Raw genomic sequence first — 72,089 nt, 5'->3', positions numbered from 1 at the left:
CTGGCCTGGAATGACCCAGCAGCTGGGCAAAGTCAAAACAAAGGGGTATGGAGCTTCAGTGCTGAGAAGCCAGAGATGGTGATAAGTCCAGCCTGAGGTCCCTGGGAAAGAAGCCAGGAGTATGAGACAGTGCCAGCTTGACTAGACCACTCTGGGATATGGGAAGAGTGAGGAGAGGTCCTCAGCCTGATACCACTTTAATGAGGTGGGCACATTGCTGTGTCTCCAATGTCTGAGAATGAGGAGACCTTATTGTCTGCACTTTACAGGCAAGGGACAGACCAGATAGTCTACAGGAGTCTGATGGGATCAAAAAGCAGAAAGGGGGGCAAACTATTCCAAAACCCTAGCACCATCCTCCACCCTTAGAGACAAAATGGGGCCCTGTCAATGGAAGGGACAAGGGCTGGGGTGGGGGAGCTGGGGATTCAAGGCAGGCCCAGACCTCCACCACTACCCCTCCTAAATTCCCTTTCTCTGTCCCTCACCCCATCCCCTGCTGCCCTCCATCTATCTCCCATCCTCCAGCTGGAATTTGTGTAAGAAAACTGACATTTATTGACCACCTAGTATATGCCAGGCACTGTGCCATGTTTTTTAGCTACTACTAAATGACAGATTTAGTTGTTCCCAGCATATAAGTTGTTCAATAATTATCTATTGAGTAAATAGATGAACCACAATCTTTATTTTACAGGTGAGGAAGCAGATGAGCTAACAAGGAATTTGTTCAAAGTTGCACAGTCAGAAATCGGTGGAGCTGGAGATTTGGGATTGTTATTATTTGTACTACATAAGAGTTGCTATTTCTGGAAAATGTGCAATTTGATGCATTAGGCATTTTACATAAATTATCTTACCTGCTTTACAACAACCCTTCAAATAACTGAGATGATTACCATTTTACACATGAGAAAACAGAGACTCAGCAAGGTGTAGTGTCCTGCCCCAGAAAACCAGCACCTGTGCAGAAACGACCTGAATCTAGACTTCATTCTGCTTATCACACTCCTAGCTTCTGGGGACCTAGAACCCAGAAGCAGAGACATTGGCAGAGCCTGGATTTACCCTTGCCCAACTGAGTGGTACTCACCAGGGTTCAGGCCCTACTTTCCTAAACTTCATGCTCAGCACTTAGGAGCTTAGCCCAGGTTCCTAGAACCCACCCCCAGTTCCCTGTGGGTCTGGAGCACTGACTAGGCAACCAGCCCTTCTCATATCTGTGCAGAGCCTGGAAGACTAGGCTGCCCTCAGCCCCTTTCTGGTCTGGGCTGAACTGGCTTTAGTTTGGGGCTACAGTAACTAGGAAAGGCTTCTGGGAGAAGGAGGGAGCTGAAGTAGAATTCATTTGTGATGGAGTAAGATTTGGGCACCTGGAAGTGGGAACTAAGGGCATTTCGGCCAAAAATTGCTAGGGTGGCCACACAAAGCCTAGAGAGAGGCCTTGCTAAAGCAGAGAGTACAAGATGGGAAAGATGTGAGTGCTGCATAAGGGACTTGAGAGTCCCATAGCACCTTCAGAGCCACTCCATCCTTTTGACTGTGGGAGAAGGAGTGGGGTTTCCTGTACAGTCTGAGGCTGGGAGAATAGATTTAAGAGAGCTCAGTAAATAGGGACCCACTGTAACGAACAGACAAGAGCAGCATACAATTACACATTGGTAAGTAAAATAGATATGCTAAAGCTCTTACAAGTCATTGTATCTCACAAGTAGGTCAAATATTTCTCCTGCATTGTATTCTCACTGCATCTCTTTTCCCAGAGAGGGTGAGGACACTGGGGCCACACTGTCCTGTTCCAGGTAAGCTAGCTGAGACCCTGATGCGACCTGACTGTGACCACCTGCCTGCCTGAATCTTTACTACAGACCCAGCCACTGTCACCACCTGCCTCTCCCACTGTACCTGTCCCCAGCCATACTAGCCAATGGAGCTTGACTCCCTGGCAGAAACACTCAAGCTCACATACCTACCTGTGGCTCTCAGTTACCTGTTTAGGCTGCTTACCCTCCTGTCCCTGTTGGGTCTGTATCATATATTGTTGCCCAGTAGGGCATCCTCCTGCAGCCTTCTTAAAAACACCATAGAAACCCAGTCTCCAGGTGCCAGCTCACCTGCCAAGTCACTCTACCCTTCCTGTGCCCTACTTCTAAGAAGACAGTACAGAGTGGAGGTCACTAAAGGGGACAGCCTGAGCAGAAACTATGGAAAAAGGCCTGGAGGCCTGATTTTTGTGGGGTTTCCCTGTGGCCAGTGGTAGAGCCTTTCCCAGGAGACCTCTGTAAGAAAGGAAAATTTTTCCCAGAGCCAAGTAGTAGACTATTTGTGGAAGGGGTCCCAAAGGACGTAGTGATGGCTATGTCCACTTTGGTTAGGTGGGGAAGGGAAGAAGCTCACTGCTGACCCAGGTGTGAATGTGTGGAAGGACAGGTCAGGGAAGTCCAGTGGGCACTCTGAGAACTTCTCTTGCCCAGAGACACTTACCTAAGCCACACTGACCCTACTCACTCCCCAATTCTCTGAGCATTTCTCTTCTCATCCATAGGTTGCAAATTGGTGGCCTGCACACCTGTTTTGCCTCCCACACATAGTGTTGTTTTATTTTACAGAGACTTCTGGTCAATATTTCAGAGTAGGCATAAATACTGTGCTTACCTCTTCCATGACCACATCAAAATTGCAAATAAATTATAGAATAACCACCTGGAGAACCACCTAGTTGAACAGAACTCCTATAACTAAGGATATAAAGAAGAAACCACATCCAGACTGGTAGAAGGAATAGAGAAGCAGAATGGGCTGGTGTCACACCCAGGAGTGGTCATTAAGAATCAGGAGGAATATCTTGGCTGTGGAAGTCCCCCCTTGGGAGCACGCAGTTCCAGCCCCACCACCAGCTCCGCAGCCTGGACCACCCGTGCCGGAAGAGGAATCCCCACAACAGCTGGCTGTGAAAAACAGTGAGGATTCCATCTGGGTAAGATAAAGGGCTGCTGTAGATGCAGGTGTCCTCTTAAAGGGTTCAAGCATAGACACACTCTCTCACAAACACTCACCCTAAGTGCCAGCAAAGGGACAGCAGCTCAAAAAGCACCAGACACATGCAGGAGGAAATGAATTGCCTGGCTTCAGGGCAAGGACTGGATGGGCAGCTCTCTCCCAGAGAGAAATGTTAGCAGAAGACATTGTTCCTTTGCTGAGCTCTCCCTCTACCCAGCCAGCAGGCTCAGGTGGGTGCCAAATCTGAATCACCATCAACCTTATTAACCCTGCTCACCCCACCCTGGTGATTCCCTGAGACCCTGCCCCACCCAACTAAGCACTGACCCCAACCTCTTTCACAACTGTCCCTCATAAGCAGCCAGCCTAGGCTCATGCTATGGACTTTTCTAAAATCCCTCAAAGGTCCACAAACCCAAAACAATCAGTAGCTGTCCTCTGCATGCCCTGTACCTCTTGCTAAGTAGCCCCAAGCCTGGCACTAGTAACAGCCTCAGTTCACAGCACAGCCTCTCCCAGGTGCCTCCAAGACTAGCTAGCATAGGAACCTACAAACTGCAGATCACTTTGTAGCTCCTACCAGGTTGCCCTGGCCCGGGCAAGGCAGCGGCTGACCTTAGCCTGCACTGGAGCCCCTCAAAAGAGGTCTTAGAACCAAAACATTCAGTGTTTTGCTTCAGATCACACCAGAGTACCACACAATTAGCTCCACAAATGACACATCCAAAGCTTCATTAAAGTGAATCCTGCTCTTTGGGGTCAGCCCTCCTCCACACAACAGCTCCTCTGATATAGACACAGTCAGTCCTCACAGTCAGTCAGCCTCAAGGTCAATCCCTCCCACTGATATGCTAACAACAATCAAGGCTCAACTACAACCAACACAAGGCACACCCCTGGAGCACACAGCTCAGATGACCTGTGCCATTGGGCCCCACAGGACAACTACTATATAAGACCACCCTGCCAAGACTGGAAGATGTAGCATATCTACATAATACATAGAAGCGAACACAGAAAAGCAGCCAAAATTTGGAGACAAAGAAACATGTCCCAAATGAAAGAACAGAATAAAACTCCAGAAAAAGAACTAAACAAAATGGAAGCAAACAATCTACCACATACAGAGTTCAAAACACTGGTTATAAGAATGCTCAATACACTTAAGAGAATAAATAAACTCAATGAGAACTTAAACAAAGAGAGAGAAAATATTTTTAAGTCAGAAATGAAGAATACAATAACTGAAATGAAGAATACATAAAAGGGAATTAAGAGCAGATTAGATGAAGCAGAAGATAAAATCAGTGGTTTGGAAGATAAGGAAGCAGAAAACACCTAATCAGGACAGCAAAAAGAAAAAAATAATCCAAAAAAATGAGGACAGTTTAAGGGATCTCTGGAACAACATCAAGCATAACAACATCCTCATCATAGGGGTCAGAAGGAGAGGAGAGAGAGCAAGAGATTGAGAACCTAATTGAAGAAATAACAACTGACCAAAAGAAAAAAAAGAAAGAAAGACTGAAACTTCCCTAATCTGCTAAAGGAAATAGACATACAGGTCCAGCAAGTGAAGAGACTCCCAAACAAGACAAACCCAAAGATCTCCACACCAAGACACACCATAATTAAAATTTGAAAGGTTAAAGACAAAGAGAGAACCTTAAAAGTAGCAAGAAAGTCAGTTAGTTACCTACAAGGGAGTTCCATAAGATTGTCAGCTGATTTCTCAACAGAAGCACTGTAGGCCAGAAAGAAATGTCATGAAACACTTAAAGTGATGAAAATATTAAACAGACTTCTTTAAGAAGAAGGAGTAGAGAAAAAAGATCAAAATATAAAAAATAACTACATACCTATCAATAATTACTTTATATGTAAATGGAGTAAATGTTCCAATGAAAAGACATAAGGTGGCTGAAAGGAAAAAAAAATTTTTTTAAACCCACCAGAACCCATACATATGCTACCTACAAGATTCCCACTTCAGATCAAAAGGCACATAAAGACTGAAAGGCTATAAAAAGAAACAAAAAAGGACATTTCATAATGATAAAGGAATAATCTAACAAGAAGATATAACCCTTATAAACATTTATGCACCCAATGTAGGAGAGCATAAATATATAAAGCAAATATCAATAGACATAAAGGGAGAGATCAATAGTAATACAGTAATAGTAGGGGAATTCAACATCCCATTGACATCAATGGATAGATCATTGGGAAAAAATCAACAAGGAAACAGTGACCCTAAATTACACATTAAACCAGATATAGTTAGTTGAGATTTTTAGAACATTTTACCCAAAGCAGCAGAATTGTTTTTTCAAGGGCACATGCAAGATTTTCCACGATAGACCACATAATGAATTAGGCCACAAATCTCAATAAGCTAAAGAAGATTGAAATCATAGCAAGTATCTTCTCTGGTCACAATACTCTGAAACTAGAAATCAATTATAAGAAGAAAAACATATAAACACATGGAGGCTAAATAACATGCTACTGAACAGTGAATGGATTAATAATGAGATCAAGAAAGAAATCAAAAGATACCTTGAGACAAATGGAAATGAAAACACAACTGAAATAAATCTATGGGACACAGACAAATCAGTCCTAAAAGGGAAACTCATAGCAATACAGGCCTACCTCAAGAAACAAGAAAAATCTGAAATAAACAATCTAACCTTACAACGAAATGAACTGAAAAAGAACAACAAACAAAGCTCAGAGGAGTAGAAAAAAGGATATTATAAAAATCAGAATGGAAATAAACAAAATGGAGTTTAAAAACAGTACAAAATAATAATAAAACTGAGAGATGGTCCTTTGAAAAGACAAACAAGATTGATAAACCTTTAACCAGACTCATAAAAAAAGGGAGAGAGAACCCAAATAAATAAAATAAGAAATAAAAGAGAAGTAACAATGATACCACAGAAATACAAAGGATTATAAGAAAATATGACAAACAACTACGTGTCAATAAATTGCACAATCTGAACAAAATGGATAAATTCCCAGAAACATATAATCTTCTAAAACTGAATTATGAAGAAACAGAAAATCTGAACAGACCAATTACAATTAATAAAACTGAAGCACTAATCAAAAATCTTCCAACAAACCAAAGTCCTGCACCGGACGGCTTCACAAGTGAATTTTATCAAACACTTAAAAAAATTAACACCTATCCTTTTCAAACTATCCCAAAAAATTTAAGAGGAGAGAAAATTCCCAAGCTCATTTTACGAGGTCAGCATTATCCAGATTCCAAAACCAGACAAAAACACAACAAAAATTAAGAAAGCAAAAGAAAAATATAGGCCAATATCTCTGATGAACATAGATGCTAAAATCCTCAGCAAAATATTAGCAAACCAAATTCATCAATACATTAAAAAGATCATACACCATGATCAAGTGGGAATTATTCTTGGGATGCAAGGTTGGCTTAATTTCTGCAAGTCAATTAATTTTACACACCACATAAAAAATAAAGAATAAAAATCATATAATCATATCAATACATTCAGGAAAAGCATTAGACAAAATCCAGCATACACTTATGAAACAGACTTTCAGCAAAGTGGGAATAGAGGGATCATACCTCAACATAATAAAGGCCATATATGACAAACCCACAGCCAACATCATACTCAATGTTGAAAAGCTAAAAGTGTTTTCCTTAACATCAGGCACAAGACAAGGATATCCATTTTCACCACCCTTATTCAACATAGTGTTGGAAGTCCTATTAATATCAATCAGACAAGAAAAAGAAATAAAAGGCATCCAAATTGGAAAGAAAAAAGCAAAACTGTCAATATTTGCAGATGACATCATACTATATAGAGAGAACCCTAAAGATTCCACCACAAAACCATTCAAACAGATAAATGAATTCAGTAAAGTAGCAGGATACAATAATAATATTTAGAAATCAACTGTATTTTTATGCACAAATAAAAAACTATCAGAAGTGAAATTTTTAAAACATCCCATTTACAATTACATCAAAAAACATAAAATACTTAAGAATAAGTTTACCCAGTGTTGATCCAAGATGGTCACAGATTAGTTGGAAGCCACAATCACCTCCTCCCAGGACCAAACTGGAATTACAACTAAAATATAGAAAAATCATCCTGAATAACCAGACTAGCTGGAGAGCAGCCTTATAATCAAGAATTTACAGGGGAGGCCACATCAACACTGATGGTAGGAGGTGCAGAGGCACGAGAGTGCTGGCTAGGCATTCATGAGCAATAGCTGAAGTTCTGGAAGGATATATCAGCTGTGGGGGATCTCCGGGAGAAGTCTGGGGTCTAAACTCCAAGCTGGGCTCCCCCGCCCAGAACACCAGAACAGGAAGGGCACCCACATACAACTGACTGTGAAAAACAACAGAGTTTCTGTCTACCAGGGAGAGATGGCTAGAAATGCAGGCACCCTCTTAGAGAGCCAATGCATAAATTTTATTCGCAGACACTCACCCTGGGCTCCAGTGGAGGGAAAGCAGAGAGGACTAGAGCTGCATGAGAACCGTCTGGGGTTGGTGGCTCTGGGGGAGTCATCCCCCCTTACTGCAGAAGCCATCTTTCTCAGGCAGAGCACTCCCCTCCATGCAGTATCAGCTTGGGTGGAAGCAATAGACCCACCTGATCAAATCCCTCTCATCCCACCTGATAGAGCTACACCCTGCTACAGACTACAACTAGAGGCTCATTAAGTGAGTGAGACTAACAGACAGCCTGCAGGTGAGGCAGATCTCTGGGTGCTTTGAGACATTTGCTGACCTGCCCCCAGACCTGATACTGGTAAAAGCTGGCCTTGGTGCACAGCTTGGTGCTTTCCACACACACCCAGGCCCAGCAGAGGGAGCCACAAGCTGTGGATCACTGATAGCTCAAAACAGGTTGTCCAGGACTAGTCACAGACAGGTCTGACATTAGCCCCCACCAGAATTTTTCTGAAGAGGCCCAGAACTAATACACCCAGTGGCCAGCTTCAGACAACAACAGAGCATGGTTCCATAAGCTTCACAAACAGCATATTCACAGAGAGTTCTTGTCATGCACCAAACCCTGCTGAGGCAAATTCTGCCTCATGTGATCAGCACCTGCACAGCAGGTTATATGCTGTGGGTCAATCCCACACATGAATGGGCCAATAGCAGTCAACACTTAGTGACAACAGGAGGGCCCACGTAATATGCACAAGTGACATTCTTAGAGCACCCAGCTCAGGTGATCAGGGAGACTGTCCCACGGGGTCCCATAGGTCACCTACTACATAAGACCACCCTACTAAGACTGAGAGTCATAGCAGATCTACAGAATACATAAAAACAAATACAAAGAGGCAGCCAAAATGGAGAGACAAAGAAACAGGCCCCAAATTAAAGAACAAGAGAATTCTCCAGAAGAAGAGCTAAATGAATTGGAGGTAAGCAATTTATCAGATATAGAGTTCAGAGTAATGATTATAAGGATGCTCAATAGCATGAAAAAGGACATAGAAACCATTAAAAAAAAAAAAAAAAAAAGACGAGTCAGAAATAAAGAATGTCATATCTGAAATAGATAAAAAGGAATAAACAGCAAGCTTGATGAAGCAGCAAATCAAGTCAGCAACTTGAAAGACAGGGTAGGAAAAAACACCCAATCAGAGCAACAAAAAGAAAAAGAATTTTTAAAAATGAGGATAGTTTCAGTTACATGAAGTGTAACAATATCTGTGTCATAGGAGTACCAGAAGGAGAAGAGAGATAGCAAAGGATCCAGAAAAAGAGCTGGGGTAGCAATACTTACATCTCACAAAACAGACTTTAAAACCAAAACTATAGTAAGAGACAAAGAAGGACACTACATAACAATAGAGAGAGCAATCAAACAAGACGCTATAACCCTTGTAAACATTTATGCACCCTATTATGCATAGGAGCACCTAAATATGTAAAGCAAATCTTGATGGACATAAAGGGAGAAATTGACAGTAACACAGTTATAATAGGGGATTTTCACAACCCATTGACATCAATGGATAGGTCTTCCAGACAGAAAATCAATGAGATAGCAGCCATAAGTGACACACTAGAGCAAATGGATTTAATTGACATCTTCAGAGCATTTCACCCCAAAGTAGCAGAATATATATTGTTTTCAAGTGCCCATGGAACATTTTCTAAGACAGATGACATGTTAGGACACAAAACAAGTCTCTATAAATTTAAGAGGATTGAAATCATATCAAGCGCCTTCTCTCACCATAATGTTATGAAACTTGAAATCAGTCACAAGAAGAAACCTGAAAAAAAAACCCACAAAGACATTGAGGCTAAATAATATGTTACTAAACAATGACTGGGTTAACAATAAGATCACAGAAGAAATCAAAGGATACCTTGAAACAAATGAAAATGGGAACACCACAACCCAAAATCTATTGCACTCAGATAAAGCAGTCCTGAGAGAAATTCAGAGCATTACAGGCCTATCTCAAGAAATAAGTAAAAGCTCAAATAAGCAAACTTTACACTTAAAGGAACTGTAAAAACAACAACAAACAAAGCCCAGAAGAAGTAGAAAGAAGGAAATAATATAGATCAGAGAAGAAATAAATGAAATAGAGTCTTAAAAAAAATACAAAATATCAATGAAACCAAGAGCTGGTTCTTTGAATAGATAAACAAGATTGACAAACCTTTAACCAGACTCATCAAGAAAAAGGAGAGGACCCAAATACATAAAATAAGAAATGAAAGACAGGAAGTAACAATTGACACCACAGAAATACAAAGGATTGTAAGAAAATATTACAAATAACAATATACCAACAAACTGGACAACCTGAACAAAATGGATAAATTCCTAGAAACATACAATCTTTCAAAACTAAATCAGGAAAAAATCAGAGAATCTGAATAGATCAATTACAACCAGTGAAACTGAAGCAGTAATAAAAAAACACACCCTACAAACAAAAGTCCTGGACCAGATGGCTTCACAGGTGAATTTTACCAAACATTCAAAGAAAAACTAATACCTATCCTTCTCAAACTATTCCAAAATATTCAAGAGGAGGGAAGACTCCCAAGCTCATTTTATGAGCCAAACATTATCTTAATTTCAAAACCAGATAAGACACAACAAAGAAAGAAAATTACAGGCCAATATCCCCAATAAACAAAGATGCTAAAATCCTGAACAAAATATCAGCAAACCAGATCCCGCAATACATTAAAAAGATCCTAAACATGATCAAATGGTATTTATTCCAGGAATGCAAGGTTGGTACAATATTTGCAAAACAATAAACATGATACACCACACAAACAAAATGAAAGATAAAAACCATATGATCATTGGACAACCATATGGTCATATGGTTTTTAAATGCAGAAACAGCATTTGACAAAACCCAACACTCATTTGTGATAAAAACTCTCAACAAAGTGGGAATAGAGAGAACATACATCAATGTAATAAAGGCAATATATGACAAACCCAGAGCCAACATCATACTCAATGGAGAAAAACTACAAGTGTTCCCATTAAGATCAGGAAGAAGACAGGGGTGTCTGCTTTCACCACTCTTATTCAACATAGTACTGGAAGTCCTAGCCACAGCCATCAGACAAGAAGAAGAAATAAAAGGCATCCAAATTGAAAAGAAATAAGTAAAACTGTCATTACTTGCAGATGACTGTATATAGAGAACCCTAAAGATTCCACCAAAAAACTACTAGAACTGATCAATGAATTCAGTAAAATAGCAGGATACAAAATAAATATCCAACAATCAGTTGCATTTTTATACACCAATAATGAACTATCAGAAAGGGAAACTAAGAAAGCAACCCCATTCACAATTGCTTTAAAAAGATAAAATACCTAGGAATAAATTTAACCAAGGATGTAAAAGACCCGTACTCGGAAAATTATAACACACTGAAGAAAGAAATAAAAGAAGATACACATAAGTGGAAGCATATACCATGTTCATGGACAGGAAGAATTAACATCATTAAAATGTCTATACAACCCAAAGCAATCTCTAAATTGAACACAATTCCTATCAAGATGCCAATAGCATATTTCACAGAACTAGAACAAATATTCAAAAAATTTATATGGAACCACAAAAGACCCCAAATAGCCACTGCAATCTTTAGTTAGAAGAACACAGTTGGATAAATCATGCTCCCTGATATCAAACTATATTTCAAGGCCAAAGTAATCAAAACAGCATGGTACTGGCATATAGGTCAATGGAACAGAATACAGAGCTTAGAAATAAACCCACGCCTTTAAAGTCAATTAATATTTGACAAAGGAGGCAAAAACATTCAATGGGATAAAGATAGTCTATTCAATAAATGGTTTTGGACAGATACATGCAAAAATGATACTAGACCACCTTCTTACAGCACACATAAGAATAAACTCAAAATGGATTAAAGACTTAAGTGTTAAACTCAAAACCATAAAAATTCTGGAAGAAAAAATAGGCAGTAAAATCGACATTTCTCATAATGATATTTTTTCTGATATATCTCCTTGGGCAAGAGAAACAAAAGAAAAAGTAAACAAATGGGACTACATCGAACTAAAAGTTTTTGCACAGCAAGGGAAACCATCAACAAAATGAAAGACAACCCACATCTGATAAGGGGTTAACATCCAAAATTTATAAGGAACTTATAAAACTCAACACCAAAAATCCAATCCAATTAAGAAATGGGCAAAGGACCTGAATAGACACTTCTCCAAAAAGGATATACAGATGACCAATAGGCATATGAAAAGATGCTTAATGTCACTAATAATCATAGAAATGCAAATTAAAACCACAATGAGATGTCTCCTCATACCTATCAGGATGGCTATCATCAATAAAGCAACAAGCAAGTGTTGGTGATGATGTGGAGAAAAGGGAACCCTAGTGTACTGTTGGTGGGAATGCAGACTGGTGCAGTCACTGTGGAAAGCAGTATGGAGTTACCTCAAAAAATCAAAAATGGAACTGCCTTATAACCCAGCAATTCCACTTCTGGGAATTTATCCAAAGAAACCTGAAACACTAATTTGAAAGAATATATGCCCCCTATGTTCATTGCTGAGTTATTAACAATAGCTGAGATTTGGAAGCAGCCCAAGTGCCCATCAGTAGGTGAGTGGATAAAAAAGCTGTGGTATATTTCCACCATGGAATACTATTCAGCTGTTAAAAAGAAGGAAATCTTACCCTTAGCAACAGCATGAATGGACCTGAAGAGCATGATGCTAAGTGAAATAAGCCAGGCAGAGAAAGACAAATACCATATGATTTCACTCATATGTGGAACCTAGTGAACAAAATGACCTAACAAGCAAAATAGTGACAGCTTCATAGATAGAGAGCAGGCTGACAGCTGTCTGGGGGGGGTGGTCGCTGGATGGGATTTTGGGGGAAATGAGCAAAAAAGAAAAAATAGAGAAAAAACTCATGGACAAGGACAACAATGTGGTGGCTGCTAGGGCGAGGGGCAGGGTGGGGGGAGGTATAGGGACAGGACAGAAGCCTGCTAGACTGGAATCAAAACAGGAAACCTGCACTGTTGAGGGGGGCAGGGAGGTATGGCTCAAGTGGTCCCTGGAGCTAGAAGGGAAAAGTGGGAAAGGTGGGGTGCAGAGGCAGGCAGATTTACCTCATCTCTGAAGACCTTGGGACACTCCCGTGTTGAAAGACCTCATACCAGACAAATGGACTGTTGTCCCAGGGTCTAGTCCACAGTTGGATCTGCCTGCTGCCTCCGCTGACTTGCAGCCTCCTGCTGCCTCCATCCAGTGTTGCCTGTGCCTCACAATGGGTCCCAGTGAGGGACAGGCCAGGCCTGCCCTGCTGACCAGGGCTCCTCAGCTCTCTTCTCACTAAGTAAGACCCCTGGGGGTGTGGCTGTGGGAGGGCCCTGAGTCTGATCTTTCCTGGAGGCCCAGAGAGCACACCTAGCCCCAGGTTGTGAACCCCCACTGCCATCTGGTTGTCAGGGATCTCCAGGTATGTAATGAGAGGCCCTTTTATTAAGGAATAAGGAGCTTCAAGTTCCAGGAAATTACCTTCCTCTTCTCTCTCATCTCTTCCTCCTATTCCCCCTCAATTCATCAGATGCAAAGCAAGCATTGGCCAGTCATCCTTCCCCAAGGAGCTGACACCGCTCTGCTTTTTTAAGATGTGTGCTCTGGACTATGGACAGCGCTATAGAGAACTGCTATGTTGAGTGAATCATTCTTTCACTGATTGCTCAGTGATCAGTGGAATTCCTAGGATGGCTGGATGAGATAAAGGCTCAATCTCCATTCAGAGTTAGAGCTCAGGGAGAGGCCAAGGACAGGCAGGACTCAGTCTGTAACCTGGGTCAAAGTTCAGTCTGCTCTCCCTGACTCAGCCCTCCCCCCCCATCTCTAGTGTAAACCATTCTTCACATACAAAATGCAAAACAACTTGCCACTTTCCTGCCATAAAACCTTCTATGAAACAAAACATCAATGGTTCGTCATGACCTTTAGGATTCAAAACAGGACATAGCCTGGTCTCCGCTGCTTTCTGCCAACTTGGCCACTCCCATCCGCACAGCTTTAGTTCAAGGCAGACAGCTGCTCAGTCCCTGAAGCTTCTGGTTCCTCATGCCCCTGTGTTCTTCAAGGCTGTTTCTCCACATGGGACTGACCCTGCTTCTCCTCAGTGTTGTGTAGTGTTTAGAAGCTGGAGCTCTAAAGTTGAGCAAAGATGAGTTCAAACCCTTGTTACCAAACAGAAAGTTTGTCTACCTGGCACTGGCAGAGCCAAACACTAAACACCAAGAATTGCAGTGGTATTATGAATGGTACTGAAGCAGGATAGTAAGAAGCTAGGAAAATTCCTTAGCAAGTGGAATGGGGAAATTGAGACAGACAGCTTAACTGGCTGAGCAATTTAGAGCAGATATGGAAGGTCACCTCCCTAGAGATAACATGTAGGCCTCAGTTGTATTTCAGCTCCAGCCCAGAAAAGCAGCAAAAGCAGGTAGGCAATGCCAGGACCAGCTGCAATGACTAATGACCCCCTGCCCTGACACTGACACTGGCCAATCAGTAGAGACAATGACCCTGAAAGGGCACACATGGAAAGCTGATGAATATTCTATTGAGAATGGCCCTAAACTCCCAGCTTTTTAAAACCCTCAAAACAAAGAACTTAGCATAGTCTCTCCTTCCTGGGAGCATGCCCTCGACTTTCCCTTCCCCTTCATCTTCCCCCACAGGCCTGCATCTCCTAAACTCTAAGGGTCCCCAAGATACTTGCAGCCAGGGTGCAATGAGCAGCAGCAGCTCCTCCAGGGCTAACCCCCAAACCTGTCTCCAAGGCCCCCTTTTCCCCAGCCGGGGCTCTCATGCTGCTTCTTCTAAGCTAAGCCCTTCCTTGTTTCACTGTCCCCAGCTTTAATAAACGTATACCCTCAAAGTCACCTGGACTCGTGTTATGAAGTCTCTCAAAGTCAAGAACCCACCCACTACTGGCTGGCCCTCTGCAGAGCTGCTCAGGGCCAGGTCCCCTGTCCAGTAACAGTGCCACCCAGGAGAATGGGAAGCTAATACTCAAGTCTGAACTCCCCAATGGTTTATAGACAAGGAGTTTTATGGAGTAAAATCACAAGTCATCATGAGTAAGGGGTTTGGGATCATGGGTCTTGCTGATTGGTCAACAGTGAGGTAGGGGAAGTAATTCATAATTTCAGGTCTGGAGGTCAGCTTAGGTTTCCCACAGTCAGGTTTCATGGGGATGTGGCCAGGAGTTATTATGCTTCAGGGCTCAGGAGCTGAAACACAACTTAGGCTAGGATGTTATCTTTAGCTTAACAGAAATCAAAAACTTGTGACCCTTAGTCAAGGTCTGGCCATTGTTTCTGGCTGTCTCAGGGTGTAAATGACTAGTAAGGGCAAGGGCTGAGGCTTACAGGGCATGCTGTGAAGAAACTGAATAGAGGGCTGAGGATATGTGTTAAATCAAAATCATACATTAAGTCAGGGCCCTTGGTTTCACCCTGCCACTCGCTTGCTGTGGGACTTAGCAAATAGCTCAGCCTCATCTCAACATAGGGCACAGTTACGACACCCAAGCATGGGCCAGGGTGAAGCCCCCAGGGTTAGCCCACAGGCAGGTTTTAACGCATGTCACTCATTGGAATCATTCCTTGTTTCCCATTGCGTTTGACGCATCTGATTAGCACTCAGCATCCCATTCCTACCTCCTCCTAGTGGTCTTGCTGTGGACAATGACTGTGGCCAGAAAGCTAAAAGCAACAATTCCCGGCCCCCTTGCAGCTGAGGCTCTGTGTGTGAGCCAGGTTCTAGCAATTGGAGGCACTTTGGCAAGACTCAGACAACATTTGGGAGGCTATCTAACTGCTTTTGACTGTTTTTGGCCAGCAACGCTGGTTGTGGGAATGCAGCCATACTTCAGTGTGGAGCCTCCAGACTCCCAGGTATGGAGAGGCAGTGACGGCAGGGAGTCTTTGAACCCAGTGGTTCCAATGATTTCTCCCCTATACCCCAGACTCTTTTTGCTACTATAGGGGATTGCCACAAACTTTGAAGCTTAAGACAACTCAAATGTATTCTCTTAAAACTCTGGAGGTCAGAAGTCCAACATCAGTCTCACTGAGTTAAAATCAAGGTCAGCAGGCCTGCATTTCTTCTGGAGGCTCTGGGGAAAATCCACTTCCTTGCCATGGCTCCTTCCTCCATCTTCAAGCCAGCTCTTACTCCTATCACCTCAGATTTATCCCCCCCCCCCCCCACCCCTCTCTGCTCTTTGGCCTCCCTCTTATAAGAACCCTTGTGGTTATATTGGGCTCACCTGGATAAAAATGGGGTAATCTCCCCATCTTAAAATTCTTGATAATCACTTCTGCCAAGTCCCCTTTACCGTATGAGATAACATTCGCAAGCTCCATGAGCATTCAGTCTACCACAGTGCCTTTCTGATCATAGCCACAGTACCAGCCCCCTGGCTCATCAGTTCTGTGGTTTCTGGGAAGTCACTCGTCAGACCCAGTTTCAAGCCTGCTCTTCAGCCATTCCAAAGATTTTGTAAACCCCTAGTACCCTGTATTCAATCTCTTTCTAAAGTACAGTGGCTTCTGTTTCCTCCACCCAACAATGACTAAAATACCCAGTATCCTTCAGGACTCAGTTCAAATGTCATCATCTTTGGGAAGACATCTCCACTTCCACCAGGGTTCCTGCTGCCTCCTCTGGAGCCCACAGCAACTCCAAATCAAATTTATATCAGTGTTCATCTCCCTGGTGGGTCATGACCTCTCCACCCAACTATAGCACAATCTAGCATAAAAAAAGGCTGTATAAAGAAATGAACCAGAGGCCATCAGCTGAGAGCAGCTTCCTGAGCACCAAGTCTTGGATGCAAGTAGAGGCAGGCATGCCCTGGGAGGATGGGGATCAGCGAGGGTGGAGGCGGGAGAGGGCAGCAAGCAACACAAGGGGGGGGGGGGGGGTGGAGCCTGGGATAGGATGTCATTTCAACCTCACAAACCACCCAGGCTCAGAGGAAAAGCAAAATGTGAAATAGTACATTCTTTAGCTACATGGCTGCTGCCCAACCTGGGGCTTAGTGGCCCTGAATCCAGAATGCAGAAACTAACGTGTGACAGAAGGGACAGACAGGCCCCATATACAAGAGACTGTGAAGAGTCAAATCTAGAAAATAACCAATGAGCAGAGTGTAAGTCTCCCTTGACTGGAGGCTGAAGAGGCAACAAGCTAAATGGTGTCCCATTCACGGTAGGCCCTGACTCAGTTCACCAATGGTCTAGCCTCAGAAACCAGAGGAGCATACCCATGTCTGGTTGTAAATAGAGAAATAGAGCAAGGGAACTGTTCCTTAAAAGTGTCAGATGCATGCAACAAATCAAAGAAAACTTTGAGAGCTGCATTAGATGACATGTATATGAAGAGGGGATGCAATAGGGAAAAACAGCCCTGCAGAAGGCCACCTCTGCTGTCAGGCAAGAATGAAAGAGCCCTGAGCTGGAAAACCTGAAGGTTCTGCCCTGCCTGTGACTGTTGCATGCTGTGACACTGTCAGACCTTCTGCCCCACCTGGGCCTCAGTCTTCTCCACCTGTATAGAGGGAACAGTAGACTGTTGCACCAAAGGGGCTCATGGAAAGATGGAAAACAAGTAAGAACCGTGCAATCTGAGGGGTCAGCAAGGGCAGAGGAGTGAGAGGCAGGTTCTGGGCCATGGCAAGAGAGGGGCTGGTGAAAGAGGCCTGGGAGGCCTAAGGAGTCACTGATGAGGTTTTAACAGACAGGATTGGGCATGAGTGAACTGAACGGGCTGCCCTCCTTTATCTCAATTCTCAGCACACTTCAAATTAATAATTAAAACGGTTCCTGTCAGATCCAGCCCAACATGTAGAGCAGCTCCAGGCTTTAAGCAATGGCGATGAAAACAGCTCTTGCTAGAAAGATACTTTTCTAGGGGTGAGTGGGATGGGGATAGAACCTTCCTCCCCAATGTTTCCATCAGATGCTCCCCTCCATCTCCTCTCCAGAGAGATAGGACAGGGGTTCTCCTCTAGCCTGGGGAGGGGTGGGGGTGTAGGCAGGGGCATCCACTTCCCCACCTGCACAGAAGGAGGTGGGACAAGGTGCCATTCTAGCTGATGGGAGCAGGCTGCACAGGGATTTGTGCAAGAAGGGAAGGCAGGGCTCCTTGGAATTTCAAAGACCATACAGGGGGCCAGCTGCAGATCCTGAATCCTACCCCCAACATGTGCACACAAGGCGTTGCTATCATAGCCTTTCCTCTTAGGGCTGCTGGGGAGGCGATAAGCTCAGCCACCAACTGTTTAGTGGTCAAGGGACCCAGGCCCCTCCACACCAGCCCATGATGTCCACCACTTCTTCAGAGCACAGCCCTTCCCCATTCCCATCAAGGAGATGGGGCACTCACCCAGGAGTCCTGGCTCCCAGCTCCTGGGCTTCTCAGTTGCCTAAGGGCAGAGCTTGGAAGTACTGTCCACGGTTCTAGAGAAACCTGCAGTTTTCAGGCTCCTCCCTTGTAAGATATTCCAGAACCTCACTGGTCTCCTCACTCCCTTGACCCCTTCCCTGGGAATCCAGTCATTGAGCCCTGCTCAGTTGTCACATCTCCTCACCTGCCACCAAGCCTGCCCTCTCCTGCAGAGATGAAAAGGATCCCCACTGCTTAGATCATTAAGGGAGAGCCCTGAGTGCCCAACTTGGGGCTTCACTTTGTGAGCTTGCCCTGAGGAGCTTGGGAATCAGAGCTCATGCCAAAGTTGCCTATCAGAAGAAGAAAATCATTTTAAAGTAATGTTGTGCTGCTTCACTGAAGTTGCTTCATAAATATTTTAAAGGTGTTTATTAGGAAGACCACAGGAACAGAGAAGTGGCTGCTGAGGCTGGGAGGAGAGGCCTCCGCTGCTGCCATAAAACCTTTACTCCTTCAGAGGTGGGCTGTGGGGGCTGCAAAAAGGAGGAGCCCACTTTGTTGGGCTGTCCCACTCCTCGCAGGGAGAGGCTGAGCAGATACACATTTCTCTCCTTGCACTGAACCCAACAGAGCGATATAACAGAGTCCTATGGACGTGGCACTGAGTCAGAGCAAGGGCTTTCTGGGTCCTCCTCTGACTTTGCTCCCAACTGTTGGGCAGTTTCTCCCCTTCTCTGAGCTCAATGATTCAGTGGAGAAGAGGCCGGCGTTTCTAAAGTTGTGGGTGCTGTTCTTTGCCCTCCTCTCCCACTCCCTCATCTACTTACTACCTGTCCCCCACTCAGAACCATCTGGGGCTATGTCGGACCAGGAACAGCAGAGTCAGAGCAGGTACACAGAGCCAGACAAACGTTTCCAGGAGCATCTTGGCCACAGGGAGAGCCGGGCTAGGGGCCTGGGGAGGGGTAAGAAAGGCATCTGCCTGCTGCCTCATCTTCCCTCTGATGGGGATGGGGCCGGGAGGGTGGCACTGTGGCTGTCTCTGACGCATATCCTCTCCTTGGAAAGAGCCTCTTTCTCTTCCCCAAGCCAAAGCCAACAAGCCAATTAAACCCTGAGAAAGCAGAATGAATCTGCAGGCTATGGGATGACATTGATCTGTTCTGCTGGTACTCAGGGGCCACGGTACCCAGGGGCCATGCCTGCTTCCGTGTGTGCCTGGAGCTCCTCTATTGCCATCACCTTCTGAGCAATGAACCACCCTCCCACCCCCATCTCTATCCTACTCACCTACCCCAAACAACCTGTCTCACTGCTTATCCCCTCTCTGTCTCAGGGGAAATCTCTCTACTTTGTCTGGGTTGAGCTTGATGCCATCTGCTCAGACCTATCCCTATCCATTCACCCTGCGACACAAGTGCAGGTGGGGTGGCCCCGCTGAGCCTCCATCCCCTGGGTAATCTCTTTCCATCTCAGTCAACCAGGGAAGGGGGTATGACTCTTGACCCCATTTTACGGATGCTGCCTGTAAGGTCTCAGAGCATTCAGCTCCCCAAGGGTTAGCAGGTAGTGTCTCTCACACAGAGCGCAGGGTAGTGGGCAAACAGAGCTTAGGGAACCTTCTCTGGTAAATATAAATTGAGAATAACTTGCAATTACCATATCAATTGTTTATGGGCAAATGAGCACTTCTGAGAGATTTAAAATAGTGTATTGCTTTAAACAGGCTAAGCACCCTTTGGCAGCCTCATTTCCGTTATTCCCTTGCTGGGAAATCATGTTTTCAAGGGGTAGTGCAGCTATAAACTTCAGACTGGTCCTTTCCACTCAGAGCCTGGATGAAGGTGGTTTGGATATTCCCTGCTTGCACTGGGCTGGCAGGGGGCAAATGCAGACCTGCTCTGGGGAAGAGACGAACTCCCAGAGGACAGCGAAGGAGCCAGTGCCTTGTCGTGGCTGTGAAACACCAGGTGCAGTCAGAGACCAGAGTGATTCACGGAGGGCACGTGTAGGATTTGCATTGGCAGAGGAGGCAGGGCAGATCCATGCGCGGAAGAGCTTGAGCAAAGGCTTATGACCAAGACTGAGTATGGTCCATGCAACTTCTGCCCTCCACTGGTCACCTCTGTTCCCTTCTCCCTTATCACCCATCCTCTGACAGAGCAGAATGCACTCCTCTCCCAGCAATGCAGAGCCCATTCCACAAACACCTGGGGTCCAGAATCCCTGGTGCTAGCGTATTCTCTTTTGGGGCTGACCCAGATCCTCCTGGTTGTAGTGGGCAGGGGGACACTCAGAAGGACAGCATGGAGAGAGACACCAAGGCAATCAGCACCCCTGCCAGGCCTCCTGGGTCACCAAGGCCCTTGGCATGATCACACAAGGAGGCTGAGCTCCCTCTGCAACCTGGCCAGCTTTGGGTGCCCAGAATATGTGCTCAAGCTGCCATCATGAGCACACAGACTTCAAAGCAATTACGGAAGCTGGACGATCAAGAAGCAGTGCGCCCATTTACTAAAAGCAAATTACACTAAGATATCTTAGCAAATGAGGCAGAATGTCAGTTCAGTGGCTGGCAGAGATGCATGTCGGTGCTTCCTGCCAGCACCCTAAGGCTAGGGATCACATTCTGCAGAAACTGTTTAGGAGGGAATATTGAAGCACAAGAGGCAGGATGGCAGCCTGACGGCCTGTGAATTACGAGACTAAGTAGGTAAACCCTGGCTAGATACATTTTGAGACCTGAGGAAAGACTAGAGGCCAGAAACCTGCAGGAGGGCAGTGGGTGCAGCGGTGGAGGAGAGAGGCTCCACTCTGGTACTCTGGATATGGCAGGTCTGCAGAACAGTAGAGGCCCCAGGATATCCTGGAGCAGAAGCAAATTTGAGACAGGGAGGGAAGAAAGCAGGAAGACTGTGCAGGCTGCTTTCTTGAGCCTGGTGCACACACACAGACTGACAGCTGCAGGGAGCAAGACAGGTGGTCCTCGCCTCATGGAAAACACGGTGCTAGAGGGAGGGAGGGAACCAGAACCAGCCACATAACTGTGCACATCTGGAGGCCTGGGGATGACATGGGAGAGAGACAGGGAGAAAGGGATGGGGGAGGGCCCCTCATTTCCTATACTGAACTGAAAGGGACTGAGCAATCATCTATGCCACCCTTCCTCACTCCGCCAGAGCCTGGGTACCTGGTCTGACCAAGGGCAGGGACTCAGGGTTTCTGCTCTCCCCTGCACCCCACAACACAAGGAACAGCCCCCTTCTTCTCTGCACCAACTATGATTGTGTCCCTCAAACTTCCTTGCACCTATATTTTCCGTGCATCCTTTAGTGAGAAAACAAACACCTCTTGGACTAGTCAGTGATCATTGAGAAGAGCTGGCTTATCTCAGGTGCCTGGTCTCAATCAGGGTTGTCCTCTGAATCTTATTTTGCATTAACTTTTAAAGCTGGCTAGAGCCCTTGGGGTATGGACATGAAATACTTAGCAAGGATCTCAACCAACTGCACCAGAACTTCTAGGTAAGGAGCCCAGGTACCTCTATTATTAAAAATCTCCTAAGTGATTCTAATGTGCAGCCAGGGTTAAGAACCACTGGATTAATGGGATCCAGAGCTGTATGACTAGGAGCAGGGCACACAAGATCAAGGAGGTGAGAGGCTGAAATATTACAATCCATGCAGGGCCTCAATCTAAAAGGGCAATGATGAAACAAACATGTCCAGAAGATGGCAGGGGTGGGGTGGAGGTGGAGAAATCATGTCAGCTGAGTGAGGTTGAGGGGAGGGAGCTATTTTGCTGCTCAGATGCTGGGGAAAGGCTGAGGACCAAGGCCACAGGCACTCTGTTTGCCCCATGAGACCCAGGGTTTCCTGTGCTGTAACAAGTACCACCTCATTAGTGATGAAATAGTGTCACCATTGATTACCTGGAGCTGGTGGAGCCAAATGGCAGGTTAGGAACATCCTCAGACACAAGTGCAAGAGATTTAACTTGCTCTGAGGCACCTGTACCCAGGGAGGTGCTGATGAATCGCCCCCATCCATTATGGTCAGGTATTCCAGGTGTAGGATGCAGGGCTTAGCCCAGCCCCGGCACACACTCAGACCACCCCATCCAGCAGGGGGCATAACACTCACCTCCAGGACTGGCATCCCAGAAACGTGAACATAGCTTCCCGGAACTGAGGCAGCCACCGCCACAAGGCAGATGCTGAAGGGAAAGGAAGCATGTGGGAGAGGAAGAGATGACCACAGGCCCATCCACTGCTGAGTTAGGCTCCACCCCCCAGGTCCCTGACCCGCTGGGGTGGGAATTCCCAGCACCCTTCCTGCCCTGTCTAGAATCAGTTTTGCTAGTGGTCTAAATGTTCTTTTTTTACACATTCTTGCTGCCACAGGGACTGGCTATAAAGGCAGCCCAAACAAATGGTAACTCTACCAACATTTAAAATATATTCTAGAACAGTAGTACATGAGATACTATGTAACTATTTAAATAGAATGAGGGAGGTCTTTGCAAGAAGCTAGACACAAAATAGTATATACTAGAGGATTCCACTTATATGAAGTTAAAGAACAAGCAAAAAGAATCTATGGTGAGAACAGCCAGAATAGTATCTCTGGTGGAGCTATTGACTCGGAAGGGTGTGTGGTATGTGAAAACATGGGCCCCTTCCCAAGCTCCAACTCCCCCTCTGACCCTATGGGAATATGATGAAGGCCATCTGTAAGTGGACTGGGACCAACCTTGGGAGCCTGGCCAGCTCCTCAGTCAAGAAACTGCCAAAGAGAAACTGCTTCTAGATGTGAGCCGGGACTATAAACTGCAAAGAAACAGCTAGCATTTTGATCTCACACAGCTTATGTGCGAGCACGTGCCCCCGTATGCCCAGTTTGCTTTGTTTTCTATACTCTATATAACCGTGTGCTGAGAAAGCCTATGTCTCAGAGACTTCACTGGCTGGCTGCCAACTGTGCACACATAATAAACCCATGTCTTTCACAGCCAGTCCTCTGTGTTATTTCTTTGGAATCCACAAGCAATAACAAAGTGGCTCTGGGGAACTTTCTGGATTCTAAGCGTTTTATATCTTGACCTGGATGATGGTTACATGGGTAGAGATACTTGTGTGAAAATTCATGGAGCTATACACTGAGAACTAGTGTCTTTTAAACACTAGATAGATGTTACACCTCATTTAAAAAGTAAAAAAACAGAACTGACTTGGGAGGATGATAAAGAAAAAACCAAAGAAGTTGCAGAATACGTATGACTTCATTTTTGTAAATACACAACCTGGAGAAAAGTCTGGAAGGACAGCAAACCTTTAATAGTGCTTCCCTCTGAGTAGGGGGACTGGAGGTGAGGACAAACACTTTACACATTTCTCTATTGTTTGCATTTGTGGCATTTGAATCTGCTGCCCCCCACTGCCATCCATTCTGGCTCCTCACTTCATGTCAGCCTCCAGCTTCTCTGTGGGTTCCCTGCCCTTGAAGGCTTGAGGTATGGGTACTTGGGGCAAACTTTGGCTCCATATCTCAGTTTAAGACTTGGGCTTTGCAACAGGATATGTGGACATGGCCCAGCTCAGGTCAGCCATGGTCTCTGCTCACTGGCCCACAGGACCAGCATCCCACTCAACTGCCTCCTGGGATGAGCAAGGTCAGGTGCTTCCCCCTGAACTGACCCCCTTGGAAGGCACCATTCACGTCTGTGAGCAGAAGTAGAGCACGCTGAAGAAGGAATAAGCAGGTTGAAAGGTAGGACTCAGGGCCCCTGGCCATGCTGTTTTCACTCCCACCCAGTGTCCTCCCTCTGAGTGGTCAGATACACTAATTAGTCTTCACAGCCTTGGCTACAATTGATCCTGGAGGTGAATTCCGGTCACACCTCAAGCTAGGCAAATGAACCCTTGCTCTGTTCCCCCTTTTTAATATGGATGTGACACCTGCAGGCTACAGCTTGTCGCACTGTGAGAATTATTTCTCCATTAAAATGCAGGAGTTGGAGCTTTGCCCAGAAAGGGAAGCTAAAAATACTGCTCTCTGGGGTACTTGTCACTGGGGACTTAGTGGCCACCTTCCTCACCCCCCACCCCCACCCCAGGCAAGTCTCTTACCTGCTGGGTTGCTCCCAGAAGCACTTAATACAGTGTCACCTCTAAGCCTTAACACAGCCCTGTCAGAAAGAAAAGGCACTGGTAATTGTACCTGTTTTACAGATGGGCAAACTGGTTCACACAGCTTGTTCTGGGCCATGGCACTTTACCTACAAAATCACATAGGGAGCATGAATGTGCAGCCTCATCTGCAGGGGAGGAAAGATAAGGCCGCCTGTGTGCCCAGCACTTTATAGTTTGCAGGGTATTCTTACCCACTGCCTGTCCCGCCCTCACAACAGTCCTATGAAATGAACTACCATCATCCCACCTTATAGACGGGGTTGAAGCCCAGTGAAGTGAGCAGACTCGAAGTTGGGGATGGGGGAAGCAAGGCAGAGACTCTCATGGACCTTTTGATTCTAAAACCAGTGGTGGAACTTCAATCAAGGTGACCGTCTTACTCCCAGGACCACCTACTTTATAACAAGTGCTCCAGTTAGTAAAGAATGTCACGTTCTTTTCAGAAGAGGACTTGTCACCCCTACTTAATAGATAAGAAAATTAAGGTTCAGAAGTATGAAGGACTTGGTCACAAGTTAGTAGCAGAGCCAGGAACAAAAGTCAAGTGTCCTGACCCCCAGCCCTGGCTCCTCCGGCCACCCCGGGGCCTGCGGAGCTCTGGGGCCAAATGGCTGGTGCTGAGATTCAATGCCCCAGGGGCAAATGAGCACAGTGTCCCACAGCCCGAACGTGGTTCTCTGGATGCCTGTTTGCCTGCCACGTTCACCGCCCCCTTCTCAGTCTTTGGAAGTGCAAAGTGGTGGAAACCTCAGGCCCACTTTTCATATAACAAAAGTAAGGCCCAGGGAAGCCAAATGCCTTGCTCAAGGCAGAACGAGGTCCTGGAACTCTGACTCAGGCCTGGTGCCCATTCCACTGGGTCAGCCAAGAACAGCATGCAGAACTCCTTTCCTGGTGTCTACTTCTCACTGGGTCTTAGCTTCTCCATCTGCAAAATGGGGCATTAGCAGAGGCCCTAAACAACCTAGGGCTGGAATCTTCTGAGACAAAAAATTAGGGGGTGTTTTAGGAGTGGATGGAGCCCTACACAGTAACCAAAGGGACTGGTTTTCTGTATGGCAAACTTCACTTTACCAAGAGGGAAACTGAGGCCAGGGAAGGAGCCACATGGCTCCGGAGACCCAGTGCTGTAAGGATGGTGTGAGAAAGGAGATCCAATCCAGCTGCGATGGCCAAGAAGAAATCCTTCCTGCTGAGTCCTGTTGCCCGCTCTGTTTCCATACACTTCACAGAGAAGAAGCTTTCTACAAAGGCATTTATTTTTACCCAAATACACCCCCAGTTAACAAAATTCCTCTGAGTCCCACATTTAAATGATAAATCCCCACATCTTCCATTTCTGGTGAAGGGATATGTCAGTGGGTGGACATTAGAATATCAGAAGTTTATTCTAGCAGAGGCTAGGGGCTGGCCAGAGACAGGCCAGGAGATGTCTGCCCAGCCCCAGAATAGCACCATGGTGGGGGGGCTATATCCGGCCCCAGAGGCCCCAGGTTTCCTCTTTGTTGGGCTCTTGGGGTCTGTTGGGCCTTGCTTGAGTGCCCACCTGCTCATCCTGGAAAGACACCTTGGGGACCATCAGCTTCTCACCAGCTGTAGCGAGAGGCTCCATCCCTTTCTCCAGGTTTCTACCCACCCCCCTGCCACTCTGGGTAAGACCTAGGGATGGCATGGGGGGTGAGGTACCTAGGTAGCTGGGGCATAGAAGAGGAGTACAGTAGGGAGCAAGGCAGAAGGCCCTCTCATGAACCGCTATTTCCTCACAGGTTTCTAGCTGAAGGGCAAGCTCCTTGTCTTTTCAAGGAGGGTTCACCACACCTAACACATTGCCCACACCCCATGGGTGCTCACTGAACATTACTTGAATGGGTAAACAAAAGGCAGAAAAAGCAGAGGGACAGAACCTGGCCCCCCTGAGACCCAGTGTGACCAGCACATGTTTCCCGTGGGGACAGTGGGCAGAGGAGGACTCACAGGGTACAGACCAGGGCATCATGGAAAGAGATTGGACCAGGGGAAGTCTGTACATGTTCCAGCACGTGCACCTGTGTGTCTATGCATGCCTGGGGAGGGGACCTGTCTTCACTTAGTAGGGGAAGGAAAGGCCAACCTTGGGGGCCAGCATGGGAGAAAGCAAGAGGAACACCACTAGACTCAAGGAGATGCTGAGGCTGCAGTGCCCTAGTCTGAGGACATGGGATTACAGACAGGTCAGAGGAAGGCTGGGAAGTGATAACTAGTGTATCAGGGCCACTGGAGAAACAAGGCAAGGGGTGACTATATGTCATGTCTTTGGAGAAACAAGGGAGGGGCTCAGTCTGAATATTGTGTGCTCTAGAGAAAAAAGACAGCCAGACGGTCCATGTAGCATATCCACTGGAGAAACAAGGTGGTTGGGTGGTCTGTGTATTGTGTCCATAAGAAATAAGGCAGCAGGATGACTTGGGAGTCATGTCCATTGGAGAAATGAGGCTATGAGTGGTCTATGTATCGCATCCTTTGCAGAATGAGTAGACCCGCCAGGGTGGGAGCCATCTGTTGGGGGCAGGGAAGCCCCAGCCCAGGGATCACACTGAGGCCCCAGTGCAGCCAGAGCGGGAAGCCCAGGACAGGGACAGCAGCTCCCTGGTCCTTCTGGTCAGGCTATTTCTTGTCCATCACCTGAATTTCATTATGGGAAGAAAGAAAAGGGGGAAAAGCATTAAGTGCAAGAGTTCCACTCTTGAGACAATGCCAGAACCCCAGGCACATGGTCCTATGCTTCAGGATGGGGAGTGTGTGTGAGAGTGGCCACAGAAGTCCAGCTCGCAACCCCCTGTGCTAAGCACTGCCCTGAGGCCCAGAAAGACATAAACACAGGAGCTGGGCATCAGACAGACCACAGGGCACCTGAGGGAGACTGCCCAGTCCTCGCCAGCCTTGCTCAATCCCCACGGGTCCACTCATCCCAAACACTTCCCTCCCACGGGTGCCTTTGCCTGGCACACTTTTCCCTTCCCATCTCTCCCTGCCTGGTTCACTTCCATCCACTAGCAGGAAACCCTTTCCAACTTCTCTTTCCCACACCGATTTCCCTAACAGCCATGCTTTGGTGAACCTCCTTCCCCCTGGCTTCTTGTCTCCATGTAGAGGGCACCTCATGGATTCACAGCCCTGGCCTCACCCCACTCCATGGCCTGAATGGAGAGTTTAGAAGGAGGGCAGGGGCATGTGTGACCCCACCCTTCCCTCTTCCATTCTTTTAAGGTCTGTCTATCTGGGAAAATAGCTCTCCCTCCTGGGGACTGCCCCTGTGCTTACCCAGCAAGTCCAGAGCCCGGGGCCCAGAGGAAAGCTAAACACAGGGATGAGCATCCAGGAATTTCTAACGGACACCAACATGACTTGAAAAAAATCTAAGGCTCCATAACCTTTGGCAACCAACCTTGATTTTCTAGGTGGAAGTCACTCAGATTTAGTGGCAAGATTTTGCATCAAGAAATATTTTGCTCAAAATACACACAGAAACACACACAGAGATGCACATATTTATACACAAACATACATACATACATAGATGTGGCTGTTGGTTACTCAAGAAGAAAGAATCTCAAACTAACCTCCAACCAACCATTTCCTAATGTAACTTCTTGTTATAATAACGTGAATACCAATGATTGTTAACATTTACTAACCACCTATGTACCAGGTGGCTGCCCAGCTGAAAACCACATTTCCTAGTCTCACCTGAGTTAGGGATCATGTGATAGATTCTGACCAATGTGATGTAGACAGAAGTGCCATGAGCTATGTCTCAAGCCCTAGAAAAAGCCGTACTCCCTTTCTTCTTCCCCCTCTGCTTTGGGGCCTTGGGGCAGGTGTGTGGGAGCTGGAACAGCCATGTGGACTTGGGGACAGAAGCATCAAGTTGAAGAGGGCAGAAACCAGGTAAGTGGAAGCTGGCTCCAGGACATTGGTGGCCTTAAAATCACCTATGCTTAGACTGTTACAGGAGAGAGAAATAAGCTCTTGTCCTAGTTAAGCCTGTCATATCTGTGTCCTAATAGAGCAGCTGGGACCTTGGTTACTCCACCCTCTGCCACTTTACTTGGGTGAGGGGAGCAGGTCACTAGTAAGGGGTGATAATCTCTTCCCCATGACCCTCTCTGCCTCCTACGCACAGGTGCGCACACACACACACAATCTCAAGCACCACATGTCATACCTTCTTTGTTCTCAGAGTGTTTCAGAGGCCTCAGGACTGCAAAAAAGGAAGGAGCACATGGTGAGGGGGGCACTGTGGAAAGCGGTGGGGTAGAGGGTGGGGTAGAGAGATAGGAGCTTAGGAAGCGAGGGTCAGAGGGACTGGGAGGAGGAGGCAGGAGAGTGGGGGGAACATCATAGCACCAGGGAAGGGGCCCCAGGCTGCTGTCCCAAGTTCCAGCTCCACTCTGTGGCTTATCACTCCCCTCTCTGGGCCTCAGTTTTCTGCATCTATAGAATGCGAACAACTACTCTGCCCTCCAGTGAACTAGAGATGTATCTGCTCCACAAATACAGTGAAGTAAGGAGCTAGAGGGGGCTGCAGCTGTCCCCAGGACCATGTGGAACAGACACTGACCAAATCTCTAAGCCACCAGTTTCTCTCCTCCCTTCTGTCAACTACATCTGCCTCTGAGTGTGAAAAAAGGAGGCTTGATCCCAGAGCTGTGTCCACACCCAGACACCAAAGGCAGAGAATTAACTGGCATAATTTATAGCAGTCCCAGGTGTCAAATTCTTGCCCTTCCTTCTATGGGTGTGGGGAGGGAACTGGTGTCAACTGGCATCATCCTAAACGGCTCAGCAGGAACATGCCTCTCCCAGCCCAGGAGCCAGAAGGGAAGGCAATGAAGCCACCATGGCCACAGGACACTAGCACCTTTGGCACCCAACCCTTGCTGGGCTCCCAGTTTGTGTCCCCACAGCACCATGACCTTTGCAAACCGCTTTCCTATCCAGTCACTCCGGAGAGATTCAAAACAAGCTTCTGGTGTCATCAGGTTACAGATAGGAAATTGAAGCCCGGAGGAGCAAAGCACTTTGACCAGAGTTACCTAACCTCTGGCCAGAATGGGACTATCTTACACTATGTGCCTAGTAACAGGATTCCAAGGTACTGAGCACTTACTTACTAGGCACCAGGTATGATACTAGGCCATTTATAAACATCATCTCATCTAATCAAACCCACACAACCAATGAAGGGAGGCAGCTATTATGAGGAAACTGAGAGAGATGAGGAAGCTGAGGCCCAGAGAAGCATAGCTCAAGGCCACTCAGCTTATATGAGCAGGAGCTGAAACTGAAACTCAGGCTGCCCTATCCTCTGAGCCCTTCCCCCTCCCCTAGGAATCCACCAGACCCCACAGTCCAGGGTCTCTAGGGGTGGAGCTGGCTGGCAGATGGATAGAAGTAGGCAGGGGAAGTGAAACAGCACCTGGGAAGGAATCAGGGGAGATCCATCTCCAGGCCTAATGCTGGGCAGAGACTAGACTCACCTGGGTGGGGAGGCCTCAGTTCACAGGACACACTTCATTCAACCTCAGGCAAATGTGGCTCCTTCATGTCCTGAAGTCCTCTCCCCTGTCCCCATGTCCTTTCCTCAGCCAATAAGGCCAGCTACAAGCTTAGACTTACCAGTCTTAGATCCTTCTCCATCCCCATCCTGGTCTTCGGCTCCTGGAAGAGCAAACAAAAACTTTCTCAGCCCCATTTCCATAACTGCACTTCCCTACCCGGGGTGCAGGAGAGGGGGTAAATGGGAAGCAGGGATGACCTCTGATAAAGTGTTGGATACAGAGTCAGAGCTTGAGGGCAAGTAGAGCAGAGCAGGGCCCTGGGGCAGGATAAAAGAGCTCCCAGCGTGGAGCCCATCACTCACCTAGCCAAGGACCACCGACTCGCCTGCAGCAGTCTGCGACCCATCATCTCACCTATCCCCTCACCCCCCAAGCCAGTCAACCACCACCCTCCAACATGTACCCCCACCCATCTACCGTCCACTCGTCAACTGGCCAGCCTCTTCCCTAGTCACATGCTCACTGTCCTCCTGACAGCGTCGTCTTTACCTCTCACCATCAACTCTCATGTTTACCCAAAAAAACCTCTGTTAACCTGTGTACCACCCATCAGGGTCAACTCACCCACTCACCAACGTCCACTCCCTCACCTGCCACTCAACAGCGTCAACTTACTCACCTACCAAGGTCAAGCCACCCATCCACTGATATACCAACCCCAGCCCAGCTCTGCTCCCTTGAGGCAGACACACCCTCACATAGTGACCCCAAACCCATGAACATTCACACTTGTGCTAAATTTCCATGTTCTAAACCTGTGCTCTCACTCACAGACACACCAGTGGGAGTTATACTCTCACAGTCACACTTGTTAGCACAGACATATCTATCACCTCCTTACCCTTCTGCCTTACACATCCACCACTCACTTCCAGTCACACTCATATACACACTCAACTTGCTATACTTGCACACTCACAGGCAGACTCACTTGTTTACACACACAGGACATATTCAGCCTCAAGGTCATACACACACAATCTAGCCCCACTGGTGCACCCACATTCATTCTGTCACTGGAAAGTAACACTCATATTGATGTCACAGGCACACCGGCATACCCAAGGACATGTGCACGCACATTTGCATACCCCCTCTCACCTGCATTCTCCTCTTCACAACTCTGCTTGATCTTTCTCCAGCACACAAAGGCCAGGGCCACCAACAGTGCAACAAGACAGATGGAGAGTCCCACCGTCACCCACAGGGCCTCAGGGGGGAATGTCATGAGCTGTCCTGGGAGGGGCAGTAGAGAGAATGGGGAGAAATCATCATGTTTGGCCCCACAGCCATGAGGACAGTACCCTCTGGCTCCAAGGTGTAAATGGGGGAGCTCCCGCCCTCTCTGGACCCCAACACTTATGCACAGAGCTCACTTAAGTTCGCATGCCTCTCCCCTGCTCATCCATACACCCTCCAAACCCTAACACAGCCATAGCTGGTGTGAACATGCCTCAACCTGGCAGGGTTAAAGAGTCTGCCACTGGTGATGCTTAAGAACTTTCTATGGCTCCCTCCTGACCTGAGAATAATGCTTTGATCTTTTTCAGATGATCCAAGGACCTTGATAATCTAGCTGCTGCTTACCCTCCCCAGCCTTTGTACCTAATTCCACTAAAGGAACCTCTGCTCCAGCCAAACAGGTGTCTGACCATTCTTTGCAGAGACAACCGGCTCCCTACAGCCCCCATACATTGCTGTCAGTTTCCCTGACCTAAAAAGTGCTCACAAGCTCTCCACCTAGCTTAAGTCCACCTCCTCAGGAGGCCCTCCCTGACTGCTCAGGAGTCGGCAAACTAAGGCCTGTCAGCTAAATCTGGCCTATGGCCTGTGTTTGTATAGCCTGTGAGCTAATTTTTGTAAAGGGTCACCAAAAAATGGAAAGGGCGGAACAGAAGAAGATGGAAAAGGAACAGCAGCAAGAGATGGTGCATGGCCCGCAAAGCCTAAAGTATTTACTATCCAGCCCTTTACAGAAAGTGTCTGCAGGCCCTGCATGTCGCTGAGGATGGGCACTGATGGCGCCAGAGTGAGGAGCCTGCCATGGTGTGAAATGCTGAGGGCCTTCTGTTAACGCTCTCAAGGCAGACGGAAGGAGCTGGAGTGCCCACACCTGGGCGAGGCCAGCCGCTGCTCTGAGCGTGCCATCCTCCAGCCCAGGCCCTGGGCCCCTGCTGCGTCCTGGGAAGGTACGACAAATCTAACCAGACACAGTGCTGCTTTCCTGTGCTCTCTGGCGAACAGAAGCACCCCAGGCATTAGCAGCCTGGGGGCCAGTGGCTCCTGTGAAAGGTGACAGCTGTACCGAGAGCAGTGCCCTGAGCAGTGGAGGTCCTGGCATAGACACGGGCATTTGCAGTAGATGGGCATTTGCAGTAGATGTCACTTTCAGCTGGCATCGCTGGCAAAGTTGCCGCTCTGGGCATTGGAAGCAAAGGAACTCATCACCCGATAAGCAGGAGGTGGGGACAGCAGCTGATATGAGGGGTCAGGAGGGCCAGTCTATGAAACCCCTGGGGAGCCCAGGGAGGGGCTCCTGTAGCAATGACAGAGTAGAGCCAGAGAAATACCCAGGGGGACAGAGACACTCTTTCTGTGTTCACCCTAGGCTGGCGCCTGGAATACAGGTCAGAGTTGCCCTCATTCAATCAATAAAAGAGCAGGGCTCAGATCTGTGTCTTCAGGCTCCACATACAGTGCCTGCTCCATAAAGGCCCTGCACACAGCACACTCAACTTCACTAACCTTCAGGAGGTGTGGAGAGACTAGGCTACAAGACTGAAAGTCTGAATCCCAGAATGTTTTACAAGGCACAAAGCTGCCCAAAGCAAAATACAGGCCAACGATCCAAAGTAGGCCAGACCTGCTCTAACAAAAACAGGAGGCTGGGTGGAGCAGAGGAGAGAAAATTAGACTGAGAGGCTAGGAGCTGAATTCTGGTCCTGGTTCATCTGCTCGCTGCAGGGTCCTGGAGCCAAGGTTGACAGACCCCCAATGCATGAGTTTAGAGGGGCCATACACCCTCAAAATTTAAATGCAAACTACTTCATTTATCATTTATCCAATTTTCAAAGAGATGCTTAACCCCCAGAAGAGCCAGAGCCACTGTGCTAGTCTGTGGCTTGGGGAAAGTCCTCTCTTCTCCCAGAGCTTCAGTTTCCTCATCTGTGAATGAAAGCACTTTGAATGTTAGTTACTAAAGTTTTAAGTAAAGATTTTTGTCTTTAGTGGGATAAACATTCTCCCTGCAATTACATTTATACTGACAAGGCCTTTCTGCACAGTGTGACAAATACCCAATTCACCCGTGTGCAAATTACCAGGAAGCCCACCAATCCTTCAAGGTCCTCTCAACTCCCACCTGTCCCTGGAGAATTCTCTTGACCAGTCCAGTCAATCTCACTATCTGATAGTTCTGATTCTCTCCTGCAAACACACCAGACAATATGCTGCTCTTTAAAAGGTCAAGGAGACCCCTCAGAACATCCAAAAGCTTGGGGCAGTGACTGCCACACAAAGAGCAGCAACCCAGGGGGTCTCCAGGAATAGGGTGGGGTCAATCTTGGGGAGGGGCTGGGCACAGGAAACACAGCCTTGAAGGAAGGAAACACCTGAAAGAGAAGGATTGAGTCTGAATGCCTAGAAGATAAGTGAAGGCCTTGCAAAGCCCAGGTTCGCTAGGGAGGAGAAGACAGACAGGAATAAGTCAGCGAATCCTGAGGCTTGTGCAGAAACTGGGGACCAGGTGCAAATCAGGACTTGGGTGGGCTGGGTGGGAGAAAACAGGACAGAACCTGCTGTGCTGACCCCAGAATATGTGGGGAGGCCCCTGGGAAAGGTCAACTGGCCCATGGGGAGGAAGTGAGGAGCCAGACTGAGATTCAAACACAGATGGAAGACTGCCCCTTTGGCCTGCGTGCAGGCCTGAGCCCACTTCACATCTCCAGGCACAAGGGATGCCCACTGAGGTGGGTGCTCAAGGAAGGGGAATGGTGTCTGTGCTAGGACCTCCAAACCAGAGATTGTGGCATCAAGCTAGTATTTGACCACATGGGAGCAGCAGAGAGAGCCCCAGCCATTCCAACGGCTGCCTGGGTTGAGAGCTCAATTATAGAGGAGATGACATTGATGGGTTGCTGGGGACTGACCACCTGTAGAAGCCCACCTCTCTCAGGGCTTCAGAATCAGATGGCGCCCATGGATGCAGCAAAGCCTTCCCATCACCCAGAGAAGTTCCCATAGGAAAACACTCCCTTACCAGGTCCCTGGACCATGCCTTGGGGCCGTCCCAGAACTCCCATCCACACCTTGGATTCCAGGCAGGTACTTGGTTCCCTGTATAAGAAGCATAAGTGCCACTAAGGTGCTCCTAGGAGAGCAAATGACAAATGCTTCTTATCAGCTCATTAAGACAAGTCCCTTAAGGACTTCTTGGGGGAGAGTTTGGGACACCTAAAATGTATGAAAATGATCTTTCAAGTCTTCTGAGCATCCGTACTATCTATATTCCAGTCCAGGGTCTAGAAAAGAAGGGGTGGGTCCCTCCATCCTCCCCAGCTGTTCATCAGTCCCCTACCTGTGACAGTGACGGAGCCGTGAGAGTCCTGCTGCAGCACAGGGTTGCGCACCAGGCAGCTGTAGGTGCCATTAGCACCCAGCACCACTCTCAGAACACTGCGCACATCAAACAATCCCTGCTCATTGGCCATCTGCGATGTGGTCACATTGCCTGTCACAGGTACACCCTGCCCGTCCTGCCAGAACACCTCGGCCTCAGGGTAGCCCCGGTAGCTGGAGCACGTGATGGTCACTGTATCCCCAGGCCGCAGATCCTTGTTTGGCTCCAGGGTCATGCTGGGCTTCGAGTAGGGGGCTTGAGGGAGGCAAAGAGCAGAGGTCAAGAAAAGGCAAGGGCAGAGGGGCACAGTGGAGGAACAGGGCACCTGGGGCTATAACAGGGTTCAGCACTGGGCAGTAGGTAAGAGGTCAGGGAAATAAGAGAAGTGTGTCAAGGGGAGGGCACCCCCTTCTGGTGCTCACCTGCCACCTGCAGGCTGACAGCAGCACTGCCAAAGTCTTGGATGCTCACGAAGCAAGTGAAGCTGCCCTCATCAGCCACGCGCACGTGCTGAAGCCTCAGGGATGCATTACCCTGCGCCAGTAGGTCAGGGAAGAGCGCAGTGCGGTTGGCATAGGCGCTGCCCTGGTCCCGGCCTTGCGTGAAGCTGTGCACCAGCTGTTTGGTGTCTGTCAGCTGCCAGATGAGGCTGAGCTGCGCCAGGCTGAAGCCGGGCTCAGGTGAGAAAGAGCAGCGCAAGGTAGCATCGGTGCCCACCAGTGCCACCACAGGGTCTTCAGGGACCTGGACATCCACCGCGCCTGAGGGCAAGGTTGGAGGAGCAGGGTAGTGAGGAAGGGTGGCAACACTCTAGGTTACCACCCTGTAGCCTCCCAGATCTCCTCCCCAATCAACCCCAGGCCCCCTTCATTTTCCCATCTTCTCCCCACACCCAAAAGCAGATTGAGTCTCAGGACTCCCAGACATGGAGTCTTCCTAATCTGACAAAATTCACATCAGGTTGGCCTTGGCCTGACAAGGTCCATTCCGGGGGGCAGACTTGGACCGCCTCTGGTCCTAGCAAACCCTTCCTCCCAGCTAGGACTCATTTCCCTCGCCTTTCCTTCATCCCTGCTGAGATCTGAATGCTTCTCCATCCTTCCAGAAGTCTCCAGAGCCCTGAGTCGGGAGACCCAGAGAGCCAAGAAGGCCTGTCACCATCGCCCTCACCACCTACCACCATGATAAGGTCTCCACTACCCACTCTATTTCCCTTTCCTGTTATTACTAGGTATGGCACTGTTCTGGGAGACTGAAAGTGGGGAACTAGATTCAGATCCTTTGGCCCCTAATAGGGCCAAGACCTCCCTCCCTCAGGGGGACATTAAAGCAAAAAAACCTGCAGGACTTCTGTGGGACGTGATGGTGACGGAGCCGTGAGAGTCCTGCTGCATCACAGGGTTGTGCACCAGGCAGCTGTAGGTGCCATTAGCACCCAGCACCACTCTCAGAACACTGCGCACATCAAACAATCCCTGCTCATTGGCCATCTGCGATGTGGTCACATTGCCTGCCACAGGTACACCCTGCCCATCCTGCCAGAACACCTCGGCCTCAGGGTAGCCCCGGTAGCTGGAGCACGTGATGGTCACTGTATCCCCAGGACTCAAGTCCTTGTTTGGCTCCAGGGTCATGCTGGGCTTCGAGTAGGGGGCTTGAGGGAGGCAAAGGGCAGAGGTCAAGGTAAGGCAAGGGCAGAGGGAGCACAGTGGAGGAACAGGGTGTCTAGGGCTGTGAATAACATGGGTTGGCGCTGGGCAGCAGGTAAGGGGCTAGGGAAGTGAGAGGTGTGTGCTAATGGAGGGCACCCCCTTCTGGTGCTCACCTGCCACCTGCAGGTTGACCACAGCACTGCCAATGTCCTGGATGCTCACCAAGCAAGTGAAGCTACCCTTGTCTTCCACTCGTACATGTTGAAGTCTCAGGGACACGTTGCCTTGTCCCAGTAGGTCAGGCAAGAGCGCAGTGCGGTTGGCATAGGCACTGCCCTGGTCCTGGCCCTGTGTGAAGCTGTGCACCAGCAGTTTAGTGTGTCTCAGCTGCCAGATGAGGCTGAGCTGTGCCAGGCTGAAGCTGGGCTTGGGCGAGAAGGAGCAGCATAGGGTAGTGTCGGTGCCCACCAGGGCCACTATGGGGTTTTCAGGGACCTGGACCTCCAAGGCGATGCCTGGGGGCAGAGTCGGTGGGGTGGGGTGGGGAGGTCAGGATGGGTGGGAACACTCTGGGCCTCTCTAGTCCCCTTCTCCTTCTGAGTTAACTCCAAGCCCCATCCACCTATCCTTTGAGGCCTGAGACCTAAAGTAAGTTTATTAATTGTGGTCCTCAGTCAATCAACACAAACACAGTAAGCACCTACTGTTTGCCAAGTGTAAGAATTAGGAATGCAAGAGAATAGGACCAAAGTCACACCGATACAGAGCTGACATTTTAATGGAAGAGAAGGACACACTAGCCACAAATTCTTAATAGCGTATGATTAGAGATAGGAAGGAAGAAAACATGCCAATGAATTAGAAAGTATGGTGGTAGCTTTTCAAACACCTGGTAGGTACTCAACACCTGCCTGTGCTGGTTTCATTTTCCCATAATTATATATTATCTCTATAAATTTGAAATGGGAGTCTAAAAAAGTATACACTGAAATGTTAATAGTGGTTTTCTCTTGATGAGAAAGGATCACAAGTGCTTTTTCTTTTTTAAATGGACATGATTAGTTTTTACACAAGAAAGAAAAAATACCCATACTTTTAAATATGGTTGTAAGGTACATTCTTAGAGCTATTAAGCTGAGATTTAAAGGGAATGAAAAAGAGCCTGACGCACCAGAGCCCCACTAAAGCAATCCTGTTCCATAGGGTGGGCCCCTGCATAACAGTTCCTTCATTGTAGTCATAGCCAGTCCTCACAGCAAGTCAGCCTGAGTGTCAGTCCCTCCCACTGACATGCCAACAGCAATCAAGGCTCAACTACAACAGGAGGGCACACACAATCCACACAATGGACACATCTGGAGTACCTGGCTCAGGTGACCACAGAGAATATGCCACTGGGCCCCACAGGACACTTACAACATAGGCCACTCTATCAAGACCGGGAGGCATAGCAGCTCTACCTAATACACAGAAACCAATACAGGGAGCAAGCCAAAATAAGGAAACAAAGAAACATGTCCCAAATGAAATAAAAGAACAAAACTCCAGAAAAAGAACTAAACACAATGGAGACAAGCAACCTACCAGATGCAGAGTTCAAAGCACTGGTTATAGGATGCTCAATGACCTCAGTGAAAACTTCAACAAAGAGATAGGGAACATAAAAATGGAAATAGAAAACATGAAAAAGAACCAGTTAGAAATGAAGAATGCAGTAAGGGAATCAACAGTAGAATAGATGAAGCAAAGGATCAAATCAGTGATTTGGAAGATAAAGCAGAAAACACCCAATCTGAACAGCAAAAAGAAAAAGGAATCCAAAAAATGAGGATAGTTTAAGGAACCTCTGGGACAACATCAACTGTATCAACATCTGTAGCATAGAGGTACCAGAAGGAAAAGAGAGCAAGCAAGGAAGTGAAACCTATTTGAAGAAACAATGACAGAAAAATTTCCTAACTGGAGAAGGAAATAGACATACAAGACGAGGAAGCACAGAGACTCCAAAACAAGATAAACACAAGGAGGCTCACACCAAGGCCCATCATAATTAAAATGCCAAAGGTTAAAGACAAGGTGAGAATCTTAAGAGCAGCAAGAGAAAAGCAATTAGTTACGTACATAGGAGCTCCCATAAGACTGTCAGATGATTTCTCAACGGAAACTTTGCAGGCCTATAGGAATTGGAACAAAATATTCAAAGTGATGAAAACCAAGAACCTACAACCAAGATTATTCTACCCAGTAAAGACATCATTTAGAATCAAAGGATAGATAAAGAGCTTCCCAGACAAGAAAAGCTAAAGGAGCTCATCACACCAAACCAGTATTACATGAAATGTTAAAGGATCTTCTTGAAGAAAAAGAAGAAAAAAAGATAAAAATTGTGAATAATAATATGGCAATAATTACATATCTATCAACAATTACTTTAAATATAAATGGATTAAATGCTTCAATGAAAAGACATAGGATGGCTAAATGGATAAAAAAACAAGACCTGGCTGGTGGTGTTCAGTGGTTAGAGCATCGGCCCACATCCCAAAGGATTGAGGGTTTGATTCCCAGCCAAGGGCATGTACCTGGGTTCCAGGTTTGAACCCTGCCCCAATCAGGGCACATGTGGGCAACCAATAGATGTGTCTCTTTCACATCAATGTTTGTCTCTCTCTCTCCTCCCCCCGGCTCGCCCTCCCTTCCACTCTCTCTAAAAATCAATGGAAAATATATCCTTGAGTGAGGATTAACAAAAAATAATAATAAAAGAAAGGAAAACAAGACCCTTACATATGGTGCCTTAAGAGATTCACTTCAGATAGAAAGACACACACAGATTGAAAGTAAAGAGATGGAAAAGGATATTTTGTGAAAATAGAATTGAAATAAAAAGTCTGGGGTAGCAATACTTATGCCAGACAAAACAGACCTTAAAACAAAGGCTATAACAAGAGACAAAGAATGACCCAGCAATTCCACTCTTTGGTGGGTATTTATCCAAAGAAACCCAAAACACTAATTCAAAAAGACGTATGCACTCCTATGTTCATTCTAGTATTATTAACAATAGCTAAGATATGGAAGCAACCTAAGTGTCCATCAATAGATGAATGGATATAGAAGTGGTACATATATACAATGGAATATGACTCAGCCATAAAAATGAATGAAATTTTACCATTTGCGACAACATGGATGGACCTAGAGTATCATTCTGAGTGAAATAACTCAGAGGAAGACAAATACCACATGATTTCACTTTTATGTGGAATCTAAAAAACAAAATCAATGAACAAGCAAAACACAAACAGACTCACAGATAGACACAGACAACATTCTGATGGTTGCCAGATGGTAGGGGGTTTGGGAGGCTGGGTGTAAAAGGGAAAGGGATAAAGAAGTACAAATTGGTAGTCACAAAATAGTCATGGGGATATAAAATACAGAATAGGGAATACAGTCAATAATATTGTAATAACTTTATAGTGTTAAAAGTGTACTAGATTTATGGGGTGATCACCTCATAAGTTATATTATATGTCTAATCACTATGTTGTACACTTGAAACTAATATAATATTGTATGTCAACAGTAATTGAAAAACAAAAATTATTTTAAAAAATAAAATTTAAGAAAAAGGAAAAGAGCCTGACATACAAAGAGCCACATAGAGGCAACAGCAAGTGAGAAGGGCCTTAGTCAAGATTCAGCTTACTATGTGACAATATCAGGAAGCAGTCAGTGTGCATCAGGATGGGACAGCTTTGTGGACCTGTAAGTAATTTAGAGTTTTTGACGTGCAATGGGAAGTGATCCAGGAGGCTTTAATCAGATATAATCTGGGTAACAATGCTTAAAACTCACTCTGGCTCCTCTGTGGAGGGTGGACTAGAAGGCTATTTCAGTGGTCCCTGTAAGAAGTGATGATGCTTTAGCTTTAGAGGGTGGTAGTGGTGATGGAGAGAATGAGACAGATTCAAGGTTTATTTAGGAGGGAGAATGAACAGGGCTTACTGATGGAGTCTGGGTGAGGGGAACACAGGAGCAGGGATCTCAGCAGCCAACTCCATCCCCAGGGGCAGGACCCAGGCACAGCCGGAGACAAACCTCCTGCTCCACCCCTGCCCTCCATCCTGTGGATCTACCCTGTAGCCTCTCCACCTCCTCACCTCTGTCTCCATTCCAGCTCTTCTTTTAGAGCCCTGGAAAGTTAGGAAGGGATCCCCAATAGACTTTTTGGGGGGAGGTGTGCCCATACCTCAAATTATTTTAAAATGCCATTCTTGGGTCATAGTTAGATTGTGTGCTTTGGGTCCTAGCCAAACAGGCACACTCAAAAAGTATAAGAATCAAACAGTCTTACAAAATTTACTGAATACAGCACTCATAAAGGTTTCTTGAACTTAGAAAAAGGACATTTTTGTAAGAAAATATTACAAACAACTATATGCCAACAAATTGGACAATCTGGAAGAAATGGAAAAATACCTAGAAGTATACAATCTTCAAAAGCTGAATCATGAAGAATCAGAGAATCTGAATAGGTAGATTACAACTAGTGAAATTGAAGCAGTAATAAAAAAAATTTAAAAAAACACTGCCCAACAAACAAAAGTCCTGAACCAGATGGCTTCACAGGTGAATTTTACCAAACATTCAAAGAAAAACTAACACCTATCCTTCTCAAACTATTTCAAAACAAAACTATTCCAAGACAAAAGGAGGGAAGACTCCCAAGTTTATTTTATGAGCCAAACATTATCCTAATTTCAAAACCAAATAAGACACAACAAAGAAAGAAAATTACAGGCCAATATCCCCAATAAACAAAGATGCTAAAATCCTGAACAAAGTATTAGCAAACCAGAAACATTAAAAAGGTCCTACACCATGATCAAGTGGGATTTATTCCAGGAATGCAAGGTTGGTGCAATATCTGCAAAACAATAAACGTGATACACCATACAAACAAAATGAAGGATAAAAACCATATAATCATATGGTTTTTAAATGCAGAAAAAGCACTTGACAAAACCCAACACTCATTTGTGATAAAAACTCTCAGAAAAGTGGGAATAGGGGGAACATACATCAACATAATAAAGGCCATATATGACAAACCCAGAGCCAACATCATACTCAATGGGCAAAAACTACAAGTGTTCCCACTAAGATCAGGAAGAAGACAGGGGTGTCTGCTTTCACCACTCTTATTCAACATAGTACTGGAAGTCCTAGCCACAGCCATCAGACAAGAAGAAGAAATAAAAGGCATCCAAATTGAAAAGAAATAAGTAAAACTGTCATTACTTGCAGATGACTGTATATAGAGAACCCTAAAGATTCCACCAAAAAACTACTAGAACTGATCAATGAATTCAGTAAAGTAGCAGGATACAAAATAAATACCCAGCAATCAGTTGCATTTTTATACACTAATAATAAACTATCAGAAAGGGAAACTAAGAAAGTAATCCCATTCACAATTGCTTTAAAAAGATAAAATACCTAGGAATAAATTTAACCAAGGATGTAAAAGACCCGTACTCGGAAAACTATAACACACTGAAGAAAGAAAGAAAAGAAGATACACATAAGTGAAAGCATATACCATGTTCATGGACAGGAAGAATTAACATCATTAAAATATCCATACAACCCAAAGCAATCTCTAGATTCAAAGCAATTCCTATCAAGATGCCTATAGCGTATTTCACAGAACTAGAACAAACATTTGAAAAATTTATATGGAACCACAAAAGACCCCAAATAGCCACTGCAATCTTTAGATAGAAGAACACAGTTGGATAAATCATGCTCCCTGATATCAAACTATATTTCAAGGCCAAAGTAATCAAAACAGCATGGTACTGGCATATAGGTCAATGGAACAGAATACAGAGCTTAGAAATAAACCCACGCCTTTAAAGTCAATTAATATTTGACAAAGGTGCCCGACCGGGTGTGGCTCAGCGGTTGAGCGTCGACCTAGGATCCAGGCGATTGGGGTTCGATTCCTGGTCAGGGCACATGCCCAGGTTGTGGGCTTGATCAATGACTCTCTCATCATTGATGTTTCTATCTCTCTCTCCCTCTCCTTTCCTCTCTCTGAAATCAATAAAGATATATTAAAAAAAAAAGAAAATTTGACAAAGGAGGCAAAAACATACAATGGGGTAAAGATAGTCTATTCAGTAAATGGTTTTGGACAGATACATGCAAAAAATTATATTAGACCACCTTCTTACAGCACACATAAGAATAAACTCAAAATGGATTAAAGACTTAAGTGTTAAACTCAAAACCATAAATATCCTGGAAGAAAAAATAGGCAGTAAAATCTCAGACATTTCTCATAACAATATTTGTTCTGATATATCTTCTTGGGCAAGGGAAACAAAAGAAAAAGTATACAAATGGGACCATATTGAACTAAAAGTTTTTGCACAGCAAAGGAAACCATCAACAAAATGAAAAGACAATCCACTGAATGGGAGAAGATATTCATCAATACATCTGATAAGGGGTTAATATCCAAAATGTATAAGGAACTTACAAAACTCAACACCAAAAATCCAATCCAATTAAGAAATGGGCAAAGGAACTGAATAGACACTTCTCCATAGAGAACATACAGATGGCCAACAGATATATGAAAGGATGTTCAACATCACTAATAATCAGAGAATGCAAATTAAAACCACAATGAGATGTCACCTGATACCTGTCAGAATGGTTAGCATCAATAAATCAACAAACAGCAAGTGTAGGTGAGGATGTGGAGAAAAAAGGAACTCTAGTGCACTGCTGGTGGCAATGCAGATGGGTGCAGCTATTGTGGAAAGCAGTATGGAGTTACCTCAAAAAATTAAAAATGGAACTGCTTTATGACCCAGTGATTCCACTTCTGGGAATATATCTCAAGAAATCTGAAACACTAATTCAAAAGAACATATGCACCCCTATGTTCATAGCAGCATTATTTACAATAGCCAAGATCTGGAAGCAGCCCAAGTGCCCATCAGTAGATGAGTGGATAAAAAAGCTGTGGTACACTTACAGAATGGAATACTACTCAGTTGTAAAAAAGGAAATCTTGCCTTTTGCGACAGCATGGATGGACCTGGATATTATTAAGTGAAATAAGCCAGTCAGAGAAAGACAAGTAACATATGATTTCACTTATATGTGGAATCTAATGAACAAAATAAACTAACAAAGTGGAGACAGATTCATGGATACAAAGAATAGAGTGACAGCTTTCAGAGGGGAGGAGGTTGGCTGCTGAGTGAAAAGGGTGAAGGGATTAAGGAAAGAAAAAAAGAGACTCATAGGCACAGACAACAGTATGGTGATTACCAGAGGGAAAGGGGGGACGGGGGAGGTAGAAGAAGGGAATGGGGAGATAAATGGTGATGGAAGGAGACTTGACTTGGGGTGGTAAACACACAGTACCATATACAAACGATGCATTGTAGAATTGTATACCTGAAACCTGTATAATTTTATTAACCAACGCCACCCCAATATATTCAATTAAAAAAAGAAAAATAAAGAAAATAGTATGGTAATCGGGGGAAAAAGGAAAAGAATATTTTATGGTAGTATTTTTACTGTGAATTACACAGAGAGGGGGGTATCATAATCTTTGCAGTGCACTGAGATCTCTCCCTGCAATTCCAGATGCCACAGGCCAGCTCTGCAACTGGAGACCAACTGGACCAGGGTGCCCCTTTTAGGGCGCATTTGGGGAATGAAACCTCAGGAATCACCCAAAGTCCTTTCTCTAGAGAAGAGCAGCGTTGGGTAGAGATGCTTCCTCTTTATACCACCAGATGGCACCAGAAACTAAGTTTCGTATTCACCCAGGGAGGAAGACCGCGGTCCCTCCTCAGAGCACAGGTACTGATTAGGATTTGAAATACAAGATGAGAGTATTGTTATGAAAGTAGTGGCCATTGTTGAATGCCAACTCTGTGCCAAGCTCTATTTGGGAAGGTTCACATTTATTCAACATGGTGTATGAGCACCTATTATGTGCTACCAATCTTGTTCTCCAAGAAGACAAACAGTAAGAACTAAACATACAATATATCAAGTGGAGATAAATGCTGAAGAAGCATGAAGTAAGGTCAGGGAGGGATGTGCTGTTTTATACAAGGTAGCCAGGAAAGCCTTGCTGAGGAGGTGACATTTGACATATTAGTGCTCACAATGCCATTTTATAGAAGGGGTAATGGAGGCTAAGAAATGTAAAATAAGTTGCCTATTGGATCCTGGAGGTGGAAATGAGCACGGACAGGGTACAGGGGAGATTGGGAGGAGGTTCAATAAACCCTCCCCATCCCTGCTAGGCAGAGAGGCTCCACAGGACCCATGGTGGGAGTACGAGTCCCTCCCCCACCTCCAGCCCTAAAACCACACCCCTCACCTGTGAAGCAGAACCACAGCACTCCTAGGGTGGTGGCCATAGGCACACCTGGGCCAGGACTGCCCATCTTCCTCTGAGGCAACTGACAGCTGGGCTCTCGTGGCGGAAGGCTGCCCCTGCCTGTGAGGAAGAGGAAGTGAAGCCTTTGTCTCAAAAGGTCCTCCCCAGGCATACTCACCTCATCTCCCCTGGACCAGCTTGGGGCAAGGTTGCAACTGCCAGCTGAGAGATCCTTCTTCCCACACACCCACAAGGCTCTCTGCTGAGGGAATTTCTGAGAGATGCTGGCAGGAATTGAGTCACTGGGGAGGCTAAGCTGGGGGAGGGAGGGGTGGTAGCTGGGACCCACCCTTTCAGAACTAAGATTCAAATATAAGAAAGAGGCAAGTAGAGGCAAGGTCAGCCTGCTCAGGGCAAGGATGTGCTCAGATCGGTTTGGGGAGAGGAGCTGAGGCTGGAGCCAGACTTAGACATAGACTAAGAGGTCCGGCCTTTACGCTGAAGGCAGCTGGCAGCCACCAAGATTCTGGAATTGAGGAAAGGATATGGTCCTAGCTGTGCTTCATAAAAATTACTCTGAAGGCATCTGCAGGATAAATGAGACAAGCTGGACAGAAGAGACGAAGCAGGTCTGGGTGAAAGAGACAGGACTGGAGGATGTGGGGACAGAGAAAGGGAGTAGTCAGGGTCCATGGTTTTGCACCCAGTGACCAGGTGGGGTATTCATTGAGACGGAGAAGAGTTCAGTACAGGGCACATAATGTTAGCACAGTTTGTGCAGAAACTTCCAGGGGCAAGTTCTAGGAGGCAGCTGGGTGTATGAGTATGGGGCCCAGAGAGAAGGAACATTTGCTAGTTTATTACATATAGATTGAGTGACCAAGATGATCAGAAATGTAAGGAGCTGACCTCTCGTGGCTGACCCCCATGGCTGGAGGCAGGACTAAGTGAGACGCAGGTGTGTGGTCTCAGGTCAGACCTCAGCAGGGGGCCCAGACCTCCCGGGTCCAGCTGCTTCCAAGCCTGGCTGTACCCGAGGTATCTTACTTGGGCAAGCTGCTCAAACCTTGTATCTGTGTCCCACAGCTGCTGCCTGATTGTCCCTGCCAAGCCACATAGCCAGTGTCAATCTATACTATCCAACACTGATAAGCACATCTATAACCAATTTCACGTTCTCACAGCCCCCAAGGGGAGGCAGGCTGAACTACTTGATCCCATTTTGTAAAAGAAACAAAATTAAAGCCCAGATAAGTGAAGTGACATATTAATGTGATGTAATTTGCCAGTTAGCACAGCTGAGAAGTATTTGGGTTCCCAGCCACACCTTCCTGCCCTTCCACAGAGCAAAACCCTACAGCCATTAGCATCAGTTCCAGTCACAGGCAGCTGGCTTCAACCCTTCTAATCCCAGCCAACCCCCACATACCCAGAAGCTGGGCTGAGGGAGTCCCTCAGTTTAACCCAGTACCTCCTGCCAGCCCCCCCTCCCAGCTGTCTGCAGTGGGGAAGCCCTGAGCAGCCACTTCCTTCCTAGAGGCTTCCGGTCCAAACCTGGTGACCCAAAGCCACCTGCTGAGTCAGCAGCCTCCCACTCCATTCATAAAAGCATTCTTGGCAAGCATCACATCCTGCCTACAAGAGCCACCACAGCCCACAGGAAAAGCTAGCAGCCTGCCATGCCTGCCTGCCCCACTAAGGATTAAGAAGCTCCCAGATTCCAAGTCTCCCTTCATCACTTTCACCCTCAGACAAACCAAGGCCTGTCTGTTCTTCCTGGACCCTTCCCTCACTCTCTCCCTGCTCCTCTTGCCTACAATCTCCCACCCTGACTCTCCTGCCACCCTCCTCACTGGCCCTGCTATCTCCGCTCTGTCCCCAACAATAACCCCATTCTCTACAGTGCTTAGGACCTGCTCATGTCCTTCCCCCTGCTCAAGAGGCTCCCATGGCTCCCCATTTACTACTGAAGTTAACCCACAGTCCCCTGCCCAACACTCAAGACCTTTCTTAATAACTGTCATCTCTATACATCAAGTTAATTCCTGCCACTGGGGTTTTACTCTCCAGGGTCTCTTGGGAATGCCTGCCACTTCTGTGAATGTGGGGGATCAGGGAGCACCTTTCTCCTGATCAGACCTCTCAGGGCTCCCCAAGGGCTGAGCTGTCCTTCCCTCCAGTGGAAGAATGGGGGGTTCCAGGGGTGGGTGTTGGGTTTGCTCCCTTTGACTCCTTTCCTAAACTCTGAACCCAGGAAAGTTCCCACCTTTGTGGCTCACCCTGGGAAGAAGACTGACAGCACAGAACTGAGGAGACCTGAGAATCCCACAGCACCAGTGGCTCCACCACAACAGCTGGGCACCCAAGAGCAGAGGGCAGAAAGGAAAAACAAAGCTGGGAGATGGGGAGCCTGACAGAGAACAGAAAGACAATCACTGCCCTTGGGGACAGATGAGCGCCTCAACCCCCAGGCGGGACCTGCCCTGTAGTCAGTATGTGCTACTCTCCCAGTGAGTCACCAGCCAGTCATTCCTCCCTCCTCTCCCTTCCCCCTCCCCATCCCAGTCCTGGCTGAATGTGGGAACTCCAAGGAGTTCTGCCAGGAGAGACCAGAGTGCCTGGGCTTTAAGAAAGAAGCAGGAGTTAGGACCCAGGCCACATTTAGCCTGAGAGTACACCAGGCACATCCAACCTGCAACAGAGGTGGAGCCACAGGGAAGCACCCGAGAAATGACCCAAGATGTGACCCCCATAAAACCCAAACCAAAAACAACAAGGGCTGAGACTGGGCTCTATACCAAGATGCCCTGGACTTGGGGGTGCCTAAGAGGGACTCCTTGACACAACCATGGCCACCAGCAGCGGCCCATATTCTCCAGCCTCCTCTCAGCCCTTGCAGGGGCTGCTTGGGCAACACTTCCCACAAAGAAGGTAAGAAGGGTCAAGCCATATAGCCAGTGTCAATGTCTGCTAACCAGCATAGTACAGAAGCAGGACTTCTAAAAACAGCAGTTAAGCCTGAGGCAAGCTGCTCACCTAGACTGCCGGGATACTTCAGCCAGTCTTTTTTTTTCTTAATCCAGTTTAAGTTAAGTTTTTATTACCTGCAATTGAAGGAGTCCTCAAATATACATTCATTCATATATTCAGTAATGCATTTAACTATTAGGCAGGTACTGGGGAAAGAGAGATGACTAAAATCTAGGAGCCTGTATTCCAATAGGGAAGGTGGGCATGAATCACTGCAGTTCAGCATAGGGTACTACTTAAGGTGCGGTGAGGGTCACTTGGAGGCACCTCAGAGACATGATAACCCTGAGTCCTGAAAAATGATTAGTATTCTTCAGGTAGACAGACTGGGAAAGGTGGCCCCTCCCCAGCCCCAGTCCTCCTGGCACTGCCTGTTTGCCTCTCAACTGAACTCTTTGAAGAGGTAGAAAGTTTGAGGTGCTAGTTCTAGCTCTGACACTTTACTGTGCAGTCTTCACAGGTGACTTCCCCTCTCTGAGCCCTATGTTCCCATCCATAAAAGAGCTTTGCTGGATGCTATTATAACTTTGTTAGTGTGTTAAGCCTTAGTGTACTCGTATATCCCTAAGGTTAGCCAATTAGCTGCCATGCAGTTCACAATGAAATGTACAAAACCACTGTGCAGAAATGACGAGCTTTGCTATTACACCTAATCTCTTCTGTAGAAGTTTTAGTTAGGCACATGGCCACTCAGCTAGACTACAGATCCCAGCCTGCCTTGCAGCTGGCTGTGGTCACATGACCACTTTCTAGCTAATAGGAGGTGAGAACAACAGATGTATCCAACTTCTGGGTCATGCCCTTAAAGAGAGAGCATATACCTGCTCTTTTCCCCCTTCCCACTGGCTGGAACTCAGATATAGGGAGCCATCTGGGGCCATGCTGCCAAAGGAACACCCTAGGGACTGCAAAGCAGCAAGATGGAAGGCCCCTGAGGGGCTGCAGTATCAGCCCTGGACTACCCAGACTATCACATGGGAGAGAAATAAGCATCTATTCTAGCATAAGTCACTGTTGTTCTGGGTCTTTCTTACAGCACCTGAAGTAACTAATTCAGGGAGCCATCCTTTCCTTACTTTCCCTCCTCTCCCCACTCTGCTCACCCCATGAAAATTGCCACTGCTCAGAGCAGCAAAAGAAACCACATCTAAAATAGATATTTCAAAATAAGAACTGGACACTATCTCATCAGAGTCACTTAGTGGTGCCTGGCCCAGATTCAATTTCAAAGGTAGACTTGATGGGCTTCATTGTTTGTTTGGGAGGGAAGGGCTGAAAGAGTCAAGGTTGTACTGAAGGCTTGGACAAACATGTGGACACACATAAGATGAGGATGCCTGGAAATGGAGCATGTATAGGGGCAGAACAGTGTGGATCACCATGCCAAAATGTGTGATGGACTCCTGAACACACAGAGATGGAGCTCAGAACAGAGGGGGACAAGAGAGCTATCCATGCATTGGTGGTAACAAAAACCAAAGTTGGGATCACTGAGGGAGATCACAAAATGAGAAGAGGTCCCCCAACAAATTCTGGAGAAACTGCGGAAGTTAATGGTCAGGATCAGAACAGGGAACCTCTCTGGCCACCCCCAAAACCTCTGTTTTCCCCCTCCACTGATAGACACCCACTACCTCCCAAGTCAGTGTGCTAACTTTTGGGCAGCTCCCACTGGTGGAAAGCTCTGTTATATTGAGCCAAAATCTGTCTCTCAGCCCATGTCAGTCCTCATTCGACCCCTTGGACCACGCAGAACAAGTCTGCCCTCTCTCTTGTAACAACTTTGCAAGAATTCAATCTTCCTCTCTCTTGATGAGGTCACCAATGGGCAGCATGCCATATTGTTCACCAAAATGACCTAAAATAATAGACTATCAAAGCTATGGCCAATGACCATAGTTGTTTCCATGTATTCCTGCTGATCCACGTGTGGATGACAAAAGAGCCACATACTAAACTGACAAGCTCGGAGGAGGTCAGCATGGTGGGTCCTACAAACTCAGAGACCTAAAGTAACTATATAGGATGGTCTGAACATAAAAATTCCTAACTAAAAGCAGGTCATGGCAGGTAGTCCCATCCTAGGCCTGTAGCTTCCTTAATAAAGGTCAATCTTTACCTGCCGTGAGCCTGTGTATGGTCTTTTTGCATCTAAGATAACATACCTTTGAAAAGTCAGAGTGATCTCCTCTTCCAGACCCCTCAGGGCACAGCCTGACGGAACAAGGGCAGGAGACCACAGAGGCCCTCACGGTTACCTCATTCCCTGCAGACCGTCTCTGCACTGGAAATGTTAGCTACCCTGTACCCTCCGATGTAGAAGAAGTACGTGTCTCAGCTTTACTCTTTATCCAGTCCCAGAGGTTTCCCTGCCTTGCTTTCTCTCACTCCCTTAATCTACCACCAGTGGATTTCATGCCCCTCCCCACTTCTTTGATTCTAATGCATAAAATAAGCTGCAAAACTGCCATTCTCTAGAGCATTTTCTCAATCCATTGAGATTTTGCTTTCTGGCAACTGTCATCAGTTTGGCTCAAATAAACTCTTAAAAATTTTCTACAGATTTGGGTGTTTCTTACATCGGCATACTTCTCTGCCATCCTCTTCTGAACAATTCGGGGAAAAGGTGGAGCTTTATAGGCGGTTTCAGTTGTTACTGGTACATTTCGTCCAGTTAAGCTGAGGCCATCATTCCAACTGCCATGATCATTTTTTTAACTGTGGCAAAATATAACATAAAGTTTACCATTTTAACCATTTTAAATGTACAATTCAGTGGCATTAAGTATAGTCACAGTGTGTTGTAACTATGCCTTGATCTTCTGAAGTACTGTTTTGACAGTCATTGGTATATAGAAGGTGCTCAATAATTTTTTAGTGGATGAAAAGTAAAGATCGAATGAACGTCATCCAAAACAGCTGCTTTCCTCTCCCTGCTTTGTCTCTTGTGCCATCAAGGTCCTCAGGGAGAAAACAGGAATGGGAAAACCCCAGGGCACTAGGGTCTGCCCTGGATCAATGTCCTCCAATATTTAGGGCTTGTGAGTCTTCCTACTTGTGCCACCACCCAGCTGCCAATCTGCCCATCTAAGCCCCAAGGCTGTCATGGGATGCGTCTTGGCTTTTGGTAGGGTACCAGTCACATGGAGAAGATCCAGAAAAAAGGTTCATTTGAAGAGAATAGACTGATAATTTGTTCCAGGACTTTGTCAGGGATTAAGGACAAGATCACCAACGTGTTGTTCCCACAACCTGCCTTCTTCCCCATAAAACTGGTTATTTGCCCACCTCAAGTCTCCCAGCACTCATTTATCCATTCATGCTCCCAGGCGCTACAAGCAGAGATGGAGAGACAGACATACAAACGTACGATCATAAATGACCTTGGTCTTCAGCTGGGTTGGGTTCGTCATTAAGTTTCATAAGTTACCCATGTTACTATAGTCAAACCTCAGTTCTCAAATGTCTCCCATCTCGAACAATTCGGTTCTCAACCAAGTTGTTCATGGAAAAAATGTCTCGGTTGTAGGAAAAAACTTCAGTTCTTGACCCAACAACCCTTTCAATCTGCTACCAGCATGATCAGTTATGTGTTTCCCAGGTGACAAAGAAGAGAATGCAAGAATACGAGTGTTTACCTCTAAACCCCACATTGTTAACATGTCAGGAAATTGTGCTGTGAATGCTGTCATGTTTTTGCTTTTTTTTTTTTTTTGCTGCTTATTATTATTAAATACATACAGTAAGTCACCATGGGTCCTAAGAAGATTAGTGATAGCAGCGAAGTGAAAAGGAATGTTGTGAGAATGATGATAGAGCTTAAAAAGAAATAATTGCAAAGTATGATAGAGGTGTCTGATCTGGCTACTGAGTATAGCATGGCGAAATAGAAGATTAGCACAATTTTAAAACATAAAGAGGCCATAAGAGGATATTTAATTTCCTCACTTGCTTGAGGCTGATGTACAAAGCATAGGGGGAAGTGTCTTCCCAGACCATGCAATCAGGTCCTGGATAATGCTGCTAAGGGTGTGAAAGTGTTCATGAAACAACAATCACAGGCAATTGAAGAGGTAGAGAAACTGTTGTTGATTTGGATAAACAAAAAGCAGTTAGCCAGTGACAGCATTTTGGAGGCAATGATATGTGAAAAAGTGAAGATGCTGCATGCTGACCTGAAAGACATCCCTGGAACGAGTGCTGAAAGTGATTCTAGTAAGGGGGTGGTTCAATAAATTTAAGAAAACAAGTTGCATTCATAGTAAAGTGAGGCGTGGAGAGGCTGCCAGTTCTAACAAAGTAGCCACTGGTAACTACGTGACAGAATTTCAAGAATATGTAGAGACCTAGGGATTTGCTCACCAACAAGTGTTCAGTTGTGATGAGACAGGCCTCTTCTGGAAGAAAATGCCAAAGAAGACCTACACCACACAGGAGAAGTCACTGCCAGGACACAAGCCAATGGAGGACAGGCTGAGTTACTGCTGTGTGGGTATGCGAGTGGGACTTTAGACTGAACCTCTACCCACCTACCATTCTGAAAACCTGCGAGTTGTCAAGAAAAATGTCATAAAAAACAAGGTGAATGCAATGTGGAGGACTAACAGCAAAGCTTGGGTAAACAGGCCATTTTTATTGAGTGGATTCATGAAGTGTTTGCCCCAAGTGTGAAGAAATACCTCTGGGAAAAACAATTGCCACTCGGGGCACTTTTCTAATGGGCAGTGCTCCTGCCTACCCTCCAGGCTTGGAGGCTGAGCTGGTGGAGGAGAACAGCTTCATCACTGTGAGGTTCTTGCCACCTAACACAACGCTTCTCATCCAGCCCACGGACTAGCAGGTCATTTCTAATTTTAAGAAACTCTACCCAAAGGTACTGTTTCAGAGGTGTTTTGAGGTGACCTCTGAAATTAATTTAACCCTCAGGGAGTTCTGGAAGGAACATTTTAATATTCTCACTTGCTTGAGGCTGATAGACAAAGCATGGGGGAAAGTGTCTTCCTGGACTATGCAATCAGCCTGGAAGAAACTGTGGCCTGAGTCTGTTGCTGGAAGAGACTTTGAGGGCTTTGAGGACGAGCCAGTGTCTGCTGTGGAGGATACTGTGTCTCTGGTCAAGTCCCTGGATGTGGAGGTGGAGGTGGAGGGTGAGGTGGAGGAGTTGGAGGGGGACCACAGCACTGAGCTGACCACGGTGGAATTCCACACCTTCAGAGGGAGCAGCAACAGACGGCGGCTGAGGACCTCCCTTCAGAGGAGGAGGAGAGAAGGGAGGATACTCCTACCTCACTAATCAAGGAAATGCTTAGGAATGGGGCGAAACGCAAAGTTTGATTAAGAAATATCACCCTGACAAAGAAGTAGCAAACCATAAGATAAACCTATTCAATAATAAAGCAGTGTTTCACTTCAGGCAAGTGTTAAAACGTCCGCAAAAACAAACATAACTGGATAGGTCTTTAGTGAGACAGAGGCCAGCAAGCTCAAAGCAAGTTCTAGCGGAGCAAAGAGACAAAAGAGAGAAAGAACCCAGGAGAACAGCTACCTTACATTTTCATGGAAGAGGACACCTCCATGAAAACACCTCCATGCTCTCAACATTAAAGGTGATTCCAGTATGTATGTAAATTTTCATTTTTTACTGTACATTTTATTTCCTTTTTGTTAAATTTTCATTTAAATTTCATGTTGTTTTTGTTTTGTTTTTTGTTTTGTTTTTTTTAAATTTATCTTTATTGTTGAAAGTATCACAGGTGTCCCATTTTTTCCCCCCAATTGACCCCCTCCACCTCGCTCCCACCCCCTCCCCAGGCCTTTCCCCAGTAATTGACTGTGTCCATGGGTTATGCATATAAGCATATAACTTCTTCGGTTAATCTCTCCCCACCCTCCACCCCCCTTTCCCTCTTTCCTCTGAAATATGATCATCTGTTGCATGTGTCAATGTCTCTGGATCTATTTAGTTCATCAGATTCTTTTGTTCATCAGCTTCTTGTTAAAGAAGACCCTTCAACATTTCCTGTAGTGCTGGTCTGGTGGTGATGAACTCCTTTAGCTTTTCCTTGTCTGAGAAACTCTTTATCTGACCTTCAATTCTAAGTGATAGCTTTGCTGGGTAGAGCAATCTTGGTTGTAGTTCCATGTTTTTCATCACTTTGAATATTTCTTGCCACTCCCTTCTGGCCTGAAAAGCTTCTGATGAGAAATCAGCTGACAGTCATATGTGTGCTCCTTTGTAGGTAACTAACTGTTTTTCTCTTGCTGCTTTTAAGCTTCTCTCTTTGTCTTTAACCTTTGGCATTTTAATTATGATGTGTCTTGCTGTGGGCTTCTTTGGGTTCCTCTTGTTTGGGACTCTCTGTGCTTCCTGGACTTGTAAGTCTATTTCTTTCCCCATGTAGGGGAAATTTTCTGTAATTATTTTTTCAAATAGGTTTTTAATTTCTTACTCTTTCTTCTCCTTCTGGTACCCCAATAATACAAATGTTGGGCCTCTTGAAGTTGTCCCAGAGGCTCCTTACACTGTCTTCATATTTCTGGATTCTTTTTTCCTTTTGCTCTTCTGGTTGGGTGTTTTTTGTTTCCTCATGTTCCAAATTGCTGACTTGATTCTCAGCGTTCTCTACTCTACTCTGCTGTTGATTCCTTGTAAATTATTCTTCATTTCAGTTTGTGTAGCCTTCATTTCAAATTGGTACTTTATTATGTCATCGATTTTCTCAGTTGTTTTCGTAATACTCTTACTAATATGCTTGAGCATCCTTATAAACAAAATTCTGAACTCTGTATCTGTTAGCTTGCTTGGATCTATTTCATTTAGTTTATTTACTACAGATTTCTTCTGTTCTTTCCTTTGTGACATGTTTCTTTGCCTCCACATTTTGGCTGCTCCCAGATGTTTGTTTCTATGTATTAGGTAGAGCTGCTATGTATCCTGGAATTTGTAGAGTGGTTTTGTGTAGTAGATGTCCTGTAGGGCCCAGTGGCTCAGCCTCCCCAGTCACCTGAGATGGGCCTTCTAGGTGCTCCCCTGTGTGGGCTGTGTGCACTGTCCTGTTGTAGTTGAGCCTTGGTTGCTGTTGGTGTCACTGGGAGGAACTGACCCCCACGCCAATTGGCTGTGAGGACCAGCTGCAACTACATCCAAAGAGCTGCTGTGCTGTAGACACCCCTATGGAGCAGGATTTACTTCAGTGGAGCTCTGGTGTTCACCAAGTGCACCCCTTGAGTGTGTCACTTGTGGCTGTGGTAGGGTTGTAATCCAGCGTGGTCGATTCTGACCACAAGGTGCACTGTCTCTGGGGCCTCCCGGGAGGTGCAAAGTCAGCCTCTGCCAGTGCCTTGCCCAGGGCCACCCAGCATGAGCTACACAGCAAACCGTAGTTGGCTGCTACTTGTGCTGGGCTTGGAGGTGTCCAGGAGAGGCCAAGCTATGAGCCAATGCAGGCTGCTACTAGTGCCAGGCCTGGGGCCACTTATCAGGCCGTATGGGGCCCGCTGCTGCTTGTTTGAGAGACTTTAGGAAAGTCCTAAGCATGAGGCTCAAGAGGCCACTTGCACAGAAAAGCCACTGGAAATGGCCTGGATGAGCCTGCAGGTGGGGAGGGGCGGGGCCTCCGGGAATCACCAGGGCGGGGCCAAAGGCGTGAGTCAGGTGCTGGAGACTCAAATATGGTGTCTGCCTGCCGGCTCTGTGCGGGAAGGGCTCGCCAAAGGAGCAATGGCCTCTGCCAGCTCTTCTACCTGGGAGAAAGCTGCCCCTCCACCTCTCACCCCAATTTTAGGCAGGTTAGTTCCTTCCTGAATGTCCCAGGTTCCTTTCAAGCTGCTGGTCACTGGGGCTCAGAGGGAGCACGTCCCAGTGACTCTATGCACGGGCCCTTTAAGAGGAGCTGCTGGGGCTCCTGCAGCCTCCGAGACCCTCAGGGACAGTCCCCACTGGTTTTCACAGCTCGAAGTTGTGAGGACTTCTCTTCCCGGCCCTGGAGCCCTGGGCTGGGGGCCTGCTGTGGGGCTGGGACCCCTCACTCCTCCAGGAAACCTCCATCCCTGAGATACCCCTCCGGGGTTTAACCCGCAGCACCGGGTGTGGGCCTGCAGCTGCATCTCTGAAATTCAGCCCTGATCTGCCCGCATCTCCGCCCCTCCTACCCATCTGGATGCTTCTTTAGTTCCCTGGTTGAAGGGCCTCTGTTCAGCCAGATTTCAGGAGGTTCTGAGTAACGGCTGTTCTATATTTTAGTTGTAATTTTAATGTGGTTGAGGGAGGCGGCAGGTACAGCTGTTACCTACGCCGCCATCTTCTCGTTTTTGTTTTTAAAGTGTATATTTATAAACAGTACACTAGACATGTACTGTATATAAGAAAGGTTAAAACGAGGAATCACTTGGGGGTCTGGAACGGATTAATTCAATTTACATTATTTCTAATGGGAAAAATGATTAGGTTTTTGAACAAATTGCTTCTGGATCACCCTTTTAGAACAAATTAAGTTCAAGAACCGAGGTTCCAGTGTACATTATTTTGTTTGCAACAAATAATAATAATAAAAGTCAAGTGTTGAATGCCTGCTATGAACCAGGTTCTGTTCTACATACTCTTGCACATATTAACTCCTTTAAGCCTCCCAACAATTCTAGGCACTATTATTATCCCATTTCACAGGTGAGGAAATTCAAGCATAGATTTGTAATTTTCTCAAGGTTACAGGGCTGCTAAATGGCATATTTGAAATACCGCTTTTTAAAATGTTTTTATTGATTTTAGAGAGAGAGAGGAAAAGAGAGGGAGAGAAAAACATCAATGTGAGAGGGAAACATTGATCAGTTGCCTCCTGCACACACCCCAAGACAAGGGACTGAACTTGCAACCGTGCATGTGCCCTGACTGGGAATGGAACCTGCAATATTTTGGTGCACAGGAAAACACTCAACCAACTGAGCCACACCAGCCAGGACAAGTACCACTTTTATAATAAAAATAGAAAAAGGGTTTGGGGGAAAATCTATAATTAAAATAGAATATGACAAGTACTTTGATGCAGGTTTATATCAGGTATTGTGAGAATAGAGGGTCAAGCAATCTGCTGGAGGAGTGGGGAGGATTAGGAAGGGCCTCACAGAGGAGGAGAGATGGTTCGCTATCTAACAGAGGGGCAACATAAGCAAGGGTGTGGAGGAGGGAACAACCACAGGACGATAGAGACTCCTAGGGGAGGATATCAGCAGGTGAGGCTGGTCAGTGAGGGGTCAGTTAAGGACACTGAATTGATCCTGGAAACAGTGGAAAACTGTGAAACGCTAAAATCTACACCTATACTTCTCTCCCTCCACTGTCTATCCCAAACTGTCCTGAGATATCCCTGACAGATCCTCAGAGATCTTATTTCCAAGTTCACTCAGCACCAAGACAGGCGATCCCCATGGCCAGAAGACAAACCCATTTAAAGCAGATTATCATATCCCCACCTGGGAGTCCCTTCTTCACCTGGGAGAAGCTTCTGGTCCTTCTTTCCCTCACAAAGAAGCAAAACATGCTGAACAAATCTTCTGTCTTCAATCATTAGTCTTTTTTGTTGTTGTTGTTCTTGTTTTTAATATAATTTAATATTTCCATCACCTTTTATCCCCTCTGTGCCCTCTTCCACCTCCACCTCCACCCCTGCAATCACCACACTGTTGTCCATATCCATGAGTTCTCTTTTTGTCTTTTCTGCCCAATCCTTCCACTCCCTCAACCCTCCTCACACACACACACACACACACACACACACCACCAGGAGTTATCTGCCTAATCAAAAGTCAGTGGGTAGTCTTGATACTCTTATTCTGCTGCACAGCCTCTCTCTGGTTCTAGATTGGCTCCTTCTGATAACAGGGCCACTTTCCTGCAGGGAACCCAGTCCATCTGATGCTGGTGGGGCTGACCCCCAGCCTCAGGTTTCAGCATGTGACCAGACTTGACTCACTGAGAACCTCTGCCACGCCCATACACAGTGATTGGCCTAAGAATGGGCCAGTGAGCCAAGCCACACCCAATCAGAGACATCCCAGGGTGGCTGTGAGTCAACAGAAAAGACTCTTTCTTGCTGAGGTTGCTAAGAAGGAGATATGCTCTGGGGCAGTTAGCAATGACTCTATCACCTACCAACAATATAAAAAATTCACCCAAACAAATAAACAGGGGCAGAGAGGAAAGCTAGAGGGAGCCCTGAAAACATCATTTAAGCTCCTATGCCTGCCTCAAGCTGCACACCTACATTGTCCAGGTTCTTTTTTTTTTTTCTTAAGCCAGTTTGAGCTAAGTTCTATTACCTACAACTTGAATATACATTTGTTTATGTATTCAGTAATTTATTTAACTATTCACTGAGTGCCTGTTAGGCAGACCCTGGGAATAGAGAAATGTGTGTCTGTCCTTAAGGAGCCTGCATTCCAGTAGGGAAGGTGGGCATGCACATGCATCACTGCAGCCCAGTATACTGTGCTACTTAAGATGCAGTGATAGCCACTTGGAGGCACATTAGACACTTGGTAATCCCAAAGCTGAGCACTGAAATTGACCCGAAGCTACATAGGTGGTCAGGTTGGGAAAGGCCATTCCAGGCAGAGGGAGAAACCCATGCAAGGACACTGAGATAGGAAGCAGCATGGCAAGTTGGAGGAATTGCAAGCAATTCAGAATGGGCTGACGTGAATTGTAAGGTACTGATCACAGGACGGGGAGAAGCTAAAAGGAAGTCTGGGACTAGAGCAGGAAGTTTAATTTGGACTCTGAAAATGATGAGGAAGAAAGAGTTTGAAGTAAAGGAGTAACATGATTGCTATAGGTAAGTTCAACCTTGATTAACTGATTAATATGTAATGTTAACTTTGTTGAGGAGGTTTAAATTTTAAAGGAAGATGTATAAAAGGGCAACAGTTTATTCAAAATAAGAATGAGTTGATGGTGGAATTTGAGGAATTAAAGAATTTTTTTCAAGATTGTACCCTCCTGGAGCTGCTCAAAACGCTCCACTCCACCCATGTGTGGACCTACTACTGGTCCTGGATGTAGGATCGAGTCAGGCAGGGGTCAGCAAAGATCCAGAGAGAAAATATTTTAGGCTTTGTAGGACATCCAGTGTCTGTCACAACTACCTACTGTAGCAGGAGAGCAGTCGTACATAATGTATAAAAGGATGAGAGAGCTCTGTTTCAACAGAACTTTATGGACACTCAGATTTCAACTGCATATAATTTTCATGAATCACATGATTTTTTTCCAACCATTAGAAATGTAAAAACCATTCTTATCTGTGGCTATACAAAAACAAGCAGCAAAAGATCTGGCCCATGGCCGTAGTTTTAGAAGCTGCTTTAGCATCACTGTGAAGATACCCAGATAGCAGCAAAAGTGGGAAACAATGGGGAAGTGATACATTAACTACGGCCAATCTAGATAATGGAACAGCATACAGCTTTTCAAAAGAAGGCATGGAATTAAGTCCATGACATGTTGTTGAATGAACAAACTATATTTCTATGACTTCATTTCTGTGTTAACAAAATGTCCTATGGTCTCAGATCTAGTCACCCAGTCTCTCTCCATCTATCACCTGTATTTCATTGCAGGCCCTTCCTTCTCCAGCACTTCCTAGCATCTTCTAGGCTCTCTCTTCAACTCTCTATTCTTTTTTTATTATTTTATTTTTCAACTCTCTAGTATTTTTTCCCTAGATGATTTTATCCACTCCCAAGGCTTTAAATATCATTTATATACTCGCAACTCCCAAATTTACTTCTTCAGTCTACACCTTTCAGCTGAGCTCCAAATTTAAACCCAACTGCTTCCTAATGTCTGTTCCAGAGACTTACAGGCATCTCCCTCTTTGAATGTCCCTCTTCAAACTCTTGATTTCTCCCCCAAACCTGTTCCTCCCCATCCTTTTACACTTGGTAAAGACACTACTCTCCATCCTCTGTTGAAGCCAGAAACCTGAGTTTCTCTCACCTCTACAGTTCATCACCAAGAAAAAGCACCCCAAAATATATATCAGGGGTCTGCAAACTACAGCAGCTTGAGTACCAAAGCCAAGTCACCACCTGTTTTTGTTCAGCTCACCAGTTAAGAAGGGTTTTACCTTTTAAATGATTGGGGGAAATCAAAAAAAGATTTTTTTGTGATACAAGGAAATTATATGAAATTCAAATTTCAGTGTCCGTAAATAAAGTTTCATTGGCAAACAGCCACACTTCATTCATTTGCATGCTGTCTGTGGCTGCTTATGCACTACAACAGCAGAAAAAGTAGTAGCAATGCCTCAAATATTTACTTTCTGGCCCTCTGCAGAAAAAGTTTGCTGGCCCAATATATCTTTACTCTCTCTCTTCCACTTCTGCTTCTCTCTGCCCGGCCAAGTCACCATCAACTCTTGCCTGCATAACCACAAAAGCTGTTCACCAGTCTCCCCACTTTCTCTCTTGTCCCCCACCCAGTTCTATACCCCAATCTACAATCTATACTCTACACAGCAGCCAGAATAACTGCTATGAAAACACAAATTGCATCGTCATCACTTTTAATATTTCAATATTTCATCCCAAGGCTGTTCCTCTTACTTGGGATAAGATCCCAGCTCCTCCATGGCACTATCTGGCTTGGCGCCACCCACCTCCCCAGACTGGCCACCCCCCACAGTGGGCCTTCCAGTTCCTTATTCCTAGATAAATGGGTAACACCTCTTTATCCTGACATTCCACCTTGGCAGAAAACCTGGGTCAGAGGTCCACCACTCGAAGGTAGTCCCTGTTATTGCCCAGTTTGTTTTCTTCTTGTCATATTGGAACTTCCCTAAGCAAGAAACACATCTGCTTTATTTACTATTGTATCCTTAATTCTAGCAAAGGCTTGGCAATAATAAGTGCCCAGTGCATTGTTCAGTGAATGAATTAATGAATGTGTGTCCCTTTTTCTGATAATCTCAGTCACTGGGCACTGCTCCAAGCCCCGCGATCCCACGCAAGAAAAGAAATAAATTCTTCCTTTCAAAGTGATTTCTGCGTGAGTCAGGACAGCAGTATGCCATCAGGGCCAGCCCAGCAGAGCCACGCCAAAGTTTCTTGGCATCTTCTGCCTGCTTCCCTCGTGGCTGTAGGAAGAAAGGAGATTAGGACAGAGAATAGCCCTTAGCCTTTTCAAGCCACACCATCCCCCCCACAGCACCCTCTCCACACTGAAGGCACGGCATCAGAATGGGAGGCGGCAAAACTAGAGAGAACCCAGCCCATCTCTGTGGGTCTGAGAGCATGGTGAGACTTTTACTGCAGCAGCTGGTCTGCTTTTCATACCCTCTTCTAGGTAGTACAGTGATTTTCAACCAGTGTGCTGCAAGAATTTTTAAAACATGTAATACCTATTTAGTCAGGAACACTGACCTCTTTTCCCTTAGATTGTCAAATAAAAAAATGACAACCAACACAATAGCTGTCCAGTGTGAATGAATCAAAATTATACCTTTTTTTGTGAGATTGGCAAAAAATATATTTTTTGGTGTGCTACAGAATTTTAGTAATTAGTTTATGTGTGCCATGAGATGAAAAAGGTTGAAAATCGCTTGGCTAGGGGGCCACCCAACATGAGTTTGCATCTTCTAGGACTCAACATCACTTGAAAAGGCAGTGTGACACCATCTCAGAACTTGAAGTGTTTGCAGAGGCCATATGCACACATGGGTGTGCACGTATGTGCACACACACACAAACATACACACACATCACTGGAGGTACAGAACCCTGAAAAAAGTAAAATTACAATGAGCTCAGAAGAGGTCCAGCCAGAAGAAAGAATGGGAATAGGAGAATGGAGAAAGAAAGGAAAGAGATGAGGAACTGCAAAACCAAATCAGAGCAGGGTTCCTGGCAGGCTGCAACAGCAGCACACACATCTCCATTCATTCAATCTGTGTTGAGTCCTATTAGGTGCACGCACCTTAAAGTGTCTGGAAATCCTATCCTTTCCAGAAGACTTTCCAGACTTCACTCAAGGAAGAACCCACTTTCTCCAGATGTGTTCTGTCTAAATGCCTCCCTGCTTCCAAATTCTTTAAGTTTCTATCCTGAAAGAAGCTCATCCTAGTAGAACACCACCAACCCGTCTACCTAAGCAGCAGGCTCTCCAGAGATTCCCCCTCAGGAGTGTAGCCAGCTCCCCCAGTCCTCAGAGCTTGAAGGCCTCTTGGAGTTCACCTGGTTGTGTCCACCTCCATGCCCACTGCACAGATGAAAATCTGAGCCCAGAGGAGGGCAGGCTGCTCAAGGGCCCAGGCTGAGTCATCAGTCACCATTAGAGGCAACTGAGAGCTCTTAAGAGACCCCAGGGCTTGATTCCTCACCTGTTAAATGGACTCATCAGGCTGCCTTGTCTGCCCCAGGGTACAGCCTGGGCTCAGACACAGGCAGGCCTGAGTTCAAATTCTGACTCAGAAGCCTTGCTACACACATGACCAGGTATAAATGACTTAACCTCTTTGAGACCTGATTCTATATCTCTAAAACAAAGTAACAATCCTTACCCCACAGCTACTATTAGAATAAAATAAGACAATATACAGAAGACTTAGGAAAGTACCTAACACCCAAACAGTGGTAACAATTATTACTATTATTGTTATCACTGTCATGGTCATGGGGACAAGGCTTCCTGGGCCCCTCTGCACTGAGCCTCCTCCTTCCCTCCCACCCTACTTTCTGCAGCCAATACTCCCCTCTGTTAAGCTATATATCCAGGTCCCTGAGACCATTATTCCTCCTATGACCCCCTTTCCACCTAGAACCCCACCAACACCCCAGCTCCAAAGCAGGGAATGCACAATTTGGCTCCATCTCTGTGTCTGGCTCACCCCTGGCAGTCCTCTACCCCTTTCTCCTTCCAGAAGACAAGTCACAGCACCACATATCATGGGCTCCAGCCCCTACTGCCCCTGCTGCTGCCACGTCCCCCTACACAGAGCCTCTCCCCCAAACACACATTTCAGTGTCTCCCTGGGGAGTTCCAGTTCCTCAGATCCGATGCTGACTTTAAGGTGACCTGGGAGTCTTGCCTCCCAGAGGTAGTATCTCTCCCTCCTTCAAGGCTCCAAGGTTCCCAACAAAAAATGCTTCTCACCCCCACTCCTAGCAGGTTTCCCTCCAACATACTCTCCCTAAGCCTTGGGAAGGCCAAATGTCTAAAGGCATAAAGGGTGTGGAGGAGGCAGAGCACTGGTCAGAACCAGAGGGTATAGAAGTGGCACCTGGAAGTATGGGTATGCTGAGGACCAGGCCTCCAGAAGAGCAAGCACTCTCAGCAATGGCCCTAACTGGGCTGCCAGGATGACTAGTTGGGGATACCCAGATCAGGCCTGCCCTCTCCCTGGCTCCCCAGATGAGTGCTCTCTGCCTTGCTGTGGGGACACTTAGCACATCTTGCCAGGCTACAGAACAAGGGGTGAAGCCTATGCCTGCCTCCAGAGTGCCAGAAAGAGCCAGTCCTGGAGACAGACTGCATCCTAGCTCCAGCATTTGCCAGCTGTGTGTCTTTGGGCATGTGACTTCCCCTTTCTGAGCCTCAGTTTTGCCATCTATACAGTAGAGCCAATGATACCCTACCTCATAGGACTGCTATGATGATTAAACGCAATATTTATTGAGCATCCAGCACAGCTCCACCTCCAAAACCTGAAAACCCAATGCTCTTATCTGGAACCTCATATGGCAGGTGAGGCAGAACTGGGGATGGCAAGTGAGGGAGGGTTGCAACAGCACATGTAGCCCTCTTCCAGATGTTTTTGTTCCATTCTGAGCCAACAAGACCAAGGGAAATTTCTCAAGGATCATATGTGCCCTCTCCCCTAGGTCCAAGCTATGCCTTCCCTCTTTTGTTGGTGGACCTCCCTGTCACACCTGCCCTGGGGGTACGGGAAAAGGATAGCAATGAGAAGTTGCCACCCACTCAGAGGATAAGCCATGGGCAATGACATCATCCTGCCTGCCTTTCTTCTCCTTCACATGACCCCATGATTCAGGACTATACTCAGGCCCTATATAGTCATAAACTTGGAGGCTGCTTGGACTTGGGTCTTTTTCATCACCCGGCCCAAACCCCACATGTCTGAGAACCAGTCGGCAACAAGCCAGATGCCTGTGCTACACTTTCTAGGACTCTCTCTGGGTGCTGTGGAGTCCCAACTCATGACTCTATGATCCCACTGCATTTCTGACCCCAAAGAGTATTGTCCAGGTCATTGTGAAACCCAAACCCTGCTCCAAAGAATGAAGATATGTGACTCTGGAGAAGGCCACAGTTTAAGGATGGGGAAATTCCCAGAGGAAGACTCAGAAGTCACCCCTACCAGTATAAGGACATAGCCTCCACAAAAGGGACAACACTTCTCTAACTGTCCGTTCCACAAACATTCAAGCATCCAGATGTCAGGCATCTGAGCATCCCAGACATCTAGGTGCCTTCTCCCATCAGGTGCCTGGCAGAGCTGAAGAGGACCAGGGACAGGAAGGAAAGCAGTCCTCAAATCTGGCACCCTTCTCATCCTCAGGCTTACACTGACACAGGCTGCTCACCCCTAACAAGCTGGATGGTCTGATTTCTTGGAGCACAAGGGTCCTGAAGTAAATTGGAAAGCTCAGAGCAGGCAGGTAGGAGAAACTACCAATGAGGTCATTGAAGAGGGAGAAGAACTCCAAGGATCAGCCATGGGACCAACAAAAGCATCGTTGAAGCCACTAAGCGAAAATATCACTCCAAGAGTCCCCTTGCCTTATAACCACTTAGCAAAACCTGATGCTCACAGTGCTGATGCAGAAAAATGAGTGTTTTGATGTCAGATTGTGCTGTATATAATAAGGGGAGAAAGACTTCCATGCTCAACAGTTAGAAGTGTCAGTGCTTAAACCTGGAAACTTCAGATGTCAGGGAAATGTACTCACCCAAAATAGTCCCATTCCCAACAAGCTTAACTACAAACCACGACTCAGACTCTACAGCCCCACAGCTCTTCACCCTTCCCTGCCACTGAGATCAGCCTGAGCCATCCCACATGTTTAAACTTCAATTTCAAGTTTAGACTTCAATTTCCCTCAGCCTCCAAAAGCACCCGACCTATGGCGCAGGCCCCCGAACAATAAGGAGGGCGGCACAGCATCAGATTTCCTAGGAATTTCTGGGAGGCCAGAGAGGATTAGCCAGGAGTGGAACTAAATAAAGAACCCTCTTAAAGACAGATGCTTCATTACTTTCTAAAGCTGAAGCTAACTGCTCAAGATGCCTGTAAGAAAAGGACTTGGGGCCTTACCTAAATGACAAAACCAGATTCATTTACAATTATCCACATCCCATTTTAAGGTAGTTTTTCTCAATTAAATCAAACACCCCTCCCAGCCCCTCAAATTTTTTGCTTTACTATTTGCTTGACGTTTTCTCTCAATGACAGATCCCGTATCTGAGTCACCCATCACACATTTCTCATTAGAGCAGGCTGTCCTTTGAAATAAATCCACTTTTCTTGCAGTTCACTGCCTTAGGCCCCCAAACCTGTCAATGCCCTGGATGAACAGCAAGTGAGGGTCTTGGGACCTGGGATTCAATCCCCTCCCCTTTAGTACCCCCCTCCCTATCCTACCTTCCCTCCACGGGTCCCCTCTGTCTCCACCCAACCTCACTCACCATCTCCCTGAGACTTCCCCAGCCCAAGCCACCCCACCCCTGTGCTTTCCTGTTCTGTGGCGTCCTTCTGCCTCCTTCCCTCCAGCGACACCTATTCACCGGTCACCCAGGTCAGCTGTACCTACCTGTTCTCAGAATCTGTCCCCTCAGGCCCACTGCAGCCTGTAGAAGTTCTGCCGTCATCCACTCCATCCTTCCAGCTCAAGCAGAGTGGACCCTAAGCACTCGCCCTTCCCTCCCAGGCAGCTCCTCCTCCTCAGAATTCGTGGTCAGGAGGTTCTGCAACAGGGCGCGGGGACTGCCAAGCCCGCAGCTCCAGCAGGCCGGTGAAGCTTCTCCGAGTCACCAGCACAGCGACAGACCTGCCGGCGGCCCTGGCACACCCGGACCTCCGCAGTCGGAGCCACCCCCCAGCCTCCCCCAGCCGCGTCCGGGTGAGGGCAGGTCACGCGGCGCCCCGGCCCCCTGGACCAGAGGGAGGGGGAGGCCAGGCTGGAGGCGGGGGTTGGGTTCCGGCCACCCCCAGCTGCCGCGGCCCCCTGCGTCGGGGTGCGCTCAGGTTCCCCCGGCTCAAGGCGCGGAGGCCGGCCCGGGACGGAGAAGGCCGAGCGGGGCGCCTCCCCTGCGGGCTCTCGCGGCCCCGCAGCTGGCGTCCGCCGCAGACAAAGGCCGCCTGCGGCCGCGCCACGCGAGCACTCACCGCGCCGCGCCCACTCCCGGGATCCGGACCCGGAGCCACTGCCGAGTCGCCGCCGCCGTCGCCAGAAGGCCGGAACCCGCCGGGGGTCTGGGCGGCCAGGGAGCCCGAGGGGCGGGGCGGCTGGAGGAAGCGGCGGGCCCGGAAAGGCGGCGAGTGCGCCCAGAGACCCGATTGGCCCCGCCGCGGTGGTGCGGCCAGGCCCGAGCGGCCCGGGGCAGCGCACCGGGTCTGCACCCCGCGCCTGGACCCAGTCCGACCGAGCAGGGAGGCCCGGCGCCCTGGGACGGGGGCGCGGGTCTAACCTCTGCCCCTCCCTCACCCCGTTCGCATGCTCCCAGAACCCGAAGTTTATTTTCTGCGAGGGGGACAGGTGGCCAGTCCCCGACCGCCCGCCGCCCCCCACGCTCCCCAGCAGGTTGCTGGCGGCCCAGCGGGAACTCCGGTCGCGCTGTCTGACCCCAGGCGTGTTTCCCGCCCCCCGGCACCGGGTTGGTACCGCGGCCTGGAAAGGGTTAACTCGGCTGTGAGGAAATAAAAACTGCTCTATAAATACAGCCTCGTGGGCGCCTGAGCCAACCGCAGGGTAATTTCCACCGAGCTGGTTTTCCTCTTTTCCTTCCACCCACGGCTCCCTGGCCAGCCCTGCCCCCAGACGCACACCAGGCTATGGCCAGACCAGGCTGGATCCAACAGAGCGAGCAGCTCTGACCCCCAGGGCCTTGGGCTTTGTCATTAAAATTCCCAGCTCCAGCCTGGGAAAAAATGGGGGCCAGACTCTGCCTTGGCTCATCCTCCCAGCACCTGTTCTGTGACCTTTTCTTGGACAATTACAGACAGTAGTTCTAATATAACAGGCTTCTGTGGGCCAGGGTCTTTCCATGCTGGGCCTCTTTGGATTCTCACAGCAGCCCACCAGGTAGGTAATATTATCCCTGTTTTACAGATGAGAAAACTGAGGCTCTAATCCTGTGCTTTTGCCAGGCCTACCACCAAGTGGTAGTAGATGTATCCCTGAAGGGCTTAGGAAATATGCATGAACGAGTGCACTTCTGGATGTCAGCCACTCTTTTACAGCTCTGTACCACTTTATCTCATTTCATCTTCACAACAACTCAGTAAGGTAAATGCTATTATTATCCTCATCTTTACCAATAAGGAAATTAAGACACAAAGAGATTAAGTAACTTGCTTGAGTATATCCAACTAGTAAGTGGAGGAACCAGGATTTGCCCCCTTGAATTTAGTGAATTCAAATTTAACTCTGGTGTGTGTGTGTGTGTGTGTGTGTGTGGTCGTAGTGCATGGGCATGTGTATTTGTAAACACGTGAGCAACTCCGTTTGAGCCTATGTGCACATGTATTTTGAAGTATAAGTTTGATGGTGGCTGTGTCTGGCTGGATGCTCCTAGGGATGGGAGGAGGGAATGGGGCATCAAGGCCAGGCCATCTGGTCCAGCGTCCCTGGAGGTCATCAGCCTCCCCACCAATCCTCACTGCTCCCCCTTCCCTGTCAGGCCCTGTGCAGCCTAGGCCTGGCCTCTAAGGTCTCAGAACGAGTAGCCCCCCACTCGGCCCCACAATATGTGGAGAAGCATCCAGGGAGAGGCATCCCTGGGCAGAGAGAGCCAGAACCCTTGAACTAATCTAGAGGAATTAACTTTTCTTCCCTGTCCAAAAGTCAGTTCTGTGCTTTGTGCCTTGCTTTGGTGACACAGGTTCTGTCCCAGAGGACTACAGTCTGACAGGGAAGGCATGACTCAGCTGTAATGGGCAGTGAAGGAACAGCACAGGGCAGTTGAGTGACTTTTATCTTCTGATAAAAGTAAAAAAACAATTATGATAAAATTGTTCAAGAGAACAGGTCAAGAGGTAAGGAGATGAGTATTGGCTCTCATTCCTGGAAGCAGTGGCTTGAGAGGGTGCTGATCCCCCAAAAAGGGCAAACACCTGGGGCAGCAGATAGACAGTATGTCGGCAGGACAGACTTAGCTAAAACTCAGATACCTGCTGTGGTGACACAGGTTCTGTCCCAGAGGACTGCAGTCTGAGAGGGAAGGCATGACACAAACAGAGTGACTGTCACAGCACACAGGAATTGCCTCAGTTCAGAAAATGTTTGTTCTATGCTCAGTTGAAAATACATCCTTTCTCAGACTCCCTTGCAGCCAGAGGTGGTCACATGACCCAATGTGGCCCATGAGATGGTAGTGAAGCTCACTAATTGGGGCTTTGGGGAAAGCTCGTTCAAGGGGCAGGCTTACATTATGGAAAACAGCAGGACAATTCCTCAAAAAATTAAAAATAAAATTACCATAGTATTCAACTGTCCCACTTCTTGGTATTGTACCTGAAAGAACTGAAAACAGGGTCTCAAAGATATATTGTACACTCATGTCCATATCAGTATTATTCACAATAGCCAAAAAATGGGAGCAACCCAAGTGTCCATCAATGGATGAGTGGGTGATGGTATATTCATACAACAGAATATTACTCAGCCTCAAAAAGGACGGAAATTCTGACACATGCTACTACAACATGAATGAACTTTGAAGACATTATGTTAAGTGAAAGTCATAAAAAGACAAATACTGTAGGGTTCCACTTATATGAGGTATCTAGAGTAGTCAGACTCATAGAGACAGAAGGTAGAATGGTGGCTGCCAGGGGCTGGGGGAGGAGGGAATGCAGAATTGTTTAATGAGTTCAGAGGGTCAGTTTTGCGAGATGAAAAGAGTTCTGGAAATTGGTTGCACAACAATGTGAATGTACTTAGCACTACTGAACTGTGCACTTAAAATGATTAAGATAGTAAATTTTTATGTACATTTTAACACAAATTACTTTTAAAAAAAGGAGCAGCCTGCCCTTGCCAGGTGGCTCAGTTGGAGTGTCGTCCAGTGTACCAAAAGGTTGCAGGTTCGATCCCTGGTCAGGGTGTTTATGGGTATGGAAGGCAACCAATCAATATTTCTCTCTTGAATTGATGTTTCTTTCTCTCTTTCCCTCCCCCCTCAACTCAATGAACATATCTTCAGGTAAGAATAATAATAATAATAATAATTTAAAAGGAGCAGGCTTAGCTGGCATGTGTCTTTGCCTTTTGCCTTCCTCTGGCAAAGGAATGGGGGCAGTGTAGGGGCCTGACCCTCTTATTACTTTCCCCAGGATAGAAAGTTTGAGTTCATGGTGAGATTCAACTTCCTTTCGCCTCCTCTCACATATCAAAGGACAAGTGCCCCCTCATTGATTGAATACACTTCAATCAAGCAAACTAGACTCCAGAGCCCAGTTTTAGAGTGGGGCTTTGAAATCATGTCAGCTCTTTGGAGCAGCTAAGCAGCCCATCTTTCAGAAAGGAGCTCACAGATATTGGCATGCCTGGCTTAGGAATGACACTCAAAATCTATTTGTTTCTCTCTAGCCAGTGTTGCTCAGTGGTAGAGCATCAGCCTGTAAACCAAAGGGTCGTGGGTTTGATTCCCAGTCAAGGGCATATACCTGGGTTGCAGGTTCATTCTCTTGGGGCATATTCGGGGCACGATGTGTCTCTCTCACATCAATGTTTCTCTCTCACATCGATGTTTCTATCTCTCTCCCCCACCCCTCCCTTCCACTCTAATAATCAATGGAAAAAATATCCTCGAGTGAGGATTAACAAAAAACAATCTATTCATTTCCATAAGAAAAAAAATTTACTCTTGGCAGTGGTGGGAGTTTAAGGCCCTAGTTGGGCTTTTTTCAAGGATTCCTGTGACACCAATTATCTTGGAATTGGCCTCCCTCCACTCAGGCTGGTTCCTGTACATTACCTGTTGAGGTGTTTGCATTTTCAGGCCTCAAGTCCTTGACATCTTGGCAAAGGCCACTCCTACCCTGCCCACTCATGTAGGGATCACCAGGCTGCCATCTGGAGCCGTCCATCCAGCCCATACTGTCTAAGGCAACCACATTTTCTCCAAATGACCAGATCCAGTGTAGGGTTGAATATGGTGTATAGTGACCACTGCAGGTTCCTTATTCTCAGTGCTTGAGTGTTGGAGTAGATTTCAGGTGTCTAGATCCAAGTAGGTCCAGCTGGAAGCATCTGGCTGGCAATGTAACAGGAGCAGCCTGAAAAAAGGGAGGAGCCTCCAAGGAGGCTCACTGGGAAACACCTCACGCCCTCCCCAACACATATCTCCCAACAGGACTTGTGTGACTGGCTGCCTCTGTCCGACCCGCTATCCCCTCTTCTTCCTTGGTCACCCTCATTGTCTGCCCTCCTCCCCTGTCCCTGGTGGAACCATTCAGCCCCCACCTCCCTTTCCTCTTCCTTCACCATAGCTGAGGCTTACAGCACTCCCAACACCAGGAATCCATCTTTGAGTCTGTGTCCTGCTGCTGGAGGATCAGGGTGGCCCTCCAAACAAGACTGTTGGGACAGTTAAAAAGAAAACAAAATAAAAGCAGCCCCATAGTGCCAGGGGAAATTGTGCATATAATGGGAGGTTGTTTTGTCTAATGAATTCTAATCACATGCAAATAATTGAGGTATTAGCACTTGCTAATAACTGAGAGTGAGAGCCTCCTTCAATGTTGTGCCATAGATGCTTGCTTCACCCTAGCCCTGGTCTAAGACAGGCTCAGAGAAGAGTGCGCAGAACAGACTTAACAGTTCCAGCAAGAAGAATAGGGGCGAGTGTCCCTGGCAGGCAGAACAAGCAGTCCAGCATCAGAAGTCAGCAGTGGATAAACCACTTGAAATCCAGAAATCCTAAACTCAATCCAGATGCTAAATCTTTAGTACTAATATTGCTGTTTCTACTCACAGGTTCTGTTATGGTCATTTGATTTTAGTTGGGCTTGAGACACTGCCCAGGTATCTTCAGGACATCTGACCATAGTCCTACAAGGACTATGGGACACAAGGAAGGCTTAACTGCCCAATGGTGAGAACAGTATATTCAGTCCTCCCAGTGGGGTGAGTTCTTCATGTCAATGCCTAATTTCTGAGGCGGGATCTCTGACTACCATTCTTATACCCCTTTCCCTCCCTGGCTTCTCTCAGCCTACTGTCCCTGTCTTCTGGAAAAATAGAGTGTGTGATGGAAGTAGCTCCTCTTGGACCATGTCTTGACTGCTGCTAGGTCTCCACTCAGGTCACTGCTCCTGGGGAAAAGCTTGGTCCAAGATCGACAGGCTGTGTACACTGCAGCGTCCTCAGTAAGTGACCAAGGCTCAGTCTTACAGTATACCTCCACCCTGCTTTTGCCACCAGAAATGGGGCTCCCTACCTACTGACCCACTTCACCCAATGTTACTACCTCAGATCTGAGGTGTTATTCTTATTGGCTTAACTGCTTTTTCAACTTTGGGGGCTAGCAGTTGCTAATGAATACAATCTTGCATTTGTTTTCTTAAAGCAGGACTTTCAGCACAATAACATATTTGGCACTTCTTTCCTCACCTCCCATGATGAAATCATCAAAAACATAACTTCTAAAGAAATCTCGACTACCGGACTTTCCAAGGAAATCCTTGGGTTTCCAAACGGGGACTTTAGCAGCAGCAATGACTTTATCCATTCAGGAAAGTGTATGGCCACCTCTGAGGAGTGACCCCAGCCACCAAGTTTCTTCCCTCACCCTGGAGATTCCCCAGTCAGCCCTTTATCCTGTTGCGGTCAGCACTGCTGTCAAAACTCAATCCTTCTCCATCACCTTTCACCCCTCTGTAAATATTCACACAATCCAGTTCCTCTCACTTCAGGGAAATGGAGTCTATCAGAGGTAGTCCTCTGAAACTAGACAAGTCCACTTCCATCCCTCCAGTCTTCTGACGTAAGTGCCAACTTCAACCCTGGTCTATTCCAGCATGTGCTGCCCATTGTTCTCTGCTTGTCCTAATATCTCCCCAGGTATTTTGAGAGCTCCCTCAGGGGAGAAATCCCGGCTCATTCTCCTCCAGGCTCCCCATTCCCACTCTCCTACCCTCCACCCCCAACCCCCGTGTTGAGAAAACTTGAACTTGAAAACTTGAACTCTGGAGTGAATGCCTTAACCCTGGCCAGCAGGAGTGGGATGCAGACAGTACAATAAGCTAGAAACAAGGAAATCCCAGCCTGCCAAGTAGTAGCCATGTGGCCTGGAGAAGTGGGTCAGCTGTTATGGGCCTCTTCCT

General features: G+C 46.8%; 1 protein-coding gene across 3 annotated transcripts; it reads right to left on the bottom strand.

Annotated features, from left to right (window-relative positions):
* Positions 1 to 25,442: 25,442 nt before the first annotated feature.
* CD276 (CD276 molecule) lies at positions 25,443 to 66,175 on the bottom strand. 3 transcript variants are annotated; one of them, XM_081147837.1, is made up of 8 exons: positions 65,928 to 66,175; positions 44,500 to 44,619; positions 34,842 to 35,180; positions 34,378 to 34,674; positions 30,903 to 31,037; positions 29,860 to 29,901; positions 28,406 to 28,441; positions 25,443 to 26,862 (listed from the first exon to the last, which is right to left on the bottom strand). In XM_081147837.1, the coding sequence occupies exons 2-8, from the start codon at positions 44,564 to 44,566 to the stop codon at positions 26,840 to 26,842; spliced, it is 939 nt and encodes a 312-aa protein (XP_081003963.1). In that variant the 5' UTR covers positions 44,567 to 44,619; positions 65,928 to 66,175; the 3' UTR covers positions 25,443 to 26,839. The 3 variants fall into 3 exon arrangements, with proteins under 3 accessions (XP_081003963.1, XP_081003961.1, XP_081003962.1); XM_081147835.1 differs by lacking the exon at positions 65,928 to 66,175 and adding an exon at positions 65,353 to 65,693; XM_081147836.1 differs by lacking the exons at positions 44,500 to 44,619; positions 65,928 to 66,175 and adding an exon at positions 65,353 to 65,622.
* Between the last annotated feature and the right edge of the window lie 5,914 nt (positions 66,176 to 72,089).

Source organism: Miniopterus schreibersii (genome assembly GCF_964146895.1).
Source record: "Miniopterus schreibersii genome assembly, chromosome: 1".
In the NCBI taxonomy this organism is placed as follows: Eukaryota; Metazoa; Chordata; class Mammalia; order Chiroptera; family Miniopteridae; genus Miniopterus; species Miniopterus schreibersii.
The sequence above is the reverse complement of the archived record's forward strand: the minus strand, read 5'-3'. Positions and strand labels throughout refer to the sequence as shown.

What these genes read in the sequence shown, in the direction of transcription:
- CD276 (XM_081147835.1), bottom strand. Translation starts at nt 65,419, where the DNA reads ATGGAGTGGATGACGGCAGAACTTCTACAGGCTGCAGTGGGCCTGAGG. An exon ending in GCTGTGGTTCTGCTTCACAG is followed by an intron (nt 35,181 to 44,499) that starts GTGAGGGGTGTG and finishes CCTTGCCCTCAG; the next exon opens with GCGCGGTGGATGTCCAGGTC. An exon ending in CGGCTCCGTCACTGTCACAG is followed by an intron (nt 31,038 to 34,377) that starts GTAGGGGACTGA and finishes TGCCCCTCCCAG; the next exon opens with GACAGCTCATGACATTCCCC.